This window comes from Phalacrocorax carbo, chromosome 9 (genome assembly GCF_963921805.1).
Source record: "Phalacrocorax carbo chromosome 9, bPhaCar2.1, whole genome shotgun sequence".
Classification (NCBI taxonomy): Eukaryota; Metazoa; Chordata; class Aves; order Suliformes; family Phalacrocoracidae; genus Phalacrocorax; species Phalacrocorax carbo.
In genome coordinates, this window is record NC_087521.1 from 21,873,364 (window position 1) to 21,945,452 (window position 72,089).

Genomic DNA, 72,089 nt, shown 5'->3' on the forward strand with positions numbered 1-72,089 from the left:
CAAACAGCATCCCAGTGGACCATAAACAAGGTCAGACAGAATAAACTTACTGTCTGCCACACGGCTCAGAGACTGCCAAGAGAAGTTTGGCACTCAGACCTGCTGGGGCACAGCTAGGCTGCCCTTCAGGGACCCATCCCAGTGGGTCCATTTTCCCTTGCACGGGCTTTCAGCTAAGATATGCTCTCTTTAGGTAAGTCCTTTTCCTCAGAGCTTCCTGTAAGTATGTCAGGTCAGGGCTGATGGACTCATAGCAGGTCATTTATCTTGGATGGTTACAATAGGGGGTCACATACTCCACTGTAAGCTGTATTGTCCTCTTCTGCTGACAGTTGCTCCAGGAAGTCAAGTGGACAACATTTCAAAGGGTATAAAGAAGCTCTAGTTCCCTTTCAGGGCTTAGTATGGATCCAGCTGTCCCATAGACTGAGAGAATGCATGTGTGGGATTAACCTGCCCTAATCAGATCTGGTTTTGTTGTAGTGGAAGATTGAAGGGTGTTAATAAAATCACCTACAGGTGAATGAAAGACACCATAAAATACACGTGTTTACCCCAGACAAAATGAATTCCCAGTACTTAAATGACGTTTTTACCTTATGTCTATCAGAATCCTTCCTTTCCTTCTCTACCATTAATAGAACCAGACAGAATGAAGATGAACAGTGCCTATCAAACACTAAGACAGACAAAAACAAAACAGACAAATGATGAAAGGCAGACCAACACAATTTTCCTGGAATTAGGACAAAATGCCCCCTGTCTCCACAAAAACTTTGCAGAATTGCCCAGTTTTTAAAGAACATAATCAGGACTATGTTGAGAGCAGCATCAGCCAGGTACATTTAGCCCCCTGCCTTATGGATCTCCATAATGTCAACTATACACATTTTTGTGCCTTCCATGTATCTATAGCATGAGACTAGGGCTTTTTTTTCCTGTCCTCTCCACATCCTCCCCTTCCAGAGGGATTTGGGCTGATCCCTTTTCCCACTCCAGGCCCCTGCCACAGCTCAGACCAACCTGCTGGTCTGCAGCGTGAAGTTCCTTAACTGGAGAACAACTGTGGTGATGCCTCACATCCTCGTAGATACCTCCCACACCCATCCAGCATTCAAAGGTGCACAGTTTGATGCTTTTGGCAGAAGCAGTCACTCCTCACACTCCAGTGTGAAAACTCCTAGTGCAGCTCTCCCCCTGCAGTTCCTTGCCTCCACTCTCAAAAGCAAAAGCCTTGGAGTAGATGGGGCAGGAAGTTGCTCCATTTGTTATTTCCTGAAACATCTGCTCTGTCCTAGCAACCGTGAGATTTTTTTCCTAACCTCTTTCCCTTTGGCAATAGGCTGAGAACCTGTTTTTCTGCCACCCCACTATGATAAAAATCTCAGCATCCTACCTTCTAATCAGTACTGGTGCACCGATTTATCAGGGTGGGATCTCACTGGAGCTGTTCCCAGCCACCTCAGAGCAGGCAGCCTTACACCACAGCAAGTTATCATTGATCTCAACTCTGTAAAAGCCGCTGCTTCACACAGAGGTGCAGTATCTACTGGTCTACTGAGTGATGGTATCTTGTCCCAGCAGAAGCAATAGCTCAGGGCTTCCACTGAGTTCTTCCTGCTGGAGCAAAGGGACTCGTACAAGGCAGCAGTCTCCAAGACCTGCTATGTCAGAAGCATAGCCCCTCCGGTATACCATACCCATGCTACAAGCACTGATTGGTCTCAGTAAAGCAGATCTGTGCAAGGTGAACCAAGTTTGGGAGAACAGGTCAGAGGACCAGAAAGATGCCCTTGTAGGGAGCTAGTTTGTTGATTTGGAGCTTGCATTGCCTTTGCAGTGCTCAAAGCATGTTGCCAGGACCACTGTAGAAATGAGCAAAGTACTTTCATGAGCATCATCTTCCCAGCAACAGGAACAAAACTCCGAAAAAATTTGCAATGGTTTGAGTCAAAGGAGTGCAGCTGGAGAGCAGCTGTCAAGGCAGGAGTCAGTCTCTAAGGCAGCAGCTGTGTGATAAAGGGTTTGTTACAGACATCGGCAAGGCTGAGCACTGGGCCCCAGTGCTCCACTGCAATAAGAGTGGGAATCTGCAGACCCACAACAGCAAAAAAGTGTTTATGTATTTCTTGACAACAGGTTTTGCCCAAATAGTCACATAAGAAGAGAAAGCAAAGAATCACCATCCCCGTATGAGAAATAAAGTACTCGTTTAACAGCCTTTAAAACATATTTTACAGACATCCTGCTATGTTAATACAAGTGACTGAAGGTTTTCATTGATTTTTAAAATATTTATAACAGGATAGGAAGAGCCTGGAGACACTGAGAGTCAGTCCTTAAGTAAGTGATTGATTTAAATGACAGTGCTTATTTTATTCATCAGCCATAATAATAATTTTTGAATGACATTGTATCAGGACAATTCTTTGACAGTTTATGCCTAGTGTCACTGTCTTTCAAAGTCTTTGCTGCAAAAAGACACTTACAGTGAGTGCTACAGCAGAATAAGTCTATTGTCTCAGCACTTTTCTCCTTTTTGTTAATGTTTTTTTTAAGATGTCCTGGGCAAAGAGTTGGAACATGTGAGAAAGAATAGGTTGGTTGAGGGTAAACAACAATGACCTAGTAAGCAAAGAGCTATGTAAGGAAGAAAGGACTCTGTAGGGACTGGTTCAGGTGAACACTGATCATTAGCAAGTCCCATAGAACACATAATAGAATTGCAGGGACCTGTTACATGTTGGGATAAAGCTTTTGGTGAGTAACGCAGAACCGAAAGCAGTCTGCACAAAACCACTTAACAGAGAGAATACACTTGTAAAAATAACAGCAGACTTTACAAAAGATAGACTTCCAAGGAAAATTTGGAAAAAGTGTTAATAACTTGAATTACTCAACTGGGGAAAATGTTACATTTTAAAACTGTCAGTTGCTTGAGTGTCTTTTACAATTTTTTTGCTTATTAGTTTGATAAGGAAATTCCTCACGTACTTCTGAATATCCCTCAATCAGAGAGTAGCTAGTAGCACTAACTAGCCCACATGTGTGAACACTGTAGCCATTATAGCTCATGCCAAAAACCAGCATGCCCAATAACTCAGCAATTACTTCTTAGAAGGGTTGACAATTTTCCCCATGAAAAGTGTGGTGCCAGTTGTTTTGTCAGAAATCAATATAATGAAGGGCCTGTTGAATTTGATGGTAGCCGAAGGAAGGAGAACTCTGTTAAGGACTATGCCTGTGGCTCCTGCAGCTTCAGTTCCAGCCTCATCAAATTCCAGCAGGGCCTTGTGAATTGCCTGCAGGGAAAAGGAGCAAATGTTGTGGCTTATATATGGGACAGCAAGCAGGAGGTGAAGATACACACTCTCCTTATAGAATATTTAGGAGAAGAAAGGAGTGATAAAACCCAGTGGACCAAACTTTTTTGTACTGTAAATCTCCGATAGCCTGCAACAGGAGTGTTTTCCATGTCAGGACTAAATGGCGAGGGCCAAAAATAAAAATGGACACACTGTAGATACAGCCTCACCAGTGCTGAGTAGAGGGGGATAATAACACTCCATGCACTAGCTGGCTTATTTTCTTAGATGGTTTGGACTTCCACTAGCAACACTTGCTCTGATAATCCAAGGTTAATGGAAGACTGCTATTTAAATGCTAATACGGGGCAGTATTTGGCATCTTTGCCACAATAAATTATCGGTTAAACTGACATGGTAAAATTCTGCTACTGCAAACTGAAGTTTTCCTGGAAACTTTGAGAATATTAAAAAATTAGGTACTAATCAACAAAAATTTCACAACATACTCCTAATTAATAATTTACCTCACACAATCACATGTACACAGTCATATTCCAGTGCCAAGAAACCATATAAAATCTTGTCCTACTTTTGCATGTACTTAATATCCAGCCTTTTAATAGCAATATTAAAATCATGCAAAGGTAGTACAGGAGACCCTCTCTGTAGAAAAGCACAATTACAGAGCAAGCCCCTACATGTCATTGTGAGTTTTACTTATAACTTCAGTAGAAAAAGGAAGGAAAATAAATATTTAAAAACCCAGATATAATTGATCAGAGCAACCAATCACCACCCCATCACCAGCTCTGTCTGTTCACTTACTTGTGAAACCTGAAGATTACGGCTGCCACTAATTCCAGACAGATCAGCATTACTAGAGAATACTTCAGTTATGCCCATTTCCTTGAACAGGTTTTTAACATCGTAAGAGCCACTAATAGATGTCTTTGGTAAGTGCAGATCTAATCTCCTGTTGAACAAAGAAAGCAAAACAGCAGTGAAGCATTGCAGCCTTGTTTCAGCCAGCAGGCTGGATAGTATGCAATTCAGTGATACTTGAAAGCATACTTTTGATTGCTGATTCATTTGATGGTAGCATTTGTATTGCCTGAGCAATTTTAGCATCCAGAGAGATGTGCTGTCTTCTTGTACGTATCTCTTTGAGGTGGGAAAAAGAAACTAATTTCTTCATTGCCATTCTTTCATCCCAGGGCCACATACACAGCTACCAGATTCTTGTGGCTAGAGGGCTACAGAGAGTAAGCAGACCAACTATGGAAAGGCCAAAAGAAGGGAAAAGGAGGATAAAATCTAAGACACAGTGAAGAAAATTAATTATGTTATCACCATGAAAGAAGAGGTATGGTAGCCAAAAGATAGCCAAGCAGGTCTTAAGGCAGTTGTTACAATGCTGTGTCCCCTTCTGTCAGGGCAGAGACCCTGCAGTACTTTATTCATTATGCTCTGCTCTGACTTGTCTTGGGAATCGCTTAAAACCCTGCTTTATGAAATCAGGACATTATACCCAGGAGAAGGCAATCTGAAATTAATGCTTTCACTTAAAAATAATAATTTGTTGTCAAATATAGTAATCCATCTACCTAGAGTTACCTGCTCACAAGTTTGTTATCCCATTTGCAAACAGTTTCCTTGGAGAGAGCATGTTCCACTTGCTTCATCTTTCCATCATCAGGCAGAATGAGCAAGGCTCGTGCAGTGCCCTGGTAAGGCAGCTCTACCACTTCGCAAGACAGATCCTGGTCGTAGTAACTGTCATAGTCACTGTCACGCTGCATCATGTTGACTCTAACAGATATATTTGTGTTCACAAAAAAGTCATCCTCATATGTATGCAAAGGATCGAAAGACTTTTCCCAGGCAGCTAATGGGGGAAATGAGAAGATGTTGCACTCAAACATGTGAAGATCATAAAAAATGGCTGATATAAATCAGACTGACTTAAATGTTAGGATGCTGGAGAGCTGTTTATGGGAGCAGAGGATCACTGTATCACTTCAACCTTCTGCATAACACACAATACAACATTTTAACTGTGCAGTAAGTTCAGCATAGTTAGTGTAAGTCCTGTCTTGCTGAAAAACAGCCAAAGCTTAATGAGAACCGACTGAGAGAGTCCTGATTCTATTGTAGCCACATGTTGTCATCACTCGTGCCATTTATGTCATTTAAATTCAACCACTTAAACATTCAGCCAGAGGGTCTTGTTATGCCTTTCCGTTTAGGCCATACCCTGTGCAAGCTGACTGCACCCAGCCTGGTGAGGAATTCATCAGCAGAATAAAGGATCCTAACATTCAAGCAGGGCTCCAAAAGCACAGGCCCTCAAAATGCTATGACCCAAGTCTTCATGCAGTGTACACAGCAGATGTACCATAATACTGGGGACCCTGGAAGTGCAAGGATGTCAGTTCACTAAGTTTGACTGGTACATGCAGTCAGCATAAAGATCTTGGAAACATCTTTAGTCATTATGCCTTCAGACCAGTGAGACTGTGTGGAGTGGGTCCATGCCTATGAGGCAGTCCACTACAGTGGGACTTCTCTCTCCACAGCTTTCAGGCAAACTGGGCCAAAATCTAGCAATCAATATTTCTCAACAACCAGATACCCTGTTTTTGGCCACATCTAATTTTTATTTTGAAGGTTCTGCACAGTTTAACTCTTTCCTAAATAGTAACTCTGCTAACAAATCATCAAGAGCTCCCTACAATTTCTGTTTTGCATCAGAATCATCTACTGGAATATTATGTTAAATATCTTACCTTTAAAATAAATGTAGTTAACAAGAACCAATACAGTACTTGCATCAAGATGATCAATTAATTCAGGAATTTTCCCCTTGGTTTTCTCCTTTACATATCTATTGATTTGCTTCTTAGCTTCTTCTGGTTTTTGGAAATTGCTAGAAAAAAATTCTGCATCATAAAATTGTTTGGTATTTTGTAAAAATGACTCCTCTGGTTCATATCCAATAGCTGTAAAAAGGGCATTCCCTATATTTAATATGATGTTAACATCAGTACAGTTTAGTACTGCTAAAACTTTGTGAAAACTTTCATGTATATCATGTACGCGAGTCTCAGTCAGACCATCAAAGCCCAGTCCTTCAAAAATCTGAGACAGGGTGGTTGACTTAGCACCAACAGCCAGCACAACAAAGGCAGTGGAGATGCTCATGGGAGAAAAGAAAACATTTTTATCAGTTTCTTTTAATATAGCCTGCTTGTAAAATCTAAATACAAAATCTGCATAGTTAGAGCCTTGCTTGTCACAGTGATGTGCTACTAAATTTTCTGTGCCGTCGTGCAGATTAGTATTGACTTCATGGCAATTGTCTTCATGGTGGCAATGGGTTATGGTACAAAGAACAGAAAGCAGTAAACACAGGCACAGGAGATACTTCATCTTCTTTTCAAATTATTCTGTCAGAAAATAAACAGTCATTAGATGAGCAGATGGTAATGATGAGCTTGGTAGTAAGAAATAATGAATAGTTTGTTAGCATAAATATTATATAGTGCAACTGTAATGATCTAAAGTACATAGGGTATTTAAAGTGCCTGTGGACACAATGCCAAATGTCATTAATAAATTCACCCGAATTATAAATTAAAATGTCAGGCATAAAGAAATCCTAATATTCCATTGTAACTGCCCTGAAAAGGCAGTTCTCTTCTTCATTGGTAATGAAAGTATAGAGCCAAAGTCTATATTAATCTCTGTTAACAATGATATTGTCTTTGGATCATGGTCTCCTACAGGGTGCATCTAAACAAACAAGTTAGCATGAGGTAAGACAGGGTGTGGGTTTCAAAGACATCAAATGCTCCACAGTACCTGCCCAAATGCAGTTTAGTAAATGTGAGGAAATTGGAGGCAACTCACTTCTCACTGAAAGAGGGATAAATTCCCTCACTTTCATGAGAGGAGAGCATACGGACAGATGGCTATCATGGACTATTTGGTGCTTGTTAAATTCACACCTGTTTACTTCATGGTTACTTACTTACATGGCCTGTCATTGGCCACTGCTGATAGGTGATGGATGAGTGTCATCTACATAAACTTCATGGCAAAATTCAAGGCAGTAGCCTGGAGCATCCTGTGCCATAACAGCAGGGCATTCAGAAGTGGACATAAAGATGTATGGGAAGCAGCAGGCTTGCACCAGGTAATAAGGTGCATGGTTCATGTTTGGAACAAAGGGTCCCTCCTTGTGGGGGGCTGCAACAAGTGTATGTAATGTGTTAAATGCTGGTTTACCCCTTACTATGGGTTAACCTGCATGGAATTTTTGGCTCCCTTTAGAGACACAGGAAGGACCTGGGTCCAAGGGGAAAAGAGGATCACAGATCCCATTTGGAAGTCAAAGGACACTCAGGTTAATCCCCGTGGGGATGATAAGTTTCTTAGTTATGCTTGTTCTCCCAGTGTTGACATGCTATACTTCACATGAGCCTCCTGCCCTACACAGGAGCTGGAACAAGTCTCTACTTTACTGAATTCAGTTCCCTGCTATTCTGGGGAGGGATCTCATATAAACCCTCTTTTGAAATGTAACAAGCTATCTGAAAATAAGCTTTTTGCCCTTGCAGCTTCTACATGAAAGCTTTTCTGGAACTTTTCTACTGTTATGTCTCCTCTCATTCTGGTTTCCAGCGAGCACAGCCTGTTTGTATACTTCTCTTCCAGGAATGCATCTATGCAAACTAGAGAGCTAGGCAATCACCAACTGCATGAAGTTTAACAAGGGCAAGTGCCAGATTTTGCACCTGAGGCACGGCAACCCTGGATGTACATACAGGCTGGGGAATGAGAGGCTGGAGAGCAGCTCTGCAGAGAGGGACCTGGGGGTTCTGGTCAATGGCAGGCCGAACACGAGCCAACAGCGTGCCCTGGCAGCCAAGAGGGCCAACCGTGCCCTGGGGTGCCTCAAGCCCTGCACTGCAGCCGGTCGAGGGAGGGGATTGTCCCGCTCTGCTCTGCGTGTGGCCTGACCTCGAGTGCTGGGTGCAGGTTTGGGCGCCACAGTACATTAAGGATATAAAGCTACTGGAGAGTGTCCAGAGGAGGCCAGGGAGTTGGTGAAGGGTTTAGAGGGGAAATCGTATGAGAAGCAGCTAAAGTCACTTGGTTTGTTCAGCCTGGAGAAGAGGAGGCTGAGGTCAGACCTCATGACAGTCTGCGGCTCCCTCACAAGGGGAGGAGGAGGGGCAGGTGCTGATCTCTTCTCTCTGGTGACCAATGACAGGACCTGAGGGAATGGCAGGAGGATGTGCCAGGGAAGGTTTAGTTTGGATATTAGGAACAGGTTCTTCCCCCAGAGGCTGGTGGAGCACTGGAACAGGCTCCCCAGGGAGGCAGTAACGGCACCAAGCCTGACGCTATTCAAGAAACATTTGGACAACACTCTCAGAGACATGGTATGAATTTTGGGGTTGTCTTGTGCAGGGACAGGAGTTGGACTCAATAATCCTTGTGGGTCCTTTCCAACTCAGGACATTCTATGATGCTATGATTTTCCCATGTCCTGCCAAGTTGTCTTGGTCCCATAATCATTCCCAGATGTGAAAGATGACTGATCTACTACCTAAACAAGATTTAGTTAGTTTCTGAGGGTCAAGTTCCAGGATTTGTGGTGATTAACCAGTTGCTTTATTTTTTTATCGGTATGGCAGTCTTCCTTGGTTTTATAGCAAACTTATACACTAGCTTTGTGTTCTCATATCTGCTAGGATCTGAGTATGTTGCATATGTCTGAGAGCAGACAGTGACCGTGGCAGTGACTGGCAGTAAGAACTGTTAACACTAAATTTTAATTTCCTTAAACCAAAAGATGGAGTATGGCCCTAGATGGGAATATGATTCAACTATTTGCATCTCTCAAGCAGAATTCGTCCCCTTCCTCCCAGCCAAAAAATTCCCCCTTATGTACCGCAGACAAACAAAGCAATCATGTAGTACAGAGGGTATTTCAAAACTACTTGCTGCTTAACATTTCATAGACTGTTTTTCACTAGTTATTTGAGATATTGCACACTTAAGTGAAAAGAAGATATTTTTTGACTGTCCATGACCACTTCCTGTGTCCAAACAGAGCTTAGTCCAAATTTCGAAGAATTTCTGAAGGAAAGAGTATGGGTTTTCTGCAGCAACCTTATATTAGGCATGGCTCTGTTTTTAACTTCTACTATAACAGATCAATTAAAAAACTTCTTTTGCTATCACAGCTCTCCACAGAAATATTAAAGAAGAACTTCTACCAGAAGTTGGAAAACACTGAAAATTGTCATCAAGTCTTCCCCACATACTTTTCCCTTTAGAGACGTTAATCACATTAAATTCAACATTTTGAAATTAGAAAATTTCAGCCACAAATATTTTTTGTTACCACTCCAAAGCTGAAGAAATTTGAAAGGCTTTATTAAATCTGGGCTGTATTTTTATATACAAATTGGAAATTCAGAAAATAATTCTCTGCAAAACCACAGATTAGCTTGTCTATGGGAATAAAAAGGGTAATTAAATTTAAATTGTGGCCTTCCGCCCACCCCATACACTCAACCCAGTCCTCATTAGAGAGCTTGGCCTTAGTAATTCAATGGTTTTTTATACAGTAAGTCACCAGAAGAATTATAAATTGGACCTGATTGTTCAATCACTAGTGGGATTATGCTAATCTCGACCCACTGTGAAGGCTGTTTCCAACCTAAAAGGTGATTTCATCAGTATTCTAAACTAAAAACTACTTAATAAGTCCCAATGACTTCAAATTTATTTTATTCTAATTTCAGGCTAAGTGTATTCCCCCAGAAAAGAAGGTCCCACTGGTCCCTTGCATGTTTCCTCGATTAATATTTCATCACAAAATCTGCACATAACCAGTTCATAAGAAGACAAATGAAACTAACCTAACATGAAAATCCCATCGACTGCAGAAAGCATCATTTGCAAGTCTCTAAGAAAAATACATGTACAGTACTTACAAAATCAGCAGCTCTGTTGCATTCAGCTGACCATGCTCTTCTCCACAGTTACTTATACTGCTACATCATCTTCTGCTTAATTTCCACTGTTAAACATTAAACAGACCTGATGAAAATTAGAGCCAACCAAAAAAAAGGAGGTAACTGAGTAAATATTAATGAAATAGGGTTTCCAAGGATCACCTCTTCAATTCTGCCAATGGAGCTGACAATCTTCAGCCATTTGAATAGTATCTGTGACTTTCTGTCTGTTGCCTCTGACCATGTGGAGGAGCTTAGCGCAAACATTGTGTAATTAGGACCCTGCTGGAAACCAAAAGGTTGTGCCTGGGATCACTGGAAACTGGTGCTAACTCCTGGTGCCGGAAGTCAGACGTTCTGTGCTGTGCTGAAGCACACATGGAACTGACAGCCACACACCACAGCAGTTCAGCGGTCTTCCAAAGTCTGACCAGAGCCAAATCTTCCTCCTGAATATGGACTCTGAACTATTTGCCTGTACCTTCTCAATCCAACTCCAACTGCACACTGTTGAGAGGATATGTGATAGACGTGTTTCCCTGGGAGATTTCCTACTCTGACTGATGTGGTCCGTTCATTTAGCTCAGTTCTGTGTGCATCTGAGTTACTGCCTCAGATAGGTGGTGGGAATACAAGTAGCAAGCTGTTTTCTTTAGTCCCACACATGCACGTACTGCATGTGTGCACCCACTTCTCCTTCTCCTTGTCCCTCTTTCACAAATTTAAATTGTTGGGAAGAAAAAAAACCAACCAACCACTGCTTGTTTCTATTAACTTTTTTGCAACAGGAATAAAATTCTAGTGGATCAAGCTGACTGAATTTTTCCAGTTAACAACAAAGACTATGACTGAGTGGTGACTCTTTTTCCTTTGCACTTGTTCACTCGCATGTGTGATTTTGTCATTACAAACATAGATAAACATGAAGACAGAACATAGATAAATCTTGTTGTGACACGCCCTGTCTTCGTTTTCCTCTTTGTTTCTTTTTCCCCTTTCCTTTTCACTTGCACCTTCTAATTCTGGCTGTAAAAAGTCACAAACCCAGAGATTATTTTACTCATCAAAGCCTAGGTGAATGACAGGTGATGGTGGTCAAGGACGAACAATGTTATAAAATGTTTATAAACCTCTTGTTTTCTTTTTCATTTGTGAGGCCTTGTAATTACTGTTTTGTTTGTAATAATGTTAAGCTGCACTTTAACAAGGCATTTCCCTAGCATTTCATTATAGCAACAGCAATAAGGTGCTACACCATCTTTAAACTAAAATGATGAATAGATGCACGCATACCAGGTGCTCTATGCACTGCCATGTGCTATTTACAGTCCCACCTCTCTACTGACCACAATTCCAACTCTGAAACTGTGTCATGAAATCACATTAACCAGATTCAAACGGATCAATCATCTACTGAACTAGATCTTGCTTCTCTACTACTTATGTTAATAGGACTAAAAGTCCAAAATACTGAAATAACCAAACAGATGTGGTTTATTTCTTCCAATAATTAAAACCATGACAAAGTATACATTACCCAAGTCTATGTTACTGCCGTGTGCTTCATGTAGGTCAGTATCTACACCACACCCCAACTCACATTTTGACTCCTTTGGAAGAAACAGACCCATATAATATTTCATGCATATACCAACATCTTGCAAACAGCTTCCTGCCAGTTTGTTTTGTTTTGACCAAATAATTCTGAAGCAGGTTTAAAGAGATCCTAATTATTAACCAATGGCTGATATATTTGATGACAACAGAACCATTCAACTTGTCCAATGTTTTTCTTATGCTTCTACACCTTAGGTCAGGAAATTATAGTTTTCGTGTCAACTTAGCAACAATAATATTTCTTCTAGGATTAAGGCTCACAGACACACAGGTTACTTCAAATATCAAAAAAATCTTTATCCCTATAGACCCATTGTAAGTAACACAAAGATTTGTAAGCGTAAAGTACATAGACCACAAGTATATTGACATAGCAAAAATATGAAGGAAACAGAGTGTGGAATTAGGAAGGTAACAGGCATTGCCTTCCCCTCCCTTTCCACCTCATAGTTTCAAGTTATTTAATAGTCTTTGGGAAGGATCAGACAGTCAGAGTGGAGGGAAAATTGTTAAGACTGAAGATGTATGCATGTCTGGTGAACTATGGTTCTTCTAGTCTGGATGAGGTATATAATGAAGAAAAAAGGCCCAATCTGCACGCAGTGGTTATGCCATTCTTTCAATACTTCTTGGAGAATCTCCTCAACTGTTCTGACAGGAACACAAAATTCATTAGTTTAGAAAGGGAATGTGAAATGAGGATGAAAAGCAGTCTGTACTTAGTGATGAGACCATTCAAGAGGAGGGAGAAGTTCTGCTCACAGACCTGTTTTTCCTTTGAAGTAGCATCACTGATAATATGTATGAACTAAGTAGAGAGCAGGGACTAGAATAAAAAAGAAATACTATACCAATGGCAATGACCAAGAGTTAACACTCATCACCATTTTTTGGTTGGAAAACCCATGTCAGTTACAAATTACCTACTAAAATATAGAAGGTGTGTTACATGTATAGCGCACCAATAACTACACCTCCAACTGCAGCTTCACAAGTGTGCAGGTTGGCAGATATGACACAGGACTTATGGAAGACTTGAAACTTCGTAAAAAAGGGGCAGGAAAGTAGGCAGGTTGCTCTAACATTAGAAACCTTTATTTAGACCATGAAATCTTTCAAAAGAAGGCCTGTTCTTCATTATTTCTGCATGTAACAGCTTCACCATGGAGTTTCTTTTAAGACTTGAGTGTTTCTGTAATACTAAGACTAGTAACAAAATAGCTTTCTGAGCTTTTCATATCTAAATTATTTCCTACAGAGGTCTTATGAAAGAATAGTATGTATTCCATTTCCTTTTCCTTCTAACCCCCAAAATAGTTGACAAAACAACCATGTTGCATTCTTAGTAATTATAAAGATCTCCAAGAATATTTTCCATTGACCAAATACTGTTCAGGATACTAGAATGACTTCAGGATGGGATGGACTGCCTGATGAGAGAACCACTGGGTTGAAAATTCAGGATAGATTGCTAGCTCTGTTGAGCAGCTCAGCTTTGACCTTGGTAGTATTACTAACACTATCTGATGGGCTTCACGTTTCTCATTGGTAAGATAAAAACGACACATCTAACTTCTGGATTGAGATAAGATGATGTGAAAATAAAAAGTTACTTTCAATGACCTTTAACATCATTTCAGCTTTTTATTGGGTTTAATGAAGACAGGACCATTTTTTATCAGTTTGATACTATGGCATCTCCCTCAGTAACAGCAATACACAATTTGAAAATATGTGGCCTGCAGGGTGCCACTTTATACATCTTCAAAGTGAAATTGGAAATGTTTCTCTGTTGCAAGCTTCCATGAAATGCCCTCTGGACTTTACAGAAAGTGTCTTCTTTCCTTGCATCCAAGAGGTGCCATCTACCTAGGCACATTACAGCATGGGGAGAGGTGATTAAGCATACATAAATTGCAAGTATTAATATTATGCATGAACCACATGACACCGCCCAAGCCAATCCTTTTACCAGAATTTTTCTCTTTCATGACTAGGAAATGCAAATATCTGTTGCTAGTACCTATGACACAAGAATCTTGTACAGGAAAATAGAGAAGGATAAGATCATTTTGCTTACTAAAAGTTCTTTTTTCACCTTCCAGTTTGACCCAAGCACCATGCCAACAAGGATTGTTTCACCTGAACCTCTTCATCCATTTCTAGTCCAGTGTTGTGCTTTTAAAATCATATTATTTACCTATGGTAAGGCACCTGAATCCCACTCTGACTGTTTAAACAAAGAAAGGAAGGATGATCATCCTCAGTGAATAGCTATAAGCAGAGAGGAAGCTAAGTTTATACAAAGTGAATCTGTGACTGAGCTGGGAAGGCAAGCAGAAACTCCCAAGCCCCAGCCCAGTGCTGTGCAACTACTGGCCTATCCTTCTTTCCTAATAATGTTCTTGCGTTAAAGAAAGAAAGAAATTAATCAATTAATTATGGGTTTCCAACAGCAATATAGTACTTAAAATTGTAATAAATGTGTGTCTATACAACATGAAAATAGAGTTAACAAGAACCATCCCAATGAGTAATTCAAGACTTAAGCAACTAACATTATTTTGAAAGCCTTCATTAAAAAGTTCTTCTTCACCTTCCCATTTGGTCCACTGACCCTGCTATCTGGGACCATCTCATCTGAATTGCTTCCTTTACCTTCTCTGTACTCCTGAGCGATACCGAATCAAGTGCCTACCTTTAATCACACAGCTGACCAAGTAAGGTTGATCAAAGTGGATTGAAATAAACAGTAATGACATTCTTCTGTGACTCAGAAGCTCAGCTGCCCAAGCACACAATATGGATTTTGGCTAATGCTCAAAGAAAGGACCCAGAAAGTGGTCTTGCAAGCCACAGAAACAATTTACCTTGTTATTCTTTGTCAGTCTCTCTACTCATAAAGAACAGTTCTGTTGAAATGAGGGTGCAAACACAGGAGTCCACCAAGGAACAAACACAGAAGGGAGGCATGTTTCAATTTTATTTTGAATGGATATAGTTTAGATTAAGCTTTATTTTGGCCACTGCTTGTAACTATGCTGGGAGGAGATTTAGGCCAACACCACATAGCTTTTAAAAATCCTACTCTAGATCAATATGCAGACAAGTGAAAAAAGCCATTTTCCCATATAATCAACCATTACACAAGCATCTCAAATTTCTTAGTTTTAACAGAAAACTGTTGGAATTGTGACTATTTCAGTACAGATCAAAACTTCCCTACCCCAGACTAATCAATACCCTGTTCTAGTGTTGGCTTCTAAATACTGACATCTGCTCAGACATTCTTTTCCTGCCTTTCTTTGTGTCACCCACAGGCACTTGCAGACCACTCTCATCTCCTTGGTACACCATGCCTCTACTCCCTGCTACCTCTATCAGCTTGGAGAACAATGGCCAACAGATCCTAGTGAAGAATCATGGAGGAAGGCATTCCCAAAGGAGTTACAGCAAGATCCTTCATCAAAAGTCAATCTCTGGGGACCAGGAAAAGCCCAGACTGATTTTCACAGAACACCCAGGTGTCTTCTTCCGTAGAGCAGCAGAGCATTATGGCATTCCTAGGGCTGGGGTCAGCAAGAGTGGGGCTCAGATGTAGAGAGCCAAAAGGTTAATCAGGTCACAAGAACTTCTAGGTGATGATGTCCTGCTCTCAGGTTCATTTATCAGCCAGTGAGAGTTTTTTTTATTTTCCTTGATGATGTAACATTTTAAAATTAATGCCTTTGGTAGAACTTAGGTGGGTGGGGATTATGAAAACCAGTTTGAACTGGTCTCCAGCCTTTGTGAATGCTCCAGCTCTCATACTAATGATGATTGAATTAATCTTTTAACAAACACGTTTGTTTTTCTAATTCACCTCCACACTCATAATTGCTATAACTCCAAACCAAACACCCAAATATTACAGCGCAGATGACATTTAGCATCTCCTGCTTTTTGGAGATCTCTGAACTATTGAGATCCCTCCTAAGGTAATTTGTAAAGCACAATGACTAGGATCTCCTCACCAGAAACAGAATCCTGCAAGCCAGGACTATGCCTAAGAGGATTCACTGCCTCCAAAAGAGGCTTTTTCTTTTTTTTTACCAGCATGTTCTAAACACATTTTCCTTCATAGCTTACTGTAAAAAGTTATTTTTACTACTGCTCCATGGGCACTCAGTGCACAGCTAAAACTAAGAAGTCCATAAATCCTTTGAGCTGGGGGTACCTACTTCATGTTTGGCTTATAACTGAGCTGCAACTTCAGCATTATGTTACTTACAATCTACTTCACAAATGTTCACTTCAACTTTTTTCTGCATCTGAGAAACTTGCCAAGATTGTTCAAGTACTCAGATTCTTCCTGTAGCCCTTATTGTACCCTTAAAAATCCTTTATCAGAAAAACTTCTTGGAGGTTGTTTGAGGGAGCAATTTCCATGTAAGAAAGCAGAGTCAGAGAAATCAGAACATTTTCAGGAATGAGTTGGCTTTGTCAACATTTTCAAACAGAAATGATTAAAATGTTCCACACTAACTTCTATTTTACAAGATGCCATCAAGTGATAAACTTTTCTACACTTTACCAATAAAATGGAAGAAAATGTCAAAATTATTTTCAGGAAATTTGTTGAGATTTTAAATTTGGAAACAACATTGGAAAATTCAACACCTCTTGGGAGAGAAATGTCATTTATTGGCTGTGAAGATAATACCAATAAGGGACTATAGACATTATCTAAAGGCTGTTGTACAAAAATACTGATTGTAAAGAAAGCAGTTGTTTACAATCAAGTTTAGATCAAGCACTTATTTCTTCAAGACAAGATGGAAAAAACTTCTGCATCAGTTGTAGGGGACCTGAACAATGAGGAAGTCCTTACTTAGTCACTCGAAGTTTTATTCTCCTTTGCCTTTTTTCATGGACTTAAAATAGATTTGTCATATAATGTAAGGTCATAGATGTAGAGGAAAAATAGTTTAGTGCTGGTATAATGAGAGCTAATTCACATTAAAAAAATAAATTTTAAAGAGGAAAGTTTGGTATGAATCTGATAGGAAAAACAGACTAGTAATGAGATATTCCCATTAAAAAAACTAAATGTATATTTGATAGAGAAACAAAACCCAGAAATGTCAAATAAGAGATAGATCTGGTTGAAGTCTTTGTGAAGGTACACTGGTATATAGCTATTTCCTACTGAACAACTGAGCTGATAAAAGTGTTGCTGTTAATTGAGGAAATAAAAATGCTCTTAACTGCCAACACCATGCTGCTGTCTTAGACACCCTCAGGCATAGCAAAAGGAAATAAACACTTAGGCTTTGGCTCTGAATTGAGCCCATAGATACACAGTATATGTACAGATAACATTATCCTATAAGCCATATAAAATCACCACCCTTAGCTTAGACTAAAGGTTCAACTACTTCAGTATCTAGTGTTGCACATAGTATACACAGTGTGGGCATGCCATGGCACAGAGACACACCGATGTTTCCTTTCTCTCTCTTCCTTTCTTTTTATCTCCCACCACTTGGTTTCCTTTTTCACTGAGTGTGGACATGACATATTCAGTGGTCTATGCAGCATCACTGCAAAATCTCTATCCTGAGTGACAATGCCTAACTTGAGACCACCACACCATATATAAAACAAGGGCTTCTTTTATCATATTCTTTGCTTTGTAATTATTGACAGTGATTTCCCTCTGCCATTTTATCAGCCAGTCACTGAGTACTGTGAGATCCTTACCCATGAACAACGTGGGACCACCAGCAAAATGCGTCACCTCACAGTAAGTCCCACATGAACCCTGACTTATATGATAACACATGCCTGAACTTGTTGCTTATAAAATGTTCTTATACCCTACTAGCTTAGGATTTTTTTGAGACCCTTCATTGAGGAATCTTATCTTTTTTCTGAACTATGTGATATATATCAATCAAACCATTGTATTCCATGCACATATCAACTCTTTCAAAGGATCCTTTGGTAAAGGATTCTGGCTACTTCTGTAAATGACAAGAAAAAATGTTTCTATAAATACATTAGCAACAAAAGGAGGGCTAAGGAGAATATCCCTTTTTTATTGGATGCGGGGGAAACATAGTAGCAAAGGAAAGGAAAATGGCAAAAGACGAGGAAAAAGCTGATTTTTTTTTTTGCCTCACTTTTTAATAGTAAGACTAGTTATTTTCTGGGTACGCAGCCCCCTGAGCTGGAAGGCCATCATGGGGAGCAGAAAGAAGCCCCCATAATCCAAGGGGACCTTGGATAGTTAGCAACCTGCTACACCACCTAGACACACACAAGTCTATGGGGCCAGATGGGATCCACCCAACGGTACTGAAGGAGCCGACAGAAGTGCTCAGCAAGCCACTTTCCATCCTTTATCAGCAGTCCTGGCTAACTGGGGAGGTCCCAGTTGACTGGAGGTTAGCAAATGTGACACCCAGCTACAAGAAGGGCTGGAAGGAGGATCCAGGGAACTACAGGCCTGTCAGTCTGACCCCAATGCAGGGAAAGGTTATGGAGCAGATCATCTTGAGCGCCATCATATGGCATGTACAGGACAACCAGGTGATCAGGCCCAGTCAGCATGGGTTTATGAAAGGCGGGTCCTGCTTGAATAACCTGATCTCCTTCTGTAACAAACTGACCCGCTTAGCGGATGAGGGAAAGGCTGTGGATGTTGCCTACCTAGACTTTAGTAAAGCCATTGACACCGTTTCCCACAGCATTCTCCTGGAAAAACTGGCTACTCATGGCTTGGACAGGTGTACTCTTCATTGGGTAGAAGAATCGCTGGATGCTGCATCCAAGGAGTTGTGGTGAATGGAGTTAAATCCAGTCAGTGGCTGGTCACAAGTGGTGTTCCCCAGGGCTCAGTACTGGGGGCAGCTCTGTTTAATACCTTTATCAATGATCTGGACAAAGGGATCTAGTGCACCCTCAAGAAGTCTGCAGACGACACCAAGCTGGGCGGGAGTGTTTACCTGCTTGAGGGTAGGAGGGCTCTGCACAGGCTGCATCAATGAGCCAAGGCCAAGTGTATGGGGTTCAACAAGGCCAAGTGTCAGGTCCTGCACGTCTCTTGCAAAAACCCTGTGCAACACTACAGGCTTGGAGACAAATAGCTGGAAATCTACACGGTGGAAAAGGACCTGGGGGTGTTGGTCAACAGCTGGCTGACTATGAGCCAGCAGTGTGCCCAGGTGGCCAAGAAAGCCAACAGCATCCTGGCTTGTATCAGGAATAGTGTGGCCAGCAGGACTAAGGAAGTGGTCATCCCCCTGTACTCAGCACTGCTGAGGCCACACCTCAAATAATGTGTTCAGTTTTCGGCCCCTCACTAGAAGAAGGACATTGAGGTGCTGGAGCATGTCCAAAGAAGGGCAACAAAGCTGGTGAAGGGTCTGGAGCACAAGTCTTATGTGGAGTGACTGAGGGAACTGGGGTTGTTTATCCTGGCGAAGAGGAGGCTAAGAGGAGACCTTATCACTCTCTACAACTACCTGAACGGAGCTTGTAGCAAGGTGGGTATTGGTCTCTTCTCCCAAGTAATGAGTGATAGGATGAGAGGAAACAGCCTCAAGTTGCACCAAGGGAGGTTTAGATTGGATATTAGGTAATACTACTTCACTGAAAGGGTTGTCAAGCGTTGGAACAGGCTTCCCAGGGAAGTGGTTGAGTCACCATCCCTGGAGGTATGTAAAAGATGTGTAGATGGTGCTAAGGGCCACAGTTTAGTGGTGGATTTGGCAGTGTGAGGTTAACGGTTGGACTCAATGGTACTGTCTTTCTGACCTAAATGATTCTATGATGCTGTGAAAGTCATGTTATTTCTTCAATATGTTGTCATACATATCCATACAACTACAAATTCTACAGTTTTCAAAATACTGAAGTTGGACTAACTGTTCTGCAATTCACTGCATGCTCATTTGCATCTTTTTTTAAAAATCTATGTCACGTTTGTCACTTATTACTGTAGTACAGAGATCTAACTGATGCATCACAGTGGAAAGCTTAATGTTTTTCTTCTTGAGACAGCTAAGAGCTCTTGCATGCATACTAAACAGTCCTGGCAATTTGCTATTACTTTCTCTTTGTTTTCTTTTTTTCTAAAAACTCTTCTATTGTTAGTTCAACTTGAAATAGTTGTTCAGGCTCAACCACTGCAAAGGAAGTATACATGCAATGGATCGAACTTTTCTATTTTGCCAGTACCCCCCTTGAGCACTTCTTTTACACTTTGAACATCTACTGGCCCCTTGTGCTCTCTGGCAGGTTTCTGATGTCTTTAAAAAGAGTATATTATTATACGCTATGACCTCTGCAAGTTTTTTTTTTTCCTCAGAGTTGTCCTTTTCCTTTCTTATTACAGTTTTAGATTTAATGTTGTGTGGTTGTTCTTCTTGGCAGGGTGCTTTCCCCTGTTTGATCATGACTTCCATTTTTCTGAAGTTTTTCCTCATAATTCTAATTTGCTTTGCTGTATAAATATGGCAGTCTTTTTTTCCCTTTTAAGTTAGGTTTTTTGGATTTACATCCAAATGCTTGCACTGCTGCAGGATCTGGTTATGTCAGAAAACTGTTTGTGACCTACCAAAATCTGCAATGCTTCTAAATCAATATAAATTACAAAAAACTGTCAGAACATGTAGAAAAGTATCCTGTTGGGGTTTGCTATGGATCCAGTGATGTAGTCAAAGTCAAACGAAAACAAATTGAATACATCTAATTTTCAGTTTGGGAAATACTGAATTTATTCTTCCTTATTGCCCGATTTGAATGCCATGCAGATGAGTTTTTCTTCACTGTGATTTTTAATTTGGAAGTGGGTTCCTCTACAAAAACATGATAGCTTCTAAGCATGTTTCTTTTTTTCCTGTCATAATCTATTAAAAATGTATGATCTAGGTGGCCTGTATTTAGTTTATGGAATAACAGGAACCACAGCTGAAAACACATGCCAAGACTGGTAACATAGTTATTGCAGGGAGTCAAGAGAGAGCTTTTCAGAAGAGAGACACACACACATGGAGCTACACACTTGATAGAGCACAAACAGCACATTGTAGCCTTTGAAATAAACATCTCTGCATCAATGAAATGCCCAACCTTCCCCAAAAGTTCTCCTCTGAACAGAGGTAACCTACTCTGTGCTGAACAGGGATTTACTGCTCAGGCCAAAGGCAGAGGGCTTTCTGAAGCTCATTATTAGCATTACCATGCTGATTGAATGTATATGAGTAGTATATTAATAACTGTTTGTTGACACCAGGCAAAAAAGCCTGCCTGAACAATACTTAAGCCTCAATTCTGAATTACAGAAATAAAATAGCAAAATTAGAAACTTTTTAATGTTGTGTTTATTCATCGTTGCTCTTCTACCATAGTACATTTGTCTGCATATTTCAAGGCTGTACAAAGACTGGTGTTAATGCTTAATACTATTAACAGACTAACCCATTTTAGTCAATAATTTACCCCTCCTGCAACCAGAGATCAGATATATACCATGAACATGAGCAAAGAAATAAAATAATGACAGATGTTGTGAAAAATAGAAGAAAAAAATAGATAGAAAAGTAAACAAGAAAAAAATAAATAAGCATGTGCATTATGAATGTGACTTTTAGTATTATGTATTTTAATAGTGACATCAGATCTTTATAATATTGTGGCTATACTAACCATGAAGCAGATGAGAAATAGAGTACCAATGTTGTATTACTGGACAGTCTGGGAACAGAAGGGGTTATGTCAAGAGACATGGTAAGTGTCACTGATGGGGTTGTAGGTGTTACTGGTAGGGTGCTTGACCCTACAAACAATACTGGAATGGTGCTTACGGCCATGGGTACTCTCCCAGGGCCGGATGGTAATGGTACAGGCACTGGCACCAGGAGAAGATGGCTTGTGTTTCCTCCTGCTTGGGGGCTTCTTGAAGCTGGTTTAGGTGTAGGCATAGGCTAGAAGTAATCTTCTGGCTACTCTGAGCTGTTTTTCTGTTTCAGAAATGTTGGCTCCAGAGCACTGAACTGCAGAGTTCTGATCTACCTCTTATTTTTTTAGACCCAATTCTTAGACCCTCTAATGTTTGCCTTGGAATGAGTCTGGACTGTAAACTTGCACAGAAACAGTGGGCAGGCCAGTATATACCTGCAGGGGAAAAACACACCTTCTTTGTGACCCCTTTGCAGCAGCCTAGCTGGGACGACAGCTGAAAGGCAAGGATGTAATAGACTCACTGGACAACAATGGTACTATGCAAGGTAGTAAGCATTATGCATGTTAAGATATATGCTAGGTATGAACTTCATGTTGGTAGGAAAATGGGCACAAATAGTAAAGTGCTGTAACTTGTACCCATTTGTCTGTCAATGCAAAAAAAATGTGAGAAGGCAGCCATGAGGGAAGAAGCAGGCTTACACAACCCTCTCCACCCACATCTAACATCTTCCCTGCTAGAAGACGTGTTTGTGCTGTCAGTATCTCACAGGCCTATTTTGTCCCAGGTCTAATGACAGTTCTGCCTGAATGCAACCTTCTTTAAAACAAAACAAAAAAACACAACCCAAACAAAAACAAACCAAGGCCCAAACAAACATGCAGCTATGTCAACTTAAATTGATGAAGAGTGTCATCTACAAAAAACAGTGAATAACTTCAGTTAAGAGGTGGAGAGCCCTCTGGAGCCATGCCATACTCATCCGGTCAAACACTTGATTTGACAGTGGTGATAATCCCATGCCTAATACATACATCAACTTAATCTTGTTTCAGAGGGTTCACAATTTTTCCCATGAAGAGTATGTTGTTCTCCATGATTATGACCATTATGAAGGGCCTGTTAAATGTAATGGTAATTGGAACTGACATAGGCACTATTTCCATGCCTGTGGCAGCTGCTGCTTCAGTGCCAGTCTCATCCACCTTTACCACAGCCTTATGAATAGCCTGTGAATAAACAGACATGTTACAAGTCAAGGGGGTACAAAGCTAGTCATCTAAATAAGAACTTGAGCTAATAGTGCCTGAAGAAGTTACAGGTAAGAAACGAGTATCTCATAGGCAGGCAGGTGTGAATCCACTGCACAAAGACTGCAAAGTTGGAAAAAAAAAAATCAGAATTTACATGCAGCATAGATTTCCTAGCCCCAGAGAGGAAAAGTTCATTCCCAGTGGAGGCGCATGTCTGTGCTAGTGAAAACATTTTCTTTGTTTCTTTTCTTATTCCCTGCTCCTACTTGTGCAGGTCTGTGGAGCTAGACAAAAAGGTTGAGAGAGCAAGATCACATTTAACTGTCAATTAAAAGTTCATATAGTTGAAGAATTAACATGCAGATTAGCACAATGAATGGCATTCTGAAATTGTGTCTCCAATCTTCCTTAATGTCTTGGAAAAGAGGAGCAAAGGAGACAGGCCAGAAATGGAGGTCTAGAGCAAAGAAACATGTAAGTTTTACCTTGCAAAATTAAGACGTTCACTGACCCTAATTCACAAACTTCCACTTGAGGCTATGAGGGCAGTTGTTTTGTTCATATTAGACAATGCCATTTTTACTGATTATCAGCTTTAAACTCCAGGTTTATTGAAGTATGACATATCTGTAGCTTTTGCCTGGGCGTGGCACTACTGAGAGTCATTGCTCATAGGCTTGAAGTTAAATGGTTTTAATAACAGTGTTTTCCTTTCCCCAAAAAAGTTTAAAAGCAAGCAGTGTTTCTCCTCTTCCCTCCCTTCCGTAAAACACAAGCAGTGATATGTCCTACAGTTCCCTGCTTGCCCACAGGCAGACTGAAGAAGGTAGACACAAACAGAAGATTGTAATGACTGTAACAACACCATGCAGGAGGGTACCAAGATGTGGATAGATGATGATTTGGTCATGTCTGTTTTATAAGGTTGCCCCACACAGATCAAAAAGGCCTCCTAGATTAAAAAAAGTACAGACTTGTAACCTGCTCCAACTTAATTGCACTGACAGTGCAAGTAACATGGGTGAAATACTCTGTTTGCCAACAGCTATCTCTTCATGCGAAGCAAAGTCTCTTTACATAAGTTTTGCATCATAAACAGGTGTAAAGAAAGTGGTGTAAGTATCATCAACCATGGACCCATAAAACAAAAAGCAATATGATTTACCTGGGAAATTCTGTGCTGGGGCTGCCCGGTGATCCCAGACAGGTCAGCCTTATCAGTGAATACATCCATGATGCCCATTTTATATAACATATTTTTTAGGTCGTATGTCCCATAAAGAGTGAATTTTGGAAGATACAAATTTGCTGAGCTGCCAGAAAAAAAGTGCAAGAATATGGTGAGACTGTTGAATAGATATCACAATATAGAGCAGACTCCCGAGAGACAAACCCATTTTTTCTCCCCAAAGACATTTTGCTTGCCTACATGGGACATGTATAGTGACATTAATTTGAGGAGAAGAAAAGAAGGTTTATAACAATGTTGGAAGGCTGATTGAAAGAATAGGGTTGTAGGTTGCTGGCTTACAGCCTGCAGTAAGCCAACACATGAGCAGTGAGATTGAGTGAATTTATTGATTGACTGAAAAGCAACAACAGTACAGCTGTCCTTCCCTAAGGAGCTTCATCTCACATTTTCAGAAGTTAGTGATATTTTGTGCATTCTGTTGGAAGCACCTTCATCATGCTCCATTACTGGAGATGCAGAGGATTCACATTTTGAAAATTGTTTCTTTTAGGTCTCTCAGACTGCGCACAAAAAATCCAACACATCCAAGTTCACTGGCTACATTTGAAAAAAAAGTTGGCCTTGTGTGTTTATCATATAAATCAGGACAGAGAAAACCAAAAGATATACCAAAGGAACAGGACAATATGTGGTGGTGACTGTATGGATGACAAAGTAATAAAAACAAAAGCACATTGGCAGAATATAGTTAGTCAATAGTTCTTTTTCTAAGTGAAGTCCAATATCTGATTTATTAATTTATTTTTTTAAAAAGTGAGTAGTTTGTTGCTTTCCATAAATTAATCAAAGCTCCATATTTCTGAGTTATTTCTTCCTTGCTCTTTCAGCAATTCCTTTTCAAAGCTTAAAACCGACATTTACAGCTGGGACCAGCACAATGAGTCAGAGGTTAGAAATAATGCTGACAGTAGGTACTGTTTTCTGGTGAGAAACCAAAACAACTGCCCAGGGCTTCAGGCCAGGAAGATGTGGAACACATAATGAAGCTGACCAAAGAGCAAGTCGTCCAGTGGACAAGTGGGAATGAAAGGGCCCATACCTCCAGCGTAGCACAGCATCTAATGCCGAGTCTGGCTGGTACCTGAAAATGAGAGCGCTAGTGTTCTTGTAACAGGTGGCTGATCTCTTACTTCTCCCTAATTTCTGACTGTGCTGATTGCTGTCCCAAGTGAGGATGCAACTATCATTGAATCATCTGTCTTGTTATTACATAAACACACTCATTCACAAGCCCCCACATGCTTTCAACATGGAAGGAAGGGAAAGCCATAGCCACACAGCAGTAAGGAGTGGGATACACTTTCCAGAAGAGAAAGTGATGTTTTCTCCACAGTTCAGCCATTAAACAGATCTCATCTGCCTGTACTGGAAATACTTGGGCACTATCCTCTCTTCAGCAACCAAAAGTAATGAAAAATGTTCTTCACAATGCTTCTGCAACTTGTGTCAACACCAGTTTGCAGACAGAGAAACAGGGACACACAGAGCTTGCCCACAGTCCTTGAATCATTCCATATCTTATATTAAACCCATTTATTAAGACCTCCTGGAGACTCCAAATAATAGCAAAGGCAATCAGTTGCTTTGAAAAGTAGAAAGAAAAGGACGAGTTTGTGTCATTAGTTTGCAGGAGAGAACTGTCATGATGAAAACTGGGAAGCTGCATGAAACAAGCTCATCTTTGGCAGTAATGCTTTCTTATAAGATTTACATCTCCCATTCATGTCTTTTAGGTAGATTATTCCAGTTTGGGGACAGGGGAGAGGATGGAGAGAGGACATACAAATCCCTATAATTGTATTTAGGGTCCTTCTTGTCAATTTTAAAGGCAATTGTGTTTCTTTGACAAAAATTATTTGTATGTCTCTTGATTCACTAACTTATTTGTCCTATAGTGATTTTAGTCACAAACCACATAACTGCTTCCAGAAGTTTCAAAACTGTGAAGGTGCACAGAGAATTACATACTTTTTTCTGTCTTATTTTAAAGGGAAAAAAATTTAGATTCTTTTGATAAGATTTAACAGAATCAAAGTTAAAAGCATGACACTGGTTTTGGTTTTCTGTATTAGGGTGTTATTTTTGTCTTGAGAATTGATCATCTAAAATATGATTTTCAATTGTGTATGTGTGAAGGTCTCTAACATGACACATCAGATTCACGAATAAACATAAGGGCTTGATTCTGTAAATATTTTATGCCTACCTTTGTACATATATTTTCTCCCATCAAAGGCTACTACTACATATGACACTAAACAGGAGGAGTCTAAAGTTGTTTTTAGAAAGCATATAAGCTTTCTGCCTTCTAGTCTCAAAGTTACCTTGAAGCAAGTGTAGCTTATTCCAATTTTGCCTTGCTGTCTTCAGAGAGCCTGAATACAGTGGGTCTGCAAAAAGCCAGCTGCTCTTTATCCTTATCATTGAGCTTTGTCCTCACAACTGCCATATGAAAGTTATTTTAGCATTAAATGTGCAATTGTTAGTAACTGTAACAGGCAGAAAGGAAGAAAGAGACGAGAAAAAACTATGAAGGAAAAGGGTAGAAATTTACTTGTAAAGAGGAAAAGACAGAAGACCTCCCCCAAAAAAGTGAGAGGATGTCTTAATGCAGAAAACTGGGGGCTATGGAGAGTTCAGGATGGAAAACGAAACACAGAAATGGCAAAAGCCATTTAACTGAAGCTTTTCACTTTGTGCAGTACTGAATTTGAAAACACAGGGATACCAGAGAGCCAGATTTCACCTTTGGTCAATGGGAATTCTTCTGTAGATTAAAACAGAACTAAAAATAGTATCCTGATTCTGTGTCATAGCCCAGCAGATTGAAACTGATGTGTCTCTTTGCCTACAATCTGAACCAAAACCTGCAGAATTTTACCTTTTTGAGACTAGTGATCTCCACCTTGACATACGTTCACAAGACAATCTTTTCTCCAGCTTCCCCATTTTTCCTGGATCAGGCAGAATAAAAAATGCTGAAGCACCTCCTTTGTAATCCATTTGCACCACAGTGGAGGACAGCTGTTCATCATAGCCGTGCTTGAACAGGCCCATTCCAAACATCATTGGGACTTCAACAGCCTTGTTCCCATCCACAAAGAATTTGTTCTTTTTAGTGTATTTTGGATCGAAAGGTTTTTCCCATTCAGCTTGAAATACAAGAGACAGAGTTACAGGATATTTTGAGGACATGAAACCATAGGATGTATCGCCACAGGACACATTCATAGATGACGGAAACTAGTACAGCTGGACCAGCTTCAAAGACAAACCAGTTTGCAATGAGAACTTGATCTTACTGAATACTCAGAATAATTCAATGACAACACACAGTAGGTAGAGTGTGATGTAAAACTTTCCTCAGATCTTACAGCAGGCTGCAATATCCTTAATTTAGATGAGATGCCTAGTGTTCTAGTGTGCACTTTTCCTCCATGACAACAGTTTTAAGGAGCCTATGAAGCCCTCATATGATGCAGCCTTTAAATGAGAACTCAGAAGAAGAAAGATTCTCTCCTTTCCTTATTCCCACACCAAAATAGGCTTGTGAAGGGTGACATGAGGGATGAATTTTCCAGAAAAATTAAGGGATTCAGGTTACTTGCATAGAGAAGGGGTTTATACGCCACTTTAGTTGATGGTCAATTAAGTCACGAACAACTTAATTCTACCAGACTGCTGGGTTAGAAAACAAAACAAAAACAATATTTTGTACTGTCATGCTCAAAATGTTGAATTTCCAAAGGCTCCTCACTTAGTCATAGTGAAACAAACTGTCTACACTGAAACTCTGAAAGATTCTTATCCTTAGCGGAGAGGAATTTCTAAGGCAAATTCCATATATCCACCCTCATGAATTTCAGAAGCTGAACAGATTTTAAAAAGGGTAGAAGTTGTGTGTGGGGTGGGTGGGTGTGTTTCTGGGGCTTTTTTGTTTGGTTTCGTGTTTTTTTGTTTTGTTTTGTTTTTGGTTGTGGTTTGGTTTTTGTGGTTTTTTTGTTTTTTGTGTTTTTTTTTTTTATACAAAGAGGTGTTGCTCTGTAGCAAATTTTGCCCTCCAGAACAAAACAAATTTTTTATCAAATCTAGTGGGCAAAAGTAGAGCCACAATGATAAGTAAAATAAGTGCCATTAAGAAAACCATTAAACAAGATGCAACCCCTCTTGACTTCTGATTTCTGTTTGAATATTGATTACTAGGCAGCTTGGTACGAATGAAATACTTATTGTCTGCTGTTTCCACCATCCATGAAACAGACATAAACAGCACTCATTGAGTATTTGGAAAGAGTGAAATGGGAGTTAGTGCATGTCATACTCACTAATCCTTTCCTCCTGTTTCAGAGGAACGTTTATTCCTATCCTCTTTTAGGAGGCTCACCTTCTAGGGATGGCACCTTTCTCAAAAACTTCACAGTGTTCAAGTGGAAAAATGAACCTCTAAGTATGATACTGTTTGCTGACCAGCTCAGCTAGGACATGATAACAGACTGGTGTACTGTAATGGAATAGCATGCTTGCTGGCTGAGAGCCAGGAAAATATTGCCAGACTTTGTCCTTAGGGAAGGATTTCTACACTATGCTACACCACAAAAAAGGGGGAGGAGAGTCATCAGTACTGTGCAGGGAAGGTTGTAATGCACAGAGAGTGGACAAGAGCCTAAAAGTATAGACTAGTCATAGAGGTACCTGGGCTTTAGAGATCCTCTCCAGATTAATCCCAGCCTCTAGAGCAATTAGCATTAACCTATTCTCAATTTGAAGAAAAATCAAATCCTTAGTATTGCTATTAATGCTATACTTTAATCTATTTTCTTTAAAATTTATGAGCTAAAACTAAATGTCCACGTTCTTTGGAGGACCTGGGAAATCATTTCAGTAATAAGAACAAATATCTAATTTTAAACAAAACTTATTTTTAGAACATGTAAAAGTTATCTGTAATACGAAGTTATCTTTAATACAAGATTTCTCAGGTCTTTTTCCCCATTGTGCTACTAAATTTACTGCTGCTTCTTCAAACACCTTCCAGTGAAGGAAAAATCAACAGCTTTTTTACCTGTTTTGAAAGACATGCCTGATGCTAAATAAAAGCCTATCTTGAAAATATTATTTGAGACAAAGAAGTATGTATTCAAGAGAATTAAGAAACATTAATCATCTGTATTTCAAACTGCTCCATTTAGCTGTGGCCAAATCTTCAGAGCTTAACACAAGGAGTAGACATACAGATAAAAAGCAAAACAAAACAAAAAGAAGGTTTTTAATTACTTTCCAGGAAAGCCTCATTTTGGGGAGGAGAATGGAAGCATCCAGGTTAACAGTTTTAAAAGAACAGCATTTCTTTTAAACTACTGTAATTGCTAATATGTCATCTATCTCTCCCAATTAAAAAGCTTAATGATATTGTTATCAGATAAATTACAGAATATTGTTTTCCTGAGTACAGTTGCCTTGTTTTCAGAATATGATAAATGAGTAAGAGAGAGAAGGTTTGAAAGATACTGTTACTAGACCACTGATTGAGCCTTACAGCCTTGCTCCTCCTCTTCTCATTAAATCAACAATCTGAAAAGCTCTGGGAAGATCTGTAGACTCTATCTAAGCAGGATGCACAATTCAAGAGAAACAAGCTTATTGTCATTTGTATTTGATACTGGTGGGTACAGCTCTTCACTGGAAAATATTAGAATCCGCAAATCGGAAAAATATGGTTGAAAACCTATGCCTCTAGACATATCAGGTCTATAGCCATAGTATCAGTAAAGGCATATCTAGTAAAAAAAGGAGAACATGAGTGTCAAACTAAAGCTACTGTTACATGTTTAGCCTTGGATACATGAACACACTCAGTAACAGCAAACTATTGAGTAAACATACTTTCTTCCAGGTAAGAAGCCAAGTTTTACTTTAACAGTGTTCTTTGAATTTAACGTTGAACTTGATAAACAAAAAAAAACCAGCTGAAATAGATTTCAAATTTATTCCTAGCCAACAAAACATTTAAGAAAGTATTTAAATCCCACCAGATTGAATAGGACTAGGTGTTTTACTGAATAGAGATGATTTCCTCAAAGTATACTTCACTTAATCTTCAGCAGGGAAGAAAGTATATATTAAAAGATATAGGTAAATTTGCCATAAATTTTGCTAGGAATTATCATCAGTGTCAGGCAGAACAATTTCCAATGGCTTTGTTTATAATTAAGTGTAAGCGAGGAACAAAAGGAAAACAAGATATGAGTCCATCTCCAAAACCATATTGCAAAAGAAGGTTATGATGTCCAAGACTGACCTGAGGAGATAAAGTATGAAGAAGGAGAATGTAATATGCATATCTTACCGTTAAAATAAATATAGCTAATAAGGAGAATTTCAGTCAGTGGATCAAGGTTATTTATGAGGTCCTTGATTTTCCCATTGGTTCGTTCTGCTACATATTCGTTGATCTTTATCTGGGCTTGATCAGCCCTCTTGAAGTTCATAGGATAAGCTTCTCCTTCATAGAAGTTTCTGAGATTACTTAAAAATTTTTCTTGTGGCTTCAGTCGGTCAAGAACAAACAGGACGTTTCCCATATTCAGCTGTAACCCCTCATTCTTTCTGTTTACCATTTGAATGAGTTGACGATAACCTTCATGTATTTCATTTTCAGAAATCTCACGGGGGTTAAAACTAAGGACCCTAAGAATCTGTGTCAGAGTATCTGATCTGGCACCCAGTGTCAGCATTGCCAAGGCAGTAGAGATGCTCAAAGGAGAGAAGAAAACATTCCCACTGTTTTCACGAGAAGAAATCTCTTTGTAGAAACAACATGCAAACCGACAAACACTGTTCCCTACCGTCTGCTGTGGCATGTTTTGGTTTTCTTGGCCTCTTTGATTTTGATTTCTTACACCTTGGTGATTAGGCTCATAGCAATAACTGTTGGAATTAATCGCAACAATTAAAAGGCACAGGAAAAACAACATCTTCATATTTCTATAACTCTGCAAAAGAAAAAAAGAAAAATGACATTTGGCTTACAAATCATTTTACCTTGTGCGTAGCAATAAGTTGGTCCCCTCACTGTACAGAGCTGGCTTGGTACCAGTGATTCCAAGCCTTTAAATTCAAGCATACCAGCTTTCTATTTCAGGGAAGCAGACTCTGGAAAATTACTCAACCTACTGAAGAAATTATGAAAGAATAAAAATTAAAGTCAGAGTGATGAAGTAATACCAAAGACGCCCTTATTAAGGTTAGGCTACAATTCCTTTGAAACTGTTTTATTTCCAGTGTTCTCTTTCTAATGTGGCTTTAAGTGATAAAAAGCTGTAAGTCAAAAGTGCAGCTCTATAGAGCAGAAAGCAAGGGAGCTAGTCAAGGCTAGTCAGGTAAATTTAGAAAGACGAAAAATCAAAACAGAAGAAAGGTGCAATATTCCTCCACTGTGAGAATTAAAGTATTTTACAGTTTTGAATGGGCTGTATGTAAACATATAGGCAGGCACCAGAGAGAAAGTAAATGTACTTGCTAATGAGGAAGTTATGAACATTTACAGTGATTCCATAATGCTTGAACAACTGAGCACCATTAAAAAAAAATACACATAACTAACAAAAGAGAAGAATATACTTTGAGCCATTACGAAGTTATCAAGACCCTGCAATACAGCGTTGCTTATTAACAAAGGGAAAATGAGTATATGTACACAGAACAGCAAATGGAAACAGGTGTGCCTGCTGCATGCAAAGGCACGTCCGGTCCAAAGACTGAACCAAATAACCTAGAAAACAAATTTTTCAAAATAGAGGAAACTCTAGAACAATCTGGCATTTATCATCAGAAGGATATCGAAGGGTGATTTTGACAGAGACAGTTACAATTGTAAAATGTGAAGATGAGTAAGTAAATCCTGGAAGAACAAAGATACTAAATGATACCGATAGAACACAAAAGCCTTTTCCAGAACAGCATGGAAACCATCCATTCTGCATCTGTGGCAATACTTTTAACTCTAGAAATTAATACCTTACCACACTTGGTTCAACAACTTTTGTCAACAGACAGAAGGAAGTAAAGATATGGAATATCTGGAAATCCAGAATAGCTTCCTGTGGTGTATGATCACTTTACCTACAGGATATTTTATAAAATAAAGTACTCTCTAGAGGTTTTCCTGCAGGATTTTCAAAGGGGAAAAATATCTTAGGTTTCTGACTTGCAATGAAAAAAGATATTCAGAGTCTCATGCCTCCTAAAATCACTGAATCTTTATCAGCTCCCACCATGACCCTGCATTTGTGGTCTCTACTTTCCAACATCTTGGTTCTCCAAAATTCAGTGAACTCAGAATGCTGATCTCTGTTTTAATAATACATGCTATAAGTATTCCTTAATTCACACCTTTTGAATATTGTGGTTATAGCAATACTACTATCGCTAGGAAGGGCCTGAGCCCCATCACAAACCACTTTCAGACAGTCCACTTTCATATCTAGAAAACATTTAAATTTAAGCTCTTTGATTTGTTTGTGGCTTGCTCCACCATCAATCTTAGTCTAATTCTTTTAGCCTTTACCTCTACCCACAGCTTCTTTTTTCCCCAAACTCTCTAGAAGCTTTAGAGAGTAATCCTTAACTCCCTACTTCCAATTCATTTCATGCCTATGTTTGTTATTATCATCAGTTTTCTCCACTCTACTTTTCTAAAACGTTTAGAGATGCAATTTTCCTAAAGACAATTATGCTATACAAACATGCCTATCTCACAGAGGAGGACTTTATTTAAAAAACCAAAACCATAATAAAACAATTTTAAAAATCTTTAAATTGCAACTTGAATATGAACACGGTGATTTCTCAATTAATTATTCAGAAACTGTTGTCCTGCATATAATGTTTGAAAATTTTTCCACAGAAAAAAAATGCATTACTTACGGGACAGTTGGAAGGGTCCTGTTGTATTCACCAGGTCTGCACAGGTCCTTGTTCAGTTGTTTATGCTGCTGAACACAAACCAGGGTATCCTCTAGTAAAGGTTAAGATCATCTAAGGGCTGTGACTCACACATTATAATTTTAGAGATTAGGTAGTGCAAACAATGTTGAAACTAGTTTTACTGGACACCTAACTTTGCTGAATATATGTTTCACACGTGACTTTTTATTATTCATGACTATCTGATTGCCCTGGTTAAATTCAAACAAATTTTCCTCAAACTGAACCTACTCTTTCTTAATATCAAACATTCATACACATCTCAGTTAACCAAATCTACTATTATATGAGCAAGAGAGTCATCAGAAGTAATACCTACAGAAAAATATCTCGAACTCAATTTCCAGTAACTATAGAATTGCTGCCACTAAGGCAGGAGGATAAGGCTTGATGTACTGGGACAATCTGAATTTTTGTGACCTAGCCAGCTTGTCTCCTGCCTATCCATGCCTGGGCTTGATTGTCTCCAGGTGAAGCCAGTGATGATCCTAATAGGTGCAGGGCTGAAAACACTGTTTTGCTACCTTAGCAAGTGCTGCCATAAATGTGCCTGATTATCCACTCCCACATAGGGAGTCCACCGGCAGCAAGAACTGTGATAGTGACTCCTGGGCCACCTGCACAGCCAAGCGGCTAGAGAAGAAGGAATACAGCTGGGATGCCACTGCACACGGGTGATCCCAGTTACAAGGATGGCCTGGGGACAGGGGGCAGAAGCCTAGGAACATGGGTGTCTTTAGAACAGCGTACTATCTTGTGATCTCAGATGTGGGGAGCATGCCCCTCTGATCATGTGCCAAGTTCAGCTGGGTCAGATCAGACAACCCGGCATCTGGTGCTCAGCTCTGCTCACTATAATAAACTCCTGCAACTGTTGGGGCAAGCTGGTGGATGTAGAATGACAGAAGCATTGAAGAAGGGATCTCTGGAGACCACATAGTCCAACCTCTTGCTCAAAGCAGGGTCAGCTACAGTGAGTTGCTCAGAACAGTGTCCAATTGAGTTTTGAATTCTGCCAACAGTGTAGACTCCACAGTCTCTCTAGGCAACCTGTTTCAGTATTTGACAACACTGACACTGAAACAGGTTTTTCTCTACATTTAAATGGAATTTCTTTTATTTTAATTTGTGCTCATTGCCTCTTGTCCTGTCACTCTATGCCACTGAGAAGAGACTATTTCTTTCCTCACTCCTCCATCAAATATCAGGTATTTATACACATTGGTAAGATTCCCACAGGCCTTTTCTCCTTTAGACTAAACAGCTCCAGCTCTCTCTGCCTCTCCTCATATGTTAGATGCTGCAATCCCTCAATCACCTTTGCAGCACTTTGCTGGAGTCACTCCAGTGTCCATGTCCTTCTTGCACTGGGAGGCCCAGCACTGGATGCAGCATTCCAGGTGTGTACACCAGGGATGAGTAAAGAGGAAAGATTGCTTGCCTTGACCTACTGGCAATGCTCCTCTTAATGCAGATCAAGATGTTGTGGGCTGTGTTTCCTGCAAGAGCTTACTGCTGGCTCATGGTTATCTTGGTGTCCACCAGGAGCCCCAGACCCCCAAGCACAGCATCTCAAGTCTCCATTTCTAAAACTAGGATAATATTTTCTCTCATTTTCCCTTCAAAATGTAAGCATTTTTCGGGGTGGCACCAACCTTTAGTATACACAAAATAGGTGGACTGCTGATCTCAATGCTGTTTCTAAGCACAGTTGAAATACTAACCACAACAGTAACTCAGCAACTTTTTCTGGGAGGCAAAGATGCAACCAGTGAAAGTTGTTGATGACTGCAACCTATCAAGGGACTCAACAGGCTGAAAAAAACCAACCAACCAAACAAACAAAAACCCTCTCAAATAAGGTGCTTATGAACTAAAGCTTGAGAAAGAGAAGGCTTTGAGGCAGTATACTGTACTCATAATAATGTGTTCTTCATACATAGTACTCATCTGGAAGAATTCTTGAGATACTATTTTCACTGCTTCTTGTATAAATAGGAGCCAAGAATCTCACTTAGAGTTAACTTTTAATAATGGGCTGCAGTTTCCATGCTATATAAAAACTGATTTCTGATGAAGGAAGGAAGGAAGCCCAATTAAATACAGACGCCATACTAATGACAAGGTGACAGATGAATGACTAAGCTAGATTTGAACACACCTAGACCACACCTCAGGACACTTGTGGGAGAAAGCTTGTTACTGAACATGGCAAAGCCTGACCTGTGATTGGAAAGAAAGCAGAGAAAATCAATACAGGATCAACTTATATGAATAATGTTAATCTCTGGACACTAATATAAAAGAAAGTCCAAATTTGTCTTTCATGTCTTTCCAGTGTCAATCCATGAGAGAAAGGAAGGTAAGGGAAAAGGTAACAGTTCCTGACCCAACTACATAATTTCTATATTTGATGAAGAAGCTTCAACAACTATAAACAATATTATATATTATAACTATGAGCAGAATACAAATTAACAAAGAATTCAGCCATTTTGTTCAATTTTGAAGAGTGGGATATTCCAGAGTAACACTGTATGTGTTGAAGATATGATGCAGACAGTAAACAGGAAATCCCCTCACCTACACTGGGGACTTTTCTAAAAGTTCACACAGCTTTTAACACAGCTAGCACTGAATTGTCTGTATGTGCTTAAACCCCAGCTGGCAAAATATAGTGTAAATACATCTGCTTTGAGCAAAGAGGTTGAAAGAGGTTTGTTTATACAAGGTTCCTCTCTTTCCTATATCCAGTAACTGCTGATGGCACGAACAGGGAATTCTACTGCATAAACAAGGCCCCAGATCCTCTCCTTAGCCTGTGCTAAACCACAGATACTAGGTGTGTATACGCCTTCAAAGAGATGGAAGAATCTCTTAATTTGTTGTACCCTTGAACCTAAAGCACTTCCTCATAACCATAATTAAAAGGGGAGGCAACAGGGACTGGAAAACAAATTTATATTAAGTTGTACTTTTCTGGAGCTGGCAGTACTTTCACCTGCAAATATAATGGGGGAGAATGTACAGCCTATGTTACCTGTAAGGTGTGATCCGTCTGACTTAGGACACTTGTTTCCCTACAGTAACAAAAATATGCGCTTTTATAAATAGTTCAGATCTTGAAGAATTTCTCAAAAGTTATTGCAGCTTAGGTAGAGTACTGTTAGAAGTGACCTACAAACACAGAAATCACTCCAAGGCATCTCTATTTAGTTATGGGACTTTTCACCCTTTAGTCCCCAGGATTTCCTACCAGTAAATCCACTACACTACACAACAAAGACATTAAAGAACTCACCAAACTGTCAACTATTGGGATACCTTGAAGTGGGCTGGCACCTCCAGAAAGCATACAGCTATACAGTTTCTAGTCCCAGAACTCTCTGAAGCATTTCTCTACTTGGGAGCATCATCCTGACAGCATCCTTTGGGTTAGAGTCTCACCAGCATGCAGTGTTTGAGTTCAATAGAATAGATTTGTCTATATTAAGTTCCCTTAAATCAATTACAGGGAAACAAAAACCAAAAAATTGGCAAACAAACACCACCCCCCAAAGGCTGAAGTATTCTCTTCCTTCAATGTCTCATTTTTGTTTCCAAAGATCTTTCTCAATCTCTCAATCCTCTCTTATCACTCAATGGAACAGACAGCAGCCCACATACCTTAGGTCTCCAGTATCCTGGTCAATGATTCCCTTAATTTTCAATCTCCTCCTTCTCCAGAACCACCACGTTCAAAGTCACACTTTCCCTACATTCACTGTTCAAGGACCTGTGCTAGTTACAAGCCAATAAACACACTTTACTCTTCAACATTTCCTAGACAGAGTTAGTGATACTTTACCTATCACTGGAAATACATGGCTGTAGTCATGCAACTCTCTTGTAACACCACTACAAGCTTTTTGTGAATTAGGTCACTATTCACAAACCCAGCAGTGTTTTGTCAGAAATGAGAACACCTTTCAGGAAAAGAGCAGAAGCGACTGTAGCTTGGCAGGTCTTCTGCTCTTCTCCCCCCTGCCCAGCTCCCCTCCTCTCTTTCCCTGCATCAGAAGTAGTGAAGGATATCACCCAACTTCTCCTGACATCTCCTCTTCTGCAGAGGATTCTGCAGAAGAATTATTCCATTAAATGACCTCAAGCTGCATCAGGGGAGGTTTAGATTGGATATTAGGAAAAATTTCTTTACTGAAAGAGTGGTCAGGCATTGGAACAGGCTGCCCAGAGAGGTGGTGGAGTCACCATCCCTAGAGGTGTTCAAAACACATGTAGACATGGCGCTTCAGGACGTGGTTTAAGAGGCATGGTGGTGTTGGGCTGACAGTTGGACTTGATCTTAAAGGTCTTTTCCAACCTTAATGATTCTGTGATTCTAAAATTCTATGATTCAACAAAACCATACAGTATCCCTGAGTCCTCCCTCCCCTTTTGGCTGTTCTTGCTTTCCTAGTCAGAAGTAAGGGCACCAGGAAAGGTGGCAGGAAGAGTAAGGAAGAAATGTTTGATAAGACAGGCCTTCTCTGTACAATACTTCTCCTACTGAGTCAGGGGCCAAATCTCACTCTCTCACACACATCCCTCCCACAAAATTCAGTGTCCTTCCAGCCCTCTCTTCTTGTATCCCTTTAAATCCATCACCCAGTACCACAAGTGTTCCAAGCACCAACACCATTCCAGTCACCACCTCCTCAAATGACCACCAAGTCCCCTTAGGCTCCACTGACACTCTTTGCCCTCACCTCCAGCGTGTCCTTTAGCCTCAGTGTTACACAAAGAGGAGAGGGAGAGGTGAGGACTAGTAAGTAGCGGTTTGTCTCAAGAAACCTGAAGAATTTTCACACTGAAGAACTGGTATTCGTTTACCGCTCATGGCTTCTCTGCAAAGCCAGGGAATTGTTTCTCCTGTGAAATTAGCTCCCTTCCTCATCAGCGTGTCCTTCAGTTAAATGATTTTCCTGCTACAAAAATAAACTCCTTTTTCTCTTCCCAAGCAGTCTGTGAATCACTGTCCCACACTTCATATCTTTTGCAGTTTTAATGGTTTGCCCTTGCCAATTTTCTTTGATCTGCCTTCAGTGAAATTTTAAAGCTTTTAAGTTTCTGTCTGCTGAGAAAACCTGCATAATACTGTTTTCCTCTTAGTTTCAACAACTTCATTGTCCCAAAACACTAACACTTTTATGGCAGACACCAATCTTAGTGGCTTTCTACTGTCAGTCCTTACCACCAGCTCTTGACACTTTAAGTAAACGAGGAGGCAAACACACAAAGAAAATTCTCCCATATTCAAAATGAGATTCACAGCTGACCACAAAGAGAAAATGTGCAATATTAAATTAATAAACCATACATAGACAACCTTCCCAAGAATATCTTGACTCCTTTTTCTTACTTCTTCTCTCCAGGTTTGATTTCCTTTTTGAATGGCTTTCTTGAAATAAACAAAACTAAAGAATTTTGTGTCCTGCACAGATAGTCAGGCTAGCGGCAATCCCAAACTATTGTTCACTTCCATGACACTAGAAACATGCACCTGAAAAAAAAGTGTTTACTCAGGCACCTGATGATAGCACATGTTTTAATCAATAAATCTCAAGGTGCTTCATATCATCAAAGAAATATCAACAGCTGTTTTGTAGAGAGCATGCAAGCAGCAGCTTACTCTGTCAGCACAAACAACAGAAACCAGGGACGAGGATGACAGTTGTCATAAGAGCTCCTTTCTTTTTGTTTTTTTTTGGACAAGATCACGTTCTGGTGTGTTTGGTTAAACGCTGAGTTATCTGAATACTACTGAGTACTAATTATTCAAATACCTTAGAAATACGTGTAATAACTTAGTTATCCACTTGGTCCTTTAGCACTTTTCATGGTGGGGGCAGGGGGGGCAGGGGTGGGAGGAACAAGACAGATTAACCTAAACTGCAGCATAATACTTTCTCAAACTACTTCTACTAGACATGCACTGAGACCTCAGAGATTACAAACTGAGGAGGGCAAGTAAGAAGCTGTGTCTCAGAAAGCAAGAAGTACTGTTCTCTGTGTAGGACTGAAAAATGGAAAGGAGACTTTTTACTGTGGGACAAAAGGGAAAATAAAGCTAAGAAAAGAGCTGTGAGAAAGCAGGGCTGAAAAGCAAACTTTTCCATTTTGGGAGCTAGCCCTAGAGATTGCTATGCTGTGCAACAGGTCACTTGGTGGTCCCAGAACTGAAAGCAAGACAGCTGAGGCAGTGACATGATGCTGTAACCGGGCAGGCCTCTAGACCTCAGGCTAATTGTGCTGATACGGCTGTGCTACTGTTCAAATGTGACAACTGATCTCTGCACAACATGTTGCTTGCCATATAGTCCTGCCATCTTATTCCTTAGATACCTCTGCAAATATCTGCTTTGCACAGAGTAGACATACTCTGGCAAGTAAGCAAATCTGGCAACACTAGCTAATGATGCCTCCTGTGACAACCGGCCCAAGACAATACAGATGTTACAATACCAAACAAGAAGCAAAAATGCAATTGTTTATAAAACTTTGGAAGAATTTACAAGCCACAGCAGTTGTATAGCATAGTAAGATCCTTGTCCTTTCTGACTACTAATTCAAAGGAATTTTTCATAAAAGCATTAGACAATATTTCACCAGGAGATGAATTAGTGATAATTAGAAAATAGAGAGGTAATTGCACTTTGTAAATTGGATCCTGGTGCACAGATCCATGTAATGATTAAAACTCTGAAACTGCAACTAAAGAAAAACCTTGGGTAGTAGAAATCACTCACGTGAAATTAAATGTTTGCAGGAACGAGCTGAAGCACACAAAGGAAATGTGTGAATTAGAGGTATGGATGGCTAAATGGATGGGGAGAAAGTGTACTCATTCCTAAAAGCAGGGTCTGTAAAATTATCTAATACACTTGCTGTCTGGTCTCAGGGCAATGAACTCATTGGGAAGGGAAATGAGAGAAAACCACCAAGAAAAACTTGAGCATGTGTCCTTGAGCAAATCACTCCCTGGAATGCAGATTAGATCTGAGAGGTGATCTCTCAATGGGACATACTTTGGCCTAAAATGAACATACTTCTTAACAGGGCACACTTCATACTTCAGCAAGAAGCAACTCCTTCCCTTCTGGAGAGCTGCAGGTGAAGATTTATTCACACTACTTGGAAAAATAATATGTGGCTTTTTTTCAAATGATTATTTTCACTCCTAAGAAATAGCCCTAGGGTGAAATATACAGCTGCACATGTGATTGTTCTACTGGTCCATTGCACCAACCCATTGTTCAGGAGATACACTCTTTCCAGCTACACTATTGCAACAGTTTGCTGTTGTATTCAGAAGGCTAAATTCCATTATCTCAACTCTGACAGGCTGAAAAGCTAAATTCTGATCTGGACTTTGCATTGTTTAGCAACAAGAAAACAAATTAACAAAATAGGGTTTGTCATGTGCATATATTTAATTTAGCAGAAAACAATCAATTTGAATGTCTTTAATGTTTTTAAGCTACAGCCAAGGGAACTATAGGCCTGCACAACCCTAAAGAAATGAAATTGTTTATTTGGGATGCTGGGTTTGTCTATCACTTCATGGTCAGGATGAAAATCACACTTATAAAAGAAATTTATGATTGTAATGATCACATGTTCAGTGGTCTAAAGAGGTCATCATCCAAGGACAGACATATATATGCTGAGGATTAAACAACACCTCCAAATTCTGAAAGGCAGTCAGGCAAAGGACATAGGATTTGCTGCTTTTCCTGAAAAGGCTTCTGTTAGGCAATGTTGACAATAGCCCAAATTAAATGAGCTCTAGGACAATAAGCAACAGGAACCAATAGTAACGATATTGGAAGAGGGAGCTACATGTCCAGAAGGCAAAGGAGTTCAGAGACTATTGAACTTGGTTAGTCAGGGTAACTAGTAAACTGGTTCTGGGTGACTGGAACTGTTTGCACCATCATTGCAAGGCTAATATATCTGAAGTGGGGAGAAAAAAAATCTAGTGATGAAAGTATTACCCATAATGTTTTAGCGCAGTGGACACAGAAAAAGTGTAGGGTGTATGGCTGAAGAAGCAGTGTGAGTTACAACTGTGGCACTAAATGAAAAGGGAATTGCTTTCATCATAATTGCCATGTAACACATACTAGATGATGTATGTCCCAAATGATTCAGCTCAATTGTTTCACAAATGCTTTTTTTGTTTTTGGCAGCAATCTATGAAAATCTTCAAAAGCTAAATATGCCTTTTAAACATGTTTGGGAACAGAGAGATTATAACTCCATTGACACTGGGCATGGGAAAGCTGGTTGAGTTCAAATGTTCTGTAGAGCTGTGGTGGCAGACCAGTGGCACAGCACAGCTGCTGTGCCTCCCACTTCACTGCTGGAGGGAGGATTCAGTATCCTTACTCTGGGCATACGCTTTGCTCTACAAACAGCACCCCTTTTTGGATCCTGCACCACCTTGACATGCTGGTCACCTTTCTATATCACCTCTATCTGCCAAGGATGTGTGTAAGCAGCCCAGCAAGTGATGTCTCTGATGGAGTGGCATTTGGGACAAACTCTTTCTCTGCAGAAAAAACTAAAACATGTGGATACCAGAAATGTGAATTTGCTAGGAAAAAGTCCAAAGCATCACAAGGGGAGAGACATACCTTCTAGAGAAAGAAAACAAAATCAAGTAACTTTGTTTTCCTCAGGCCATGACAAGACCGAAACCTCCCACAGACATGTGTCCCTTCTACCTCTTCAATCAATGCACAAGCCAGTCATTGAAGAATGTATATATTATAGATCTGTGCATGTATGTATTTTAAAAGTTGCTTAATAGTGGGCTGTGGCATGAAAGGAAAGAAAAAAGCAACAGTTGCTCAAGAGCTGTTAAGTGAAGACGCGCTCTGCAACAGCTACTAAAGCAGGAGGAGCTTTGGCAACCCCAGGACCAAAAAAACATAAAGGAACTCATGTTTTGGACTCATCTGATGGTGACTGCTGCTTCCTGGAGAGGGCCTCATCCAAGCAAAATAATGACAACAGGAGCCCTCCTCCCTGATTTCAGCGGGGTCTGGACCAGGTCCCTGCTGCGGCGCCTGCTGCGCTCCCCCGGGCCTCCCAACCATCTGTTGGGCAAACTGCAGACTCACAAATGGTTCACACGATGTCAGAATGATGTTGAGACTTTATGTTTTGCCTCAGCTGTTCACAGCCTGGTGCAATCTCAAGATGTTATCCCTGAACTCCTGCAAGATTGCAGCAGCCTACTTTTGCTGCTGAAGGACAAAAGATGGGGTCTAATCCAAACCCAACTGAAGTCAGCAGAGAAAACACCAACTGTTGCTGATTTTTCAAGGCTTTTCAAGGGAATCAAGCTCCAGTCTCTTGGAGTTTCATATATCACAAGCTTTGTTTACAATTTTGCCTATTGCAACAGTTCCCTGAACCTATGGGAATTAGAACAGGTTACTGCACGATAAGCAAGGCTGAGAGTTTGTAGGCGCCAGATACTGTCCGATAAGTCCCTGTATGTATGCTCAAATGCTGCAATAAAAATGCACTAACCTACTTTTCTTTCATTTAGGCGCAGGCTACTTTTCATTTACTGCAATGTAACAGTGGTCACTCAAGCAAATATATTGAGGACAGTGTCCAACGAGGCAGCTCTCGTACTCCAGTGCAAATAATACAACACAGAAAAAAAGCAGACAGCAGCTCCTGCTTTTGTTGTGAGATCAGTTCCAGGATTACTGGCTTAGTCTTGACCAGCTCCTTGAGAAAATGGGTTTGGCAGTGATATTTTTCACATCAAGTCATAATTAATTTATATTTCTAAATAACGCTGATTGCTAAAAAACATATTTTGTTCTTCACTCCTGCCAGTTTTAAGGTACTTACCCAATGGGTTTGGAAGCTTAATGGGATTCCCTTCATAACTCTTCTAAAAATACCATTCCTTTTTTTACAGTTTTCTGAAAGAAAATCTGTGCTTGCCAAAGTACACATTCTCCAGATAAAGCAACCATTGTCAGCAGTCTCTGCAGTTTGGCTCAACATGATAAATGTTGATGGGAAGGCATAAGGTAATATTTTCAGAAATGCCATAATGTTTTCAGAGCCTATGTCCCATTTTCAAAAGTGAATGAAGTTCTAAGGAGTCAGATTTTCAAAGGAATTTAGCATACAAAGAAATTTGAGTTTTCATCAGCATATATGCAGCTTGTAACCAATTCAAGCACTTTTGGAAAAAAGGGCAGTTATTTTTATGTCCATGAAGATTTCAAAAAATCCATTCCTTGAAAGCTACAGTTCCAATGCTTCAAAGAATTGGACTCTCAAATACTAAAATATTTTATAGAGATATTGCTGTATCTTTCAGGAGTAAAGAAGAAGAAAGAAAAAGAGTAAGGAAATCTGAAATTACAAATACTGTTCTAGTAATTAGAATACTCACAGAGCATAGGGTTTAATAATTAAGCCATAGATACAGATATTTCAGCACTAACTATAAGTATGGATTTAACTGGATTTCTTTTACTGTGTTATATAATTTTGCCTCTCCTGCTAGATGAACCAAACAACATTGGGCAAGAGGTATAACCACATTTTAAGTGAAAAAGAAGTAGAACCACTGAAACAGTGAGCGGCAGCAAGTTAAAGTGAATAACAGAAAAATAAGGAAAAATTTAGAAGGGGAGACAAAGAGGAGATAAGAGGCTTCTGAAAATGAGGTTAAATATGTTAACCATGCTTCATACAGTCAGTTGTATATCTATACAAAATAACATCAAACTATTCATAGTCCTGTTACTTTCTTTTAAAAATTCCAGTGCAGAACTTTGTAATAGGAGATAAAAATAAAATAAAAGATCACGCTCTTCTTTAGAGGCAGAAGTCCCTCCAAATCTCCCATTAATTTATGAAGTATAATATTAACTATATTCTTTGTCTTCCTGCAGTAAATGAATAAAACAACGTCTCTAACTTATGTGTAGAAAAATATTTCAGTAACAACTCAACATAAAACACTGTTTGGCTAAAAATCTCTTCCTGAAATACTCCTGGTGGACATTTCACCCCACAAAGGAGTTTCACAATAATAGAGACACTATGCTACACACAAATACAAATGCGCTTTGCCTCTTAACTAAGACAATATTGAGTACTGGGTTGCAAGTAAACTCCCTTTCTGTTTGTGTACAACCTTTTGCTATGGTAAATGTATACCACACAAACAAGTGCCTAAGAGATAACACAGATTGTGAAATTACGGTACATTAGAAGCAACTGCTTGGATGCCCGTGTAATCTTACCCCCATTGAGTGTAATGTAGTTTGCACCTCAACGGATGGGTGGCAAAGGCCTGACTTGTACCACAAAGAGAAGCCATTGGGTGGGGCAGGTAACATGCTGTAAATCCACACCCCAACTTGCCTCATGGTAATTTGTCCTGTAGGTATCCCTCGGGTTGCCTGGAGATGGATATTCCTTCCCTCTTCAAAGAAAACAAGGAAACTGTACCTGATGAAAGGCAAAACGGAATGTTTATAGAAAGTGCAAGATACTTCACTGTTGCAAATAACTGAAAGTTAGGAGCCATATGTGAAAATTTAGCTTTAAGCAGTGAGTTATTTGAAACAATATATTATCTTCTGTTTTGTTGAAACTGAAAACTATTTTTAAATTCTTTTAATAGAAATACATGGTCTGATTTTTCCAAAAAAAATGTTTGATTTTGAAATATTTGTGAACTCAAAAGTCCCTAGCAAGAAAAAGAGCTGAGGTGAGGACCCTGGTGCTAACAGCCTCCCAAATTAAACGAAGTTATACCCTGAATGAACTACCACTGTCCTCAGTAGTAAATTCAGTTTATCATTCTGGAACTCTGTTAACTAGGCAAACTATATAATTTTTCTTATGATTTGTATATATTTTATCACGTTAATGAGTCAAAGACAAAACACTGAGAGGGTATTTTTTATATGCTTGGATTTGGGGGGTTTGTTTTTTACTAAACTTCATTAATCTAAAAAGGCTCAATTTTTCAAACGTATTTGCATTTTTAAGTGAACCATTACAAAATCAACACTGTAATGCACAAAATTTAGTATGTTTGTAAGTATATACGTTCATTTATCTGTGTACCAAACTAACTTTGCAGTTGAACTTACCTGCAGACATGTTTTGCTGGCACAAGTTTTATTCAGTTTATTTAGTTCTAAAAGCATCACTCTTCTTCCCATTAGCAATCAAAATCCCGCGGCCAGCCATTTGACAGTGTGTAGGTCCTCTTTAGACAGTTTTTACCCTTGAGCCAACAACTACCTCAGCTAAGTCTTTCAGGAATCATCTTAAATTTTAAAAGATGTTTTTAGGCAGAAAAGAGAGTAGAATCACCAAATAGAAAACCAAATGGTTTGGGGATGATGCATTACTGTTTTACCCACTCTTCTTACTCAATATATACCTCAGATCAAAGACATATCCTGCATAGTATTACACCAACTAGTAGCTAACAGGAGAAGGAAGTCGGGGGGAAAAAAAGTAAGAGGGAGCAGAGAGGGATTAGCAGAAAAGTAAAAGAGTGTTTATTTGAATGCCTGAATCTTCCAGCCCACACAGTCTTAAACTGGATGACTAACTACACTGCCTTCACTTGTTAACTTTACTTTTTTTCCATGTGGATTAGTTTTGTATGTTCCAAGAACTCCGTCTTTTTGAGCTGGAGTTTTGTGGCTTGAAGAGCAAACAAATGTCTGGTCATTCAGGAAACTTCATGACGCAACTTCGCTCAACACAATAACCACTTTGAACTACATGGAGATCCGTAGTATGGAAGACTAAAGAAAACAAAACCTTCCATGATCTCAGCAAAGCTACAGTCATCTGCTTTGTGTCAATACAAGGGCATAAGGCAACTAACACAGAGCCAAGTTCTAGCTCTACAGTTAGGCAGGCAATCCCTATGTATAGGTGAAGGTCTCAGCTATAACTCCCTCTTCATGCAGGAGTGACAGACACACCCACATCAATGACTGGAGAGAGATTTACTTAAGTGAGGCATACAGGGCCAGTACAGCAGGATAGATGCAACAGCACAGTATGCATCCCGCCAGACAATACTCCACAGCTATTTGAAGAAGTTCCTATTAAACTCTTGCTTCATCCTCAGTACCACCCTGAAGGAAGGAATGTGTTTATGGCACAAGTTAACAGGCCTGCCCACACCCTTGTCATGGGGGAAGGCACAGCCCAAGGAGCATGAAAAGAGGTCAAGCCTCAAGATAAAGCCCACAACAGAAACAAATGGCAAAATACATGCCAATATCAACTTCAAAGTAGATAAAGCAATGTAAGGCACAAACAACATCAGGCCCAAAGATACCATCTGATGCAGCAAATGCCCGTAACTTGCCTGCTGGAATTATGGTAACAGCAGATGTTACATGCTTCCTAACACGCAGAGGAACACAGGACTGCACAGTTCTCACGAGCGATAACTCCAGACCAATAGGACTCTGGTGGAGATGGACGTATATCTGGAGAGATGGGGGTGCTACTCCAAAATCACAGAAAACAAGACTGTTCAGGTCAGTTCATAACAAGCAAACAGCTGGGGAAGCAGTGTTCCCTCTTCCTTACACTCCAGTCTCCACCTGCTTTTATATCATGGTCTTTCCTGATCTCCAGCGTATACTTCCTCATCACTTCCCTTTTATCACGCATAACTTCTCACTCTCCCTCAGGGTATTCCTTCACGTGAGCTTTTGATCACTCCCATTATAGAAACATCCCACCCTGAGCCAACTTGTTTCATCGGTATCATGCCATCTTCTTTTCATTCTGAAGCTCTTTGAACACAGCCTTTATAGTTTCTACCTGGGGCTTCTCTCCTTTTGTGGTTCCTTCTTTTTGCAACTGAAGCTGTTTTTACCAGAATATTTAATAATACTTCTGTAGCCAAGAGGTACATCGGTAACCTGTGATTTATGGGAAAAGATGGGGGGAATCTGTGTACAACTTGTACATTTTAGTTGATGTTTTACAGTTGTTATGAAACTCTTGAATCATGGAAGGCCTCATTATATGGGGAATCCACCATTTGTTTACAAAGGCTGCATCACATCCCTCCCAGACAAAGCACAATAATGGGTTGTTATAACTTTAATGATAACCTATTCAAAGGGCTCTGGCACAATTAGTTGGATGAAGTCTAAAGAAACCAGCTGAATAACTACTCTGCATGAAATACAGAGCAGAACAAAGGAAACCAGGCCTTCAAGGAAGGAGATCAGAATCAGAGGCTGGATAGAGTGTCATCAGTAATGAACAGGAAACTTGGGCAGGAGTGATCAGTTCTGCATGGCTGCAGGAACTTAGCCCTAAATTAATACAAACTAGGCAAAATGTGAGGGACAAGGCATCCAAAGGCTTGAGGTAAAAGATAACCTTGTTCTCTTTGGATTTCTATGGTTTCCTCTCGTTCTTTTCTGACCTCCTTAATTATTCCTTCAATACTTTCTTCAAATATGACATCCTGCAATGAAGTCTAGCTGAATACCTGCTTTTGGGCTACTCACCAAACTGAGCTGAAGTCACAAACACTTGGTCTTTTGCTAAACAAATCTTTGATTAATCTAATCAGTGCATCACCATTCAGTTTTGGGTCTTCAGGCAAACTTGTGCAATGCAGGTCATCCCCACAGTTCATTAGCCTGTTCCAAATGTACATGCCTTTAAAATTCTACTGTGACTTAAGGACACCCTTCTCCAAACTCTAAGGATCTGTACAAGCATTTCTGTTTACAGTTGAACTCTGAAGGCACAAGATAAACAAGACAGAATTGTTTTAATGAGCTCTTGCACATCAATGCTTAACAGGTAAAACCCAGAGGTTACAAATCCCAAGAAAAACTTACTAAATATAATCCCTCTTCTGCTAATTCTCACTTTCTTTGGGAAACCCAGAGAGTCTGTCTGTGCTCAGCAAAGCTGTTTCAGCCTTCTGCAGAGAGCACCTGAGCAGTTCTTCCCCTAGTCAGAACTTATGAAAAAAAACAAAACAAAGAAGGCAAACAGCTCCATTCTTTAACTTAAACTCTTTTTTCTTCATATTATCTTTGAATTTGCTTTCTCTTAAGAATATGCAACTGACATTTTGTAAGGTCAAAGACAACTCACTATTCTATCTCTATGATTAGCACTGGTTCTTTAGGAATACAATATAAGAATGAGGTCAACTAAAAGCTGACACTTCCCTCCCACCTTGTGACAATCTGTATTGTAGGGATTTTCTGGTCCAGAGGTTGCCTCCAGAGCTGACTAGCCCTTGACAGAAGAAAAGCGTGTGGTGTTTTTTTTTTTTCAAACAGTTTCTAAACCCCTTTATACTTTTGGTAAACTGTCACAAGGAGTTTCACTATTCAATTGTGTTGCATGAGGAACTATTTCCTTCTGGTTTTTGTAAACCTGGCACCTAGTAATTTACTTGGGATTCCCTCAGTTCTTGCAGTAGAGAAAATACAAAGGGAAAGAGAATCTGAGAAATATGTGTTGAGTCGAGGTAATTGAATGACTTTCAAGTTACACTCCTGCCTGCCCTCCTGCTCACTCAGATCTTCCCCTTCATCCTATAAGAGGTTGTACATGAAAGACCTGAACCATGAAAGACATTGTCCATACCTCTTTGCTCATACAGCTTAAAGAGATTTAATGTCTTTATTGAGAGATTCTGTCTCAATTTTTAGAAGTTCAAGTTGACTATTTCAACCAGATCATTACATGTGAAACATGATTCACTTATAAATAAACTGTGCTGGTTCTTCCATCATACATCATAATTATTTCTATGTCCACTAATTTTATCCTTTATTATAGTGCCTAATAACTTGCTTGGTATAAATTTTGTACTTGGTTGTGCGCACTTCCCTGGATCCTCCCCTACTCAACACCCTTTAAAGAAGACTAGGATCACATTTGGACAAAGGTGTGGTGATGTTCCCATTTATTTTCCCCATCTGTTCTACATTTTCCAGATGATTCAATATTCTAAAATCTTTTCCTACAGCATGTTTAAGTAAATTTGTTTTCAGGAAGATTGTTCGCTTGAGAAACCAATTCTCTTTCAGAGGATCTGTTTCACTGTACAGGATGTGTTAATATTAACCCTGTCTAACCACCCTCTGTTACTGTGTTTGTGCCATCACCCTTAAGAACTTCAGCCCCATAGGAATCCAGAGAAATCCCAGGAAGATCATGATCACCACTAAGCTAAAAGTAAAGCTTGTAATCTCAGATATAAATATAGAGGGTTTGTGATGTAAAGAAAATACCTTATCCTGAAGAACTTGTCTGTGACCTTATACTATCACCCTTCCAGTTTCTGATGGGGATTTTATAGAATAGTGACTTTGGTTTTCCTTCTCCTTTGTGTCTCATCCTGGGATAATTAATCTACAAACAAAGGCAGCTACACTATTATGGAATCTCAGGTCTGTCCCTTTTAGAAAAACTGAAATCTTAGCCTGTCTCTCTGTAATCTCTTCATTTCCTAGATCCACATCAAGCTCAGTGGTGCAAAATAAAACCTCTTAAATATTCCTCAAAAGGAATTTTCACTACTGCCTGCCATGCACATATCAGAGCAGAGACAGCTAGTCTGAAATTTCTGCACAGCTATAAAGGCATGATGCTACTGGGAGACATGGAAGCTCACACCACACCAGCTAAAACTAATGTGAAGATTAACACTGCCCTAGTCTTTCCTCCCAGGAAATATGTGCCTGGACACCATTACAATCTTGTTTGTTTGAAAGATTCATAACCTGCTTCTTTTCCTCAGATCTCCTTAAGATTTTCACAAGCAGTCTAGTTTAAGTTCTACAGATCTTTGTTTACGTAACATGTCTATATATTGCCATTTTTGTCCATGCACACAGGAAAAATTTTACCCAAGTATACCACCAAGTCCTTTCCTGTTCCTGACAAATGTAGTTCTGCAAGGATTTTTTAAAAATATCACACTGTCCTTCCCCATGCATCTCTTCACTCTCTCTTCCTTTTAATTGTATCAAATATGAACTCTTTATCTTCTTTTCAGAGCCTTTTCTAGTCTTTCTACTCCCTAAATCAATCTCTCATTCAGTGACAAAGGACAACTTTTGCCCCTTATGTCCCGCCCCACCATTCCCATAAGTTTTCAAACAAGCGCTCTCATATATTATCCCATCTTGACACTAATGTTCTGAGTAGGTTGCCTATAATTATTGACATGGCCATTTAGTTGTTCTTTTTAAAATCTCCCTTATACTTTACTTTGTTATGGTGCTTCTATGGTAGAGAAGAGAGTTTACACTGTTCATATGGTTGCAACGTTCATTCAGTGAGAACACTGCAAATCGCACTCTTCAGTAGGGTCTCATTGCTACCACTGCTGCTCCTCAGCCTGCCTACATTCACATTTCTGCTCTTGTCTAATTAAACTGAAAGTTCCTAGGCACAGACTTTTGTGTGTGTGTGTGTGTAGTTGTGATTAGCAACGTCAAAACCACAACAGTGGTGAGATACTACTACACAGTACAAGATGCAAGGCCCAAGGAGCAACTATTTTGAGCAAGTATGCTAAATACGTATGGCACAAGAACCATGACTGATTTCACCAAAGATAGAAAGGGAAATTTCTGATACCAATATTGCAAGATGGCATCCTTAAACACTCAAAAGCAGCAACAACATCCAGATGAGCAAGCATCTTTGTGATTCATTCCTACCTGCCTGTTGATAAAGAATATTACAGGCAGCTATTGTGATTATCACCTCCTCTGCCAACTGTCAGTAAGAATTTCATCCTCAATGAGGCTTGACAGTGAGTGAAGGACAGTCAAAAAAACATGAATGTGACAAGTCCTTACATGGCTGCAGCAGACCACCAAAAGGACCCTGTCTGCTGTGCACTTTCTCATCCTCTGTTCGCTAAATGCTTTGTTTTCTATATTGCATTATTATTGTTTTCCACATTGTGCACATAGGTGGGATGTTCATTCCTTGTTCAACACAGTACTATTTGCTCCGTTAGATCTTTCCTACAGCCCTATGTTTTCCAAGCTATTAAAGTAAACCAAGGGAAGGTACAAGAAGTACACATTGCAAAGCTTGTTTAATACATGGTCTTATTACATTGAGCTTCATCTTTGCATTCCTTTCAGTTCCTGTTTCTTTAGTTCAGTGTGGCACCTGCCTACAATTAGGTTACAATTCACTAGGTCAGGTATTTTGCACCTCTTTTGCCAAGTGCTTTGTACAAATTCTATGTAAATGGTAAACATAAATCATCACCATAATACTAATAAATGCAAATTAAATGCTGCTCCAGGAGCTATTCTCTCAGAATAGTAACAGTCAGCACTTATGTAGGACTTCCCCCTCACCCCCCAGACAGCAAATACATTAGTTAGTTAATTGAGGCTGAATGACAATGCCATAATTAGCCAAGCCCAGGCTGCTCCAAACAGTGATGGGACTACCAACATAATGAAGGCATTTATGATTTGAAGAAAGTACCCAATGCCATTTCACTGGATGGAATTAAAATAATTTTATGCACCAAATGATTAATCTTACAACAGCACTAAGTCCATACAGAATTGTAAGGAACATGGGAAATAAACAGAAAGTGCTTGCACCTTCACGTGGCAGCTGGCAACCACTACTTGTGAACTATAGAAGCAGCATCTGAACTACACTGGAAGGTTCAGTTGATTTAGCCTCTCATAAATGTAGAGACAACACACAGGGATCTACAGACTGACTATTGTACATAGTAGACATCATATGGATATGGAGTTACAGCCATTAAGGAATCATATGTCATTCAGGATATACGCTGACCCTACTGTGTGGTTGGAAACTTAGAGAAAACAGATGAGGTGTTCCCCTTGTGTTAACCAGACTACTGATGACCATCTGTGCCTGGGAAGTCCTTTTTCATGTACCCTTTCTCTTAGGCAGTAAGAGGTTAAACAACAAACAAGCTGATGAGTTGAATCACTTTTAAGAAACCAGGCTCTTTATTTACAAAGTTGATTGCGTCAAATCAGCTATATATAGCTGATTGGGCTTTATCAAATAGAAATTAATTAGTCATCTACTTAGAGCATGAAAGCCTCCGGAAGCAATATACCCCATGACAAGAATGTGTATTGTCTACTGACATTATGCTGCCTCCTGAAGTGAGTTTATGCCAATCTTATGTGGGACATAACATCTACAAATAAGGAATATTACAAAAAATTCAGAGAGAAGAAGATGATTCAGTTCCTAATTTCTCACCAATCTAAATTATATGACCCCCATTAGGGAATAACACTATCTTTGGTCACGCTGCCATCACTTTATATACTATCCTCATGCTTGGCATGTGCATGATTGCACAGGTACCAAGGAAGTTCATGCTACTATGCTACTGCAAAAAAAAGTTTTCCTTTCCAGATACATTTTTTCAGCATCACAGACAAAACAACTCAGGACTGCCCATGGACTGTCAGCTATGTGCAAACCTCCCAGTTAGTTACACCAATTTTGCTTAAAAGCCTTCATGTGACAGGCACAGGAGCTGTATGAAGGTGCCCCATGCCCCATGAAGGTGCTTGTGTGCACAAGTGGCTGACATGCCTTATCTTCTAACTCATCCATCATAGGCATACACATGCAAACTTCTTGAATTCCAGGAGATATCATTATGGCTACGAACAGTGGGCTAAATTCTGTGCTATGCATTAAACAGTTGGAGTTCAGGAAAAAATGGCCTAAAGCCATTATAGCAGCTTCTGAGTATCCCTTGCAGCTAGAGTGATCGTCTTGGATGATTAGGAGTTCTGATGCTGTTCTCCTTTACCACAATCTCAGAAAAGCTGTCAACCAAATGTCTCACAGTTCACCTTTTGTCTTGATATTTGTTTTTCTTGTCTCCCAGAGAACAGTGAACTGGAAGCTGCAAGCAAGCAATGTGTGCCATCTCCAGGCTGCTCCTAATATGTCCCCAGGGGTACAATTTTTCAGGATGCCTACATATGACCTACAGTTCTGTAATTTGATCTTGCATTCTGGTCCTTCAAATAGACAGTCAGAGATTTAAAAAGTCAAAGCCTTACTGTCACTGACTCCCAAAAATGTAACCTATTCTGTCTAGTGCTGTACCGATTGGCTGCAGATAGTCATGATATGGGAAAAAGAGACAAACACCGTTAGAGAAAAGAAGTATATTTTCATGTAGGTTGAAATCTTGCATTAAATGCATCAGCCAATACTGCCTGGAAAAGCTTGCAGTTCTCAGCATCCTCGTTGTTGATATTATCATCAAAAGCCAGGAAACAAGTCCAGTCTGGTGATAAGACCTATGCCCGTCACTAGTGAAGCATCATAGTTATCAAACCACCAAATCACTGCCATCACCAACTGATGTTTATCTTGGGCACACCAAAACTACGTAAGCAACCAGGCCTTCTAAGCCAACCACTATGCACAGAATTTAGTTACATATTTTGCATGCATCTATTGGGAAGAAAAAAATTCTACAGAATACCCCGTCTACCAAAGAAAACGAACTGACTGAATTGTAAACACTATGCACCAGAGGTTCATTCGTGCATGAAAACAATTGAAGATTAATCTATTTGCACTTTGTAATGTATTTGTCTCTGTGGTGGTTTGCTCTATTTATCATACTGCTTCACCACTTCTTTAGCTATAGGGAGAGTAGGAATTCACCATATCTTGGTGGAAGTCATTTTCTATGGACTGTTGTGTGAGAGAGCTGTGCTAGCAGGCAGTAGGAGGAAAGATGGTCTGTAAGGCAGTTTCAATGGAAACGTTTGCCTTTTTCCTTGCTGTCAGTTCTTTCCTTCAGTAGGAGAAGGTATCTGGCCACCTTCCCATGTTCCAAAGGTCCCTTTTGTTTCCCAGAAGACAAAAGGAGATGAAACTACATCCAGCCACTATCAGGTTGAAAGGATTATACTCAGCTCCAACATTGGCAGCTAGAGACTACTATGAGAAGAACAGAGCTACGTCAGTCTGGATAGTGAAAAAAAGATTTGCTATAATCATTTGATGCATGCACATCAAACTATAGGTGATGAAGAAAGTACAGCAGAGGCCTAGTGAATAATCTGGCCTTAACAAACAAAAACCAAAAAGTAGACTTTTAAAGAGATGCTGAAGGACAAGAAGTAGGTTCTTCCACTCATTCCATGTGTGATACATAGTTTCTTGAGAAACCTATATCTGATCTGGCATGAGACTTTAAACCACAACACAAATGCAGAGACAATAATGAAGATGCTGATCACACACATGTAGTTTGATTGCCATTTGGATAACCGCACTATCACAGTATGAATGAACTAATCAGAGCTGGGCTGTACATTAGGAGTCTTGATTGTTACCAGCAGGTCTCTCAGTTTGCTCCTAACAGCCTACTGTGAAGGAGACCATTGTCTCCTGGGAATGGTACAGCTGGGAAGTGGTACCATGTCAGATAGCTACACATCTACTGATTTTGAAGTTCATGAGAGAAGGGATACACTGGGCACTCCAGAACATCTATGCAGCTCTTATCACTGCAATACCTTACCTTATGGTGCTCACAGTGAAAAATATGTTCTGGATGGTCTGCTGTCCTGCATCCTGCAACAAACACAGGCACACCCGTGCTGCCCACTGTTCCTCAGTTTTGCTTAAGATCTCTTTGTACCTGCTGTACTGTGTGTATGTGTGCATGTATACATATATATATACACACACACACACCCCTCCTACAGCACCTCCTGTGAGTTCTGCTGTGTATTTCTGTGACATTCACCTTCTTATTCCCTTCTGCAAACCTTTTTGTTGCATAGAGCACAGAAAGGACTTGTGGATATCCTGTTCAACTGGAACTTTTGGGTGGAGCAACACTGTTGGCAGCAGTACCCTCTGTTTTCGCTCATCCTTTAGGCGTAGTCCCATCTCTGGTTATCTACAAGGCTTTATCACTGCTATTCCTAAACTCTGGCATTGCTCATCTGCAGATGACTTACATGCCACTGCTGCCTTCTCAGTATCAGGCTGTACAACTCTTCTAACCAGAAAGTCAAGCACTTTGACCTTACTTCACCACTTTAGGGGCACTAGGAACCAATGTACTGCCCTCTGGATATACATGGGAGAAGCACAACACCAGGGAGAAGCCAGCTCCTGAGATACAGAAACTCTTAGTCTGGTAGGCACAATCACAGGCAAGCTTGTTGCTGAGGTCAAGGGACTGAGGTGATCAGAAAATCCAAAGGGTGCTTTCTGCACATCTGACTTCACAGGTTGCCTCGCTCCAGGATCATCTGTTACCTTGCTTCAGTTTCCTGCCTGATGTTCTTCATATCTCAGGCTTCCTCAACAAGCCTTCCTTCCATCCTCACGCACTGTTCCTCTACTCAGAATCACAGAATGATTGAGGTTGGAAGGAACCTCTGGAGGTCATGTTGTCCCACCCCCCTGCTCAAACAGAGTACCTAGAGTAGGTTCCCCAGGACTATGTCCAGATGGCTTTTGAATATTTCCAATATATCTCCAATATCTTCTCTACAGCCACCCTTCAGGTATTTATATACATTGACAAGATCCCCCCCAGGCCTTCTTTTCTCCACGCTGAACAGTCCCATCTTTCTCAGCCTTTCCTCAAATGAGAGACGGTCCAGTCCCTTAATCATTCCCATGGCCCTTTGACGGACACTCTCCTGTATGCCCACGTATCTCTTGTACTGGGGAGCCCAGAATGGGAGACCGTTCTTTAGGTGTGTCCTCACGAGTGCTGAGCAGAGGAAGGACCACATCCCCTGACCTGCTTTTTTTCTCGCTCCTTCTCAGTTCCACACACTCCCTCCTATATGATCTGTCTTTCTTCCATTATCTTTGTGTCTATTTAAATCCTTCTTAAAGATGTTTGTAGAACTAGTATGCTTTTGAACAACCACCACGCTTTTTGAAGGACAGTAAGTTCTTCACAAACCACGTTACCCATCAAACAATAATTTCATATGTAATGAATGACCTGATTTCAAGTAAGGAAATTTTCTTGATGCTGGGCAATAAAAAGCTAACTGTTACTATCACCCTCCATCACAACTGGCAGTAAAAACAACCAGAAGCAAAACTATACTCCTGGCAGACTTCTTCACATGAACAACTTCTTCCCCTTTTCCTGTTTGAAGTTCTTCTTCATTGGCTTTACCAAGCAAACAAATAGCTAACAATGATGATCAATCAAACCACTTTAACAAACAGCTGAATTTTTTCTCAAAGATGCAGACAGAGTCCAGTATGACAACAGCTATGTCTTTACCAATGTCCTCTCCAGAACATTGAGTCATGCATTACAGATGTCCACTTCCACAAATGATAACTAGATTTAGAAGCATTTGACTGACTGATTTCTAATGAATGTTCTGAGGTAATGCAGATATTTGCAAATAATTGTGCACTCAACTGGTTAAAGTACTATCACTGCAATAGCACCTGGTTCTTCAAATAGCATTTGGTCCTTACGCTTAATAAAGGCAATGAAAAAACAGCAGCCCATACCAAAAGGCTTAGAAACAAGACTGTGGGAGATGAAAAGGTGGAGAAGACAAATAAACAAGCACTAAGCGCGCACGTCATTTGTGCTACTGTTAGTACCAGGCAGAGTATACCAATTGCGTAGTCTTTTACATATTTTTGGACTAGCAAGCTACCTTAAAAAAAAGCACTATATACTATTTTCTTATGCGTAAAATATGTGGTACCTGTATTAATTAAGAAGTATTGCACAGCAGAAGAACAGCGTTATTAATCTCAGTTGGTTAAGTATAGTAACATAAACCCATAGCATTTATAGACACAGTCACTACAATATGCATAGGAATTTTCTACCCTAATTAATCCACAGGTCTTCCAAAGAAAGACTGTGATGTAAGAAACGGTTTAAAATAATAAATAGAAAAATGGGTTAAAAAATCAAATACAATTTAAGATTAAATAGATTATTAGATCATAATTAGGCAAAATTATTTATGGAGATTAGATATCAATAACAGACCAGGCACATACCTAACAGCTAAGCTATGTAGAAGTATTTTGTGTGCTCACACCATGGGAACATTCACAGCATGTCTAACACAAGATTTGTTTCACAACATAAACTTGTATAGTTTTAAACACACCAGTAGAGCCTTTTGATGCACACAGATTGCGCACAGTTGTGTAAGACACTCTACAGATGAAGTGTATTTTTACGTTGCTGTAAAGAAATTCTGACTTGGAATCTTCCAGCACAAATTTTACCATTACCTATTTTAAATTATACCTATAACTAACATAGACCTAAAAATATTATATATAGATTAAACCTTATAATTGTAGAGATCATAAAAATAAACAAACTTAATGTTTAAAACAAAATTTCAAGAAAATACAGCAGCTGTGAATCCAAATCACTTTCACAAAAGTCTTCAGATTTCTTTCAGAAAGGCTGTTGAATTTTAATTTTTTTTTCTTTTTTTCTCATTTTTTCCCCTTCGCTCACTGAATGCAATGAATTAGTTTTGGGTATTCATCCTTCCTTTTTCTATTTTTAGGCCAATAAATTTTGAACATTTCCTCAGTTTGGAAGCTTTTTTTAAAAATAAAAAACCAAACCCTTAGGGAAAATAGAAACTAATTTTAAAAGGTATAAGATCTGCAAAACGTTGCAGAATGAGTGTTATAGAATTACTACTCCCTTTTACTACTCTGTAGCCTTTCTTAAATCAGAAAAGCTTTTAAGGAATTCTTAAACATTTTGAAAAGCTCCAGAAGAAGAAAACTAAAATGAAGACAGGAACAAAGGAAAAAAAAAAGGAGAGGGGAAAAAGGGAAAGGATGGAAAATAAGCTCACATACTTTTGACAATACTTAACTTATTACACTAAGTGAAAAAAGAAAAATATGAAGGAAACAATAACAAAATGCAGAAAACTCAATGTATTTGGAAAATATTTTGTGGAACAAACAAACTGTCCATTATCTACCATTCTAGAAGAGAAACATCTTCTAAATTTATATTTGCTTTTCCTCTCCATTGTTTTGATCACATTTAGAAATAAATACCTCCTGCCTGTGTGTCAAAACTCTGTGTCTCTTATAAGGTGAATGGAGATAATTATTTGCTAAGTGCCAGTTCCATATAAATCTCTCATTTTCATGGCAGATGAAAGAGAGAAAACATGTAGAAAACAGTACTTGAGTGTAACAGGCCCTGGTTCAGCCCAGGTTTAAAACGAGTGACCACGAACAAAGAGGCATAGGGTGGCTGCTGTCAGCAGGTCCTGGAAAGTCATTTAGCAAGTTGCATCTCTCTCTGTTCCCAGGAAGCGTTCTGGTGGAGTTTCTCTGGTCAGTATTAGCTGGCTGGCTACTCAGGCATGGAGAATTTCAGACCAGATATTCCATCTTGGATGAAGAAATTGGTATTTACTCTTTGACGTATATTCAAACAATAGCAGCAACAAAATAACTTCACTGAAAAATCCCAGATGAGTTCTCTGTTAAAAGCACCCTGTGTGTAACAGGGCAGAAATCCATCCTATCATGATCAGATAACCAGCACCTTGATCCCTAAAGTATCTTTACCAAGGTTGTCATTTACAACTACCGTAAACCTGACCCAAAAACATGCAGACAGCCTTGAGCTACAAGTCTAACAGTGCTGTAAGTTATCCTGCTTCTCCAGGTTTGCCCTGTGGCAGAAGCCTGGAGAGCAAGTATTCAGAGGCATTAAGGTACAGCTGAGACAGCATTACCTTGAGAGGCAAACCTCTTTGGTTACCCCTAAGAGATTTCTGAATGGTATTTGGACTCTCAGGAGGTTCCATTTTTAATCCCTTCTTTTGACTGAAGTGTCAAATACCCTCACCAAAGGGTATTTTAGTACCAATCTCATACCACTCTCCAAAATGGGTAGCTATATCAGTACCTGGGAAAAGACCATGGTTAAGTTCATCATCACTGTAACTCCATACGCTCCTTCAAATAGGTAACCTTGTAATAACTAGACTGCTAATATCTGGATTAACCCCATGAACATAATGGCACACAAAGGGTGCTGCGAGCATAACATTAGAGCCAAGGGTGCTGTGTATGTCACAGGTTCCCCTTTCATGTGTAAGGTGGGCATATGCATGAGTAGTGTGTGAAAATTATGTGAGAGCTCAGCAACAGATTTAAAAGCAATTCAGTCTGGATAGCCCAGTCTGAATTTTTGGTCATGTGGAAGGAGAATGAAGGCAGGACTTTTAGACACAGTCAGAAATTTTAAGAGTGATATTCACACTCCCTAGCAAAGATTAGATGAGTATGCATTTGCCTGGAAAACACCAGAGGCAAGAAGGAACCTTCCAGACCCTGCACAAGTCCATCCTTGCCTACACCCCCGCTCTTAATTCCTCCTATTCTTCATTTCCATTATTATGCCAGTGCCTCTGGCACCACTGCTTCCTCGGTAACTCCCTCTGCCTCCACTTTCCACCTGCTCCTTGTACACAAAACTCCTTTTAGCTCATGGACAGGGAAAGGCAGACACCCTCTTTTCATCCTAATCCCTTCTAAAACGTGCACCGCCTGTTACTGAGCTTGCCAATGCAATCAGAAATAGTGCTACACAACTAATAAAAATAATTATTATGCTTTGATGATCATCCAGGACAGTTTTTATATGTTTTCTCTCCCCATTTACACAGTAAGCCTCATAAGACTTAATTTAATTTTCATGCTATGAGCATTTAAAAAAATAGTCTCATCAATAAAAATATCTAAAGCTGAGCACAAAAGGGCTGTTCTCATGTTTAAGCCCATTCTCGCCCATGCAGGATTTTACACTATGCAGACTCTCTGCAATGTCACAACAGTCATTAAATTTGCACAAAAACCTTCACCTCCGAAGAACCACAAAGTGCCTTTAAAGCCTAAAAGCTCTGAAATACAGGCTCCAGTTTGCATGAAGGGAATGTCATCTTCCCATACTTAAAATCCAGTCACGAAAGTAGCGAGGAGGGCAGAGGTCTATCTCAGGATATAAGCAGCCACCGTCTCATCATGCTTTCCAAATGAGCCAGGCACGAATCTCAGAAAAAAACCTGCCTGCACAGATACGCATCATCTCTGCACACGAGCATGTACTAGTGCCACCTAGCAGCCACCCAAGACATCCACATTGCCAAAGACCAGATTTCTTTGCCTTCTTACTTTAGCAGCTCCTAAAACACATCCTGCCTTTCTCTTTTATTTCAAATCTCTTTTTAAATCAAGGTCCAATCCTCCACACCTGAGCTGAGTCAGAGTCACCTTCCAAGAGCTGTGAAGCATCAACTCATCAGCTGTAGGCTGTTGTCATTAGTAGCATCCTCACCTCTGTGTTGCACCTTTTGGGGATTTTTGAGTCAGTCAGGGATGAGCACAGCTCCTGAGCACCTCTCTTTTGTCACCTAAGATCCTCCAGGACAGTGTTTTGCAGTGACACACACTAGCAGAGTTCCTAACATAGATCCTCCTAGTACTTAAGAGTAAAAGAGTTTTTAAGCTAGAATATAACTCAGACCTGACTTTCACATGTTGTTGGCTAAACCCTGCTTTCCCCACTGACTTCCTTGGCCAAGGTGTAATATATTCATTCCATACAGAGAAGTTAAAAGAAATAGGAGAAAGGCAATTATTTTGCTTTTTTTTTTATTATTATTATACAACATGATGTACCATTTTCCCTGGTAAGAAAACCTCCTCATTTAACAGCTCATAACTGGGTAAATGTCTGTCCAAGTTATATTGACTCACTACAATTCAAAGGAGATTTTTTTTGTAATTCTATTTATGAGGGAAGAAAGTAGATAAGAGGGGCTTTTTTACCCAAGAATAATTATCTGTTGATCAGCCTTTCAGTTAATAAAATATAAAATCGTTTTAAGATCCTGTGTTGTTGTTCCAACTCCTCCTACCAAAACAGCATTTTTTTATCCAATTACTGATGACCTTTTACAGAATACCTAGGCTGAACTGGAATTCCTCTCGTACTGGGTAACAGAATCAAATAAATCCTATCAAGCTGATAAAGTCACCTTTCAAACAAGGCCAATTAACATATCCAATGTCTTTTCTTTCTGTCATTCTCTCCTGTTGCAAGAAACATCTTTAACTAAGTAATACAAAGGCTGTGTCTTTGTAAGGAAAAACGTACTATCCTTACAAACTCTGAAGCAAATGTGCTCTGATGGTGCCTGCAAGCAACCTACAGTGAAGAGATCTGGTAGAATAAAAAATAGGGACAGAGAGAGACAGAGACAAAATGGGCCATGGTCCCCTGGCTGCCAGCAGGGTGGAGGCAATATCTGTATGGACAGGGAGGTAGCTGGCTGATTCGGGACTGCCTAGTTGCTCCGTAACATGGCCCTGTTTTGTAAAGTAAGGAGCCAATCTGCCCAGTCACCAGGGCTGGGATTCCCCATGAAGAACATGGCTACATGGTTCGCAAGGGAGGGGTGGAGGATGAGGCAAGAGTTTTGTCAGGATCACTCCTCCACATCTCAGTGTGGGATGTGCCTTCCAAGATACAAAGCTGTCCTGCAAAGTACCAAGTGCCCTGAGCTAAAATCAGCCCAATTAAAAAGAGTTGGCAATTTAATGGACGAAACTCTCTGCCAACCGGTATTTAAACAGCTGGAATGAAAGATTTAATTTGAGAGTGTATTCTCTCTCAGAAGCAAAAAATCCCTGCTCTATCAATTAAATAAACAAACAAAAATCTGCACTCCGTGTGAGGCAAAGTGTCTAGAGAAAACAAGGATTTGCATGCATGAAATTAGGACCAGATCCAAGCCCACTGATTGCCTTGGTATTTCTGCTTAGGTCTGAATAGGCCAAAACTGGGTCAAAATCTCTTAAGATGCAGAGTTTAATGCATTGGCAGATAATCTATTTTAACCAAAAAGCCCACCAGGGTAATATAATGCAAAATGTGAATGTTACTTTCCTGTTTATAATTTTTGTTGTCATCTAGTTACCATAAATAGAACAACTTTGTTACAGTTTCAGTTCATTATTTATTGAATGTATTTAGACATATTCTAAAACCAAATTAAGCTGATTTGTGCCATCTACTGGTAAAGCAAGGCTTTCCAAATCCTAAGTACTTCAAGTCTACGACAGAACTAGTTTATTTTAAATCTGTTTCAGTTTATTATTTGACCTACACAAATGTATTAGTTCACTGCAAGCAATCTCATATATGCCCTGTCTAATAAAGAAGACTCTGTTCACATTGTCTGAGGAAGATCAACAGCACAGGACAAATTAATTCATGGGCAGCTTTCATTAGAGTGACATTATTATGATTCTACTGAAAAATCTCAAAGGCACATTCTTAAATCCATGCAGTTAGCCTGGATACTGGATAAACCTATTTCTTAGCTTGAACTATCTTTTTGCTTATGTTCATATTGTGACAACTGCAGAAATACTCTTTCACATCTGAGTTACCAGTTTTATTCGGAACCACTATTCTGGACTGAGGTGTTCACAGCAGAGTGAACAGGCTGGGCTGCCCGTTTTGTACAAGGCACTGGTAAGACCTCACACTGGCATACTGTTGTCAAACCTTGCTATTCATAGTCAAAAGGGTGAATTCAAACCATGACCGGCTTGCTCAGAAAAGGGCATCCCTGGAGAATGGAGATGCCCTCACAAGAAAAGAACCCAAAGGACCTAGCCTGAATAGTGCAGCAGAATGAATAAATGGGACATGTTATCTCCTGCATCAAAGGATTGAAGTGAAGGAGAGAGAATAGGGGTTTTTTTCAGCTTCAGGACAGTGTTGGCGAAAGAACAAATGGGCGTCAGCTGGCCATGAATATATTTAGGTTGGAAATTAGAAGGCTTCTAACCATCAGAAGAAAGAGGTTCTGTGACAGCAAGCCAAGGGGAGCGGTGGGGGCAAACAACCTAACTAGTTTTAAGATAGATCTTGGTAACTTAATGAAAGGGATTATGAAACATGGATGTCTACAACAGTAGAAAACTGGACTTGATGACCCAGGCAATCCCTTCTAGTCCTCTGTTCCCACGTTTCCCAGAATGTTCCTCTGCTTTGACTTCAACATGGTGCCCAATTTCTGACAGCAGTAGATTTAGCTGCCTGTCAGGAGGCTCCAAATTACCGAAGAGTTCTGTCGATCCCAAACCCTCTCATTAGTTGGGATATGATTTTGTAGGAGTGGCCAATTGCCTTTTGTCTCTAAATCCTATGTTGCATTTGTCAGATCTGCCTTCTAAAGCTTTTAAACATAGTTTGCATTCATTTTTATTGTAGGCTGCAGGCAACTGGTGAATTAAAAGTGAATTAAGCAAAACCAGCCATTTTTAAGTACAATAGCCAAGGGATCAACTAAGATGTAATTATCTGTCATGTTTAACAAAATCACCACAACACAAAAAAAAAAAAAAAAAAGGGGGTGGGGAAGTCACTGTAAGTACAATTTGCAATGTAAGTAACTTAGTAAAAGATGAGGATTTATTTCTAAATGACCTCATGTTGCTTTTAATTTGGGGTATACTTCAATACAAATGAGACACTAAAAAGGCTAATAGATCAGAGACATGACCTAGTATCTGCAGACGTTGGATAGCTGCTGTTAAATGCCAATGATGTGCTGTTTAAAAAATGACTTTGAGGGACTTGGCTGAGTCCCCAAACTTCCAGCTGTGATTCACAGAAACAGCAAACACTAGATGACCTATGAATAAAAGAAAAAAGCCCTAAGTCTCTCAAACTCAGCACTCAAAATTTTAAGTCCCTTTTGAAAATTCAGTTCTAAAGTAAACACAACATTAAGCCCATCAGCTGATACCGTTAAGAACAACCCTCTGCCTTTCCCTCTCTGGTTGCCATTTCACCCTCTCCAGCTGCTGCCAAGACAATTTGAGCATAATAAAGTATCAGTGCAGTGCAGTGCTCAGGAAGCGATATGGAAGTGTGCGTGCCTGTGAGCCCATGTGCAAAGGGCAGAGGAAACACGACACGTGCAGCTCCCCAGGCACCTTGCTGGAATTCCACACCTCCTGCTGCCCCTGCGATTAAGCACACGGCAAAAGGTTTTTACGAGGATCCTCTGAGAACTGTTTCATTTTGTTTTTCTGAAGTAGGAAAATGTCAAAGTTTTTGAACTAGTTCCTTCAGATGTCCAAGTGAATCACAGTTAAATCTGAAAAAGTGGAAATACAAGAAAGCCTGCCTAATACACTTTCAAATTATATTTAGCTGATCTTCCCCTTTTTGGAAGGATTTGCTGTTTGGAAATATTTAGCCTGGCTGGACTCTATTCAACAGCCAGAAAATATAGAAAGAACAATCAATCAGGCATCCCATGAAAACACTCCTCTGGTGTGTCCAGCTGTACTTTCTATACAGAGTGGAATAATTTGGGGAAGAACAAAACTGGCTCTACAGGAGGTCCTCTGCCAGTAACACTCTATCACATGGGTATGTAAACTTACTGCTTACCTGAGTAAAGTAAGTGGGGTCAAAAAAGTCCCACTGAGCTTAGTGGGAAAAATACTACAAGAAGAATTTGGATCATAACATTACCTTTTTTCCCAAAGGTGAATGCCCTCCCCACAGCTGCCCCAGGGCAATAAAAGGAAGGAATACATTAATGTCAACCTGGTCTTAGCCTCTGGGGAACACTCCTGAGAAACAATGCAGATATATCTTTCTCTTTTTTGATGAATTAATTCTTCCCTCCATTACACAAACTGCAAAAAGCTTCAATATCTCAGTATTCCTTCCTGCTGGGTTTCTACTTCCAGCCCTTCAGACTCGACAAAAGAGGTGCCGCTGGGAAATATAATGTAGGAAACAACCAGGCTGTAAGAGTGCTCCCAAATGTGTTTTCAAAAATATTCTGTAGCTCTGCCTTCTTTCTCCATGAGTGCAGGTGTACAGTATGCCATTACCACAGAGCTGTTGATTATATATAGTATGTCCTGAAACAAGCCCTAACCTTTTGCATTGTGTTATATTATTATCTAAATGACAGGTAGAAATCCCTAATGATGTACTGTTTCTTCAGATGGCCTCCCCAGAAAAATTAGATTGCTGACTAGTATTTTAGATGGCACCAGCCTGAACTGAAGATTTGTTATTTTTTTAAGATGATGTCATAAACCAGCTTCTGTCAAAGGACAACAGAATCTTAAAAAAAAACCCTAAACACCTTTATTTAGGAATTAATAAAATCTTTTCTCCACCTTGCTCCATACTTCTTGCCCTTAAAAAATATATTAAAAAAAAATGGTGAAACGAGACCACACTGCAACATGCTCAAATTTAAATTCAAACACACATGAAACTATCTCAAGACTGAGCCCAATAAGCCACATGGTTAAGATTCTGGTCTTTCTGATGGCAGCAGGAGCTATGCCGCTTCCTTAAACAGGTTCATAATTTCAAGCATAAAATCTCTGGTTCCCATCACTACTCTCTGCACCTTTTCTCACTTGCCTGATCACCAATTCCTTTCTTTTTCCTCCTTCATTAATTGCTTCTTTCTCTACTAAACATTCTGTAGCATGATTTTTTAATTGAAAATGCCTTTGGAGATAAGAGTCTGGAAAATACTTCACCTATTTCATTGTACATTTCATATTGGATTTTGTGACATTAACATCCAAACACTTTATGATGTCATTCTCAGCTTCATTTGATTTTTCTTTCACAGCTTAGATGTTGCTGACACTGGGTGGTTTTCTTGGTCTTTACTACTATAGTAACCTAGAGGTCTGATGATGCCATTTGCAAAATAGGTTGCGCCAGAGATGCTTACGTGTGTGTAGATCCTATGATTCGCAAAATCAATAAAAGAAACATACAGCAATCTCCCTATATTTTGAATGCAATAATTTTAACTTAAGCCAGGGTAATTGCTAGTTAATACATATTTAAACCATTATTTTCACTTTCATGCTATGGTCACAGTAACAGCAGCTTCCCACTTTATATCTTACTTGATTTTTTTTACTTCCATGGAATTGCAAAAAAACTGGCAAATACAGAGTTTTTGGTTTTGGGTTTTTGGTTTTTGTTTTTTTTCCCTTTTTGGTTGTGACAGAAACTCAAGAAGTTGCATTTTACAGATAGTTTTCTGATGTCTCAGATGGTAACTTTGCATTTCTTTATTCCACTACTAAATCAGGTTTTACCACTAATTCAATAACATTGTTTTTCACTTCAGATATTAGGACCCTGTAATCTTGGGGTGTAGGCAAAGGATCAAAAGCAATTGAGTTAGCCCAGCTTAACAGCTTACCACTCAGCTATGCTACCTCATCTTGTGCTCCTAACCCTTTGCATATGTTAGGAAAAATGTGGTATCTTAAATCTCATCAACAGCAGTTCTGGATACTTGCTTTTGCAGCTCTTTGTGATAAAAACAAAACACAGATTCTGGAAAATCACAGACAGAGAGCATAACTATAAAGAGAATGCTGCAATGGTAAAAACAGGCTAAACTATTCAGCAGCAGAAAGATAGCAGGATATGCCTACAGAGAGCATCCATTTCTTTCCAGGAAACACAAACTTCCTAACGCAAGGGAAGCACCCTTACACAACATACATATCCCAACTCTTTGCCACCGTAGTTGTTGAGTGCATCCACTATCTTGTTTCAGAAAGAAAAAAACATTTTGGTGCCCCAATGCTGAGCACAATGTAGATGCTAATGTACTTATGAACATCATGAAATATCCACCACATAACGTCAATATTCCACCAGGGTGTTTTGAAGCTAGTTTCATGGGCAAACCCCTCTTTAAACATCTACTTAATTTAAACAATATCAGAACATTTCTGTACACAGAGAGGAAAAACACTCTAAATAACAGCTCCACAGATACAGGTTAAAAATTTCCTTGAAAATATTCCATCTAACAGGGACAGTCTGTACTTGTTAGTACATGAAGCAGCTGTTTTATGTGTATGTGAAGCAACAGTGACTGTGAGTGAAAGTCAATTGTTTCCTGTCAATGACAGGTTTGATTGATGGCAACTTCTATCCATTTAGTGTGGACCTGAATGCTATGAAATTCTGTAGCCTTACATGTTCTCAAGCCATGATTTAAATGGGCAGAAACCCAGCTGGAGTGTGAAGATATGGTGAGGCTGTTCACCACATGGAGCAGCAGAACTTGACAAAGCAAGGGCCTCACTTCCAAATTCATGTTGATTTAAATAATCACATTGGGTTGAATGGACCTACTGAAGAGGTGAGTCAAAACTTCTGGATCAGGCTTCAGATAATTAATTTCCAGGAATTTGGCTTGGCAGGCACTGCTGATCTCCAGCCAAATACATGAGCAGCAGCAATTCATCAGGGGGAAAAAAATGCTTAAGATTCCTAATTACCCAGAGAAAGTGCTTTTATGTCAGGGTTGCAGATTTACATAATGTTCAGTCAGCACCAAAGCAGAGAGCACTTGTACTATAATGTACTATTTAGAGCGATGTGCTGAGCTGCAGCCACCTCCCCTTGTAGCCGCAGTATCTGCACAGTGTTTGCAATCACCAGGTCAAAGCACATAAGGGCATACAGCACTCCCGTCTAGACAAGCTGCAAAACAGATACAGCTGGGAGCTTGATGACTGGCTTCCCTTCAGTAGGTTTCACCACTAGAGAAATCTTGCTGCTGCATACTTCTACTCCATCATGAGGAACAAAACCTAGCACCTCACAAAAGCATATTCAATTTGAGTAAAAATACTTAAGTGATAATACTGACATCTTCATTCAGGCCAGCAAAAAAATCAGTGGTGAGGAAGATAAAATGAGAATCCAAAGCTTACTTGGGAGACTAACTGTTCCAAATGGAGGAATTTTATTGACAGTATTGCATTAAACAACATCACGTTACACAATGACTTTCCTGAAGTTATACATTGGTGGATGAAAAATATTATCTGCTTTTTGCCTGCAAGAGGTCTAAAACTCATGGAAAGCCAATGGAGAACTGTTGTTGTTTCTACTAGGTGCATGTGAAAAGTATACAGTGGGAATATATGAACTGTAAAAATGCTGGCATGGCATTATTTGCCTTCACTTACCTTGAAATCTATGCCTAAAGTAACATAGTAAGTAATTTCCATCCAAACACCTGATTTTAAGGAAAGCTGTTTTTTTCCATTTATCTCCCATTTTCTCCCATACGTACATGCATTTTGAGACCACACATGGTCCCTTTTTCCAGCACATAAACAAAATGGAAAGAAGGTAGAAACACTTCCATCTAATGATATGTTAAATCTGACAATACTCGATGGGACTTTGGAGAAAAATTCCACTCACAGTTTCACCCAAGAAGCTACCTTTACCTTCAGAGAAATTACAGAAGTATAACTCAGAGCAAACTTTAGCCACAGGTTAGCAGTGAAACTCTGCTTGGGGGAATTATTTTCTCAGCATTCAAGACCTTCTTACAGTTTCTGGAAGACCTTGTACAGTACAGTTGTTAGACAAATGACATAGAAAGTACCTCCATGGTAGAAGACACAGTATAGCAGGTTTTTGATGAGGATGTTTGTCAGTATGCTATGGTCAACAAAGACTATGCAAAATTTGTTACCTATCATCCTCATTTTCTTCATTCTTAAAAATCTGGTGCCAGAAACAGAGGAACACTGCTCTGCCCAGAGAGATATTTATTCTGGCAATCAGGAACTTCTGCCTAACACAGGTTTTGTGCCTCTGCAGCATTTCGACCTTCCCTTACACATAACTTAGGGTTCCATTAAGTCACAAAAATGTTTTTAGGTTTAATTCACATGTGTTGCTAAGGAGCAGACAGCCATGGAGAGGCTGTTTTGTGTAATGATAAATAACAGCACAGAGCAGAGCAGTGGCTGCCAGCAGGAAATGCGTGTTGACAGACTGGTACAAATGGCAGCACTTAAAAGAGGTAGGCAGTTAGTTTTGCATTTGCATTCCCTGTGCCAGGAAAGGGAGGGCAAAGTGTATCCTGAGAAAGGCTATGAAGTGCAACTACTGACATCTTGCTAGGCAGGTACAGTGCCATCAGGCTCAATTCTGTCTGCACAGGCCAGACAGAAAGACTATCTCTTGGCATGCCTGGTAAACCTCCTCTAGTCGTTGTTAGCTACACTAATAGTCACAGGTAATGTCTGGCTTGCCACTGTAGAAGTACAAGAAAAGGTGAAGGCCCATACCGAGTTCTCGAGCCAGTACCCAAAAGCAGCCAGCATCTCGCCCATCATTTTCATATGTCCTAACCAAGCAAGAAAGGGGCACAGGTTATGAATTCTGAAGAACAGAGCTTTTACAGATACACAATGAAAAGATGGTGTACAAGTGAAAAATGGAAGGGCATGTACAGTTTTTCTTTCAACTGTAAGTGGATCTATATGCATTAAGAGACTTCTGTGGGGTTTGGAATCAAATAGATCAATATAAAGCAAATGAGCATTCGCAGACTGAAAGGTAGGTCAAAAGAAATTGCTTTCAGAGAAATAGGTAGATCAGAAGCCTATCAGCAGCCTTCCTGCATTAGAGATCCAGAGGCTCCTTAGTAGTTGCCAACAAAATGGTTGGTGGGAGTTTGCCAAAGGGAGCCACATGCTGTTGCTGGAAAAAATCTTTCACAACTGAGCTTGGCATATATGTCTGGGACTGCCAGGCAGCAAGAGAGACTAGCTAAACTGCACACTTTTCATTGACCACAATTAGTATGGATGCACTTAAATCTAGGCGTGCGAATGCAAGCAACCAGCAGCCCTGCACTTCATCTGTATGCACCTCTGTCTGCAGTTTAAGCACTGTCAGGGTAACACCCAAGGAAATGAACTGAGAGATATACAGCAAACTAGAACTCAGGCCAACAAGCTGGGTGACACAACAGTGCCAGATCCCCAAGTTCCCTCTTTTAAGAAACATACATCTCTCATTCACACATGAGAAACTTGTGAGAACAGAACATTTTCTCTGCCAGTATCCAAAGCAGACACTGACTGATAACTCAGACCTCAAGCCTCTGGTCATTGAGTGTGCTTCCACAGACAGAGGCATGTTTTCAGAGATGAGCGCATGTCAGCCATCATCCAGGGACCCCAGATTCATTCTTATTGAAGGGGCAGCCAGAGTGCAGATGTAAGCAGGGGTTCCAGCCATGGACAAAGAAATGCTTTTTTTTTTTCATTGTATGAGATTGGGATGAGGAGTTAATTCTAGGCAGGTGAAGTCTTGCTTTCTCACTGATATATAAACAATCTCCTGAACTATGCAATAGTTTGAAATAATCCATTTTTAAATGTCTGAAATACCAAGAACTTTTTACATCCTTCAGTTTTATTCCTTTGGTACTATTTGAAAGAACTGTCCCCACAGCTGACACAGGTGATATTCCTGTACCAGCTGCTCTCTTCACATTCCCTAATGTTGGTGGAAATAAGTCCAAATAATCCAAAAGCATATCCAAAATACTTTTCTAATAAACAACACAATAGACTTGTAACCTGTTCCCTGGATACAGAGGTTTAATGGGAATCACATGATACAGATATTGCTCTAGACTTAAAATCCTTGAGATACATGTAGTCAATCATAGGTCATTTAAATGGAAGAACAGGAGACTGTAGATAGGTAACTGGGGCAAAAATCAAAACAAAGACCACCTATATGAGGTGTATATACAACTTTTTCAAATGAACTTAAGAAAAATCTATTTGGCTTTGTCTCACAAGCAACGCAAATTGAAAATGTAATGGAATATTCCATTTCTTACACTTGTCATGTCATGATCCTTTGCACACTGAAAGGCTAGAATATGGTACTTTCTCTGCCTAGCTAGAACTACTTCCACTACTACTAAGAGGAAACAGTCATTTCAGGTTCACATCTCAAGAACCTCAATCTCCAAAATCTTTCTCCTAAACAAATTATTCATGCGTGACATTCAATCAGCAGTACCGATTTTTCTTGCAGAATGTTCCAGACATGACTTCCAGGTCCTGGCTACCCTCTTCCTGTTGGAAAAAGCTAAAGTCTCCTTTACCTTTGGAAAGAAATTGCTTCAGAATAAGTAAGTTCTGGAAATAATCTCAAAAGAGTCCTGAATGTTCTTTCCTGGTTTTTTTGACTATGCTCACAAGGAATGCCAAGTCCTCACTCAGAAACTGCTAAAGAACACTCTCAAAGAGGGCCATAAGCAATCAATCCAGGAATCGTACAAGCACAGATCCAAGTACATTATAATACTTCCAAATGAAATTATTGTTATTCATCTTTACTCCTGTTCTCACTTAAAGACCAGCATAACAATCAAGATTCTGGGGGTTCCTGGCCTTAAGCTTGGACATCTTTAAAAACTAGCTTAATTTCAGCTGATTCCTATTACTAGATATTTTAAATGATTACCATGAGACGAGGTGCCAAATAGATACCAGAAGATGCTTGAGTACAATTATATACCTAATAATCCACATGCTTTACTAAGCTTGGTGAAGGTTGGAAAGTAGATATAAAAATGAGCCATATTTTTCCTTTCAAAGTTTCCAGGGTCTTTCTTCTTCTGACTGAGCAGATATTACCACTAAAATATTTCTACTGTGATATTTGATATAAAGGAGGATAGATATACAAGAAACAGTGGAATTTGGTTAAAACCACAAATGGTAAAGGCAAGTCACAGTCCAATAGTCATCATCATACTGAAGGAAACATTCACACTGATGACCTCACTCTGAATTAAAATAACCAGACCTATGAAATGCAACTTTGCATTCTGTTAAACATGCTGTTCTCAT

At 39.7% G+C, this 72,089-nt stretch overlaps 1 protein-coding gene across 1 annotated transcript; it reads right to left on the minus strand.

Annotated features, from left to right (window-relative positions):
• Positions 1–3,107: 3,107 nt before the first annotated feature.
• Positions 3,108–31,051, minus strand: LOC104051791 (serpin A3-1). Its single transcript, XM_064460149.1, has 8 exons — positions 30,538–31,051; positions 27,073–27,343; positions 24,105–24,252; positions 22,739–22,915; positions 6,095–6,749; positions 4,923–5,193; positions 4,134–4,281; positions 3,108–3,302 (listed from the first exon to the last, which is right to left on the minus strand). The coding sequence occupies exons 1-8, from the start codon at positions 31,049–31,051 to the stop codon at positions 3,108–3,110; spliced, it is 2,379 nt and encodes a 792-aa protein (XP_064316219.1).
• Positions 31,052–72,089: the final 41,038 nt, after the last annotated feature.

Excerpts from the sequence above, each read along its gene's own strand:
- LOC104051791 (XM_064460149.1), bottom strand. The coding sequence starts at position 31,051 with ATGCCACAGCAGACGGTAGGGAACAGTGTTTGTCGGTTTGCATGTTGT. Across the intron at positions 27,344-30,537 it reads TAGCTATATTTATTTTAACG|CTGAATGGGAAAAACCTTTC; the intron begins GTAAGATATGCA and ends TTGTATTTCAAG. Across the intron at positions 3,303-4,133 it reads GTAATCTTCAGGTTTCACAA|GCAATTCACAAGGCCCTGCT; the intron begins GTAAGTGAACAG and ends TTTTCCCTGCAG.